Source organism: Bubalus kerabau, chromosome X, assembly GCF_029407905.1.
Source record: "Bubalus kerabau isolate K-KA32 ecotype Philippines breed swamp buffalo chromosome X, PCC_UOA_SB_1v2, whole genome shotgun sequence".
Taxonomy (NCBI): Eukaryota; Metazoa; Chordata; class Mammalia; order Artiodactyla; family Bovidae; genus Bubalus; species Bubalus kerabau.
The window spans coordinates 53,326,274-53,398,362 of NC_073647.1; the positions used below are offsets into that span (position 1 = coordinate 53,326,274).

General features: G+C 36.4%; 1 protein-coding gene and 1 non-coding gene across 2 annotated transcripts; one reads left to right on the forward strand and one right to left on the reverse strand.

Moving 5' to 3' along the window:
• Window positions 1-11,498: 11,498 nt before the first annotated feature.
• Window positions 11,499-21,906, forward strand: LOC129640022 (protocadherin-11 X-linked-like). Its single transcript, XM_055565288.1, has 3 exons — window positions 11,499-11,526; window positions 12,736-12,825; window positions 21,033-21,906. The coding sequence occupies exons 1-3, from the start codon at window positions 11,499-11,501 to the stop codon at window positions 21,707-21,709; spliced, it is 795 nt and encodes a 264-aa protein (XP_055421263.1). The 3' UTR covers window positions 21,710-21,906.
• An 11,485-nt stretch (window positions 21,907-33,391) lies between these two features.
• Window positions 33,392-33,463, reverse strand: TRNAS-AGA (transfer RNA serine (anticodon AGA)). Its single transcript has one exon. It is a non-coding gene; the product is annotated as a tRNA-Ser (tRNA).
• Window positions 33,464-72,089: the final 38,626 nt, after the last annotated feature.

The following is a 72,089-nucleotide window of genomic DNA, read 5'->3' on the forward strand; positions in this document are numbered from 1 at the left end:
AAATCACTTATGAGAGAATTGATACCATCTGCAGTTGTTGAGGAGTGAGGAAAAATGACAGAATATTGAAATATATTTTTCGCACAATGAAATTAAAATCACTGTTAGATTACAGTTAACCTGTGTTGTCTGAGAGAAAAAAAATGTGCTCTTATCAGGTTAAATAAATTCATTTGGATAATCTTTTCCTTCATTCTAAATGCTTACACTTATTTGACCTTTAAATTGCTTTTGAGAACTATCTACTAACTGATATCATTTAATTGGCTGATATATGTGCTTCAAGAAATAGAGGGAAAAAATTCCAGCCTTTCAAAATTCAGATAACAAGTTCATAGATGTGATTAAATGTGCTCTAGTGATGCTTCATCTTATTCTCTAACCTTTATCAATGTGAACACAAATGCATGTTTTATAGACATTTTCCTTGCTAAGTTGCATCAATCGTGTCCGACTCTGTGCGACCCCACAGATGGCACCCACCAGGCTCCGCCATCCCTGGGATTCTCCAGGCAAGAATACTGGAGTGCGTTGCCATTTCCTTCTCCAGACATTTTCCTTAGTGCTATTCAAAAACTGAATTGAATGTTCATTATACAGAAATCTCCTGTCAAATCATTTCATTTAATGTATCTCTTAATCTCTGATAGAAACTTGCACACAACAAAGTTCTTATACCAATCATTTGATTAGTTTCAAAGCTGAACTCTCATGAAAAAGGATGAAATATTGTTATAAATTTGCTTTCCTTGCTCTTTCAGTAGTTTCCCAATAGTACCAAGAAGATTTTCAGTGTCATGCTTTAGGAGAACATCAAATTGTAATCAATACATTTATTTCAGCAAAAAAAAAAAAAAAAAAAAAAAAAAAAACTGTCCTTAATAGTTCATCATTTAGGCTTCCCAATGAATAACTGTGAAATTTATGACATGCCTAATGGATTGATGGTGCTTCCCGGGTGGCGCTAGTACTAAAGAACCCAGCTGCCAATGCAGGAGACACAAGAGGTGTGGGTTCAATCCCTGGGTCAGGAAGGTCCCCTAGAAGAGGACACAGCAACCGACTCCAGTATTATTGCCTGGAGAATCCCATGGACAGAGAAGTCTGGTGGGCTGCAATCCATAGGATCACAGAGTCGGACACAACTGAAACTGAAGTGAGTTAGCACGGCAGAACACAAAATGGGTTGACAGTTCAGAGTTTCGTTTAATGTGGTCCAAATGCATAGTAAAAGTTTTTGAAACATTCAATTCAGATTTCCACTTTTTATTTAGAGTTTTGTGTGCTTTTAAGTTCCACTAATATTGTTGAAAATAATCTGTTAAAAATTGGCACCTTCAATCTATTCATGGAAGTAAATTAGTCAGAGTGCCAAAAGGACACAGTAGAAGCAAAAATCATAAGACAAGTGATCCTATTGTCACCTGACACCTCTCTAATATCCACTGAGACTTGCTGGGAAAAAATTGGGTGAATTTACCATCACCAAGATAATAATTTGTGATGAGATGAGTAAGCAAGCATCTGGAGATTGGTAGGGTTGGAAGGCTTACTGTGAAAATACTAGAGTTGGCTACTTTACAGTTACAAATATAGCTATGCTTCATATGTGTGTGTGTGTGTATGGTTTTTCCACTAATCATGTATGGTCATGAAAGTTGGACCATAAAGAAGGCTGAATGCTGAAGAATTGACATTTTCGAACTGTGGTGTTGAAGACTCTTGAGTCCCTTGTCCAGCAAGGAGATTAAGCCAGTTAATCCTAAAGGAAATCAACCCTGGAATATTTATTGTAAAGGCGGATGCTGAAGTTGAAGCTCCAGTATTTGGCCACCTGATGCAAAAAGCTGACTCATTGGAAAAGACCCTGATGCTGGGAAAGATTGAGGGCAGAAGGAGAAGGGGGTGACAGAAAACGAGATGGTTGGATGGCATCACAGACTCAATGCACGTGAGTTTGAGCAAACTCCAGAAGATAGTGAAGAACAGGGAAGCCTGGCTTGCTGCTGTCCATGGGATCACAAAGAGTCGGACATGACTGAGCAACTGAACAACAACAGTACTTTTTTTATACTAATAAATTGTTTCTCTACACAAGTCCTTTGATAAATTCATAGTTCCATAATCATGCATTAGATCTAAATTTAGACTTGCAAGAATTTTATTCTTTATTTATAGTTTTATTATTTTTTAATATAAATTTATTATTTTAATTGGAGGCTAATTACTTTACAATATTGTATTGGTTTTGCCATACATCAGCATGAATCCCCCACGGGTGTATGGAGTTTTATTCTTACATAGCAAAGTGTAAATTGAAAAAGTTACCAAACTTAACAAAGAATAATTTTAAATTAAGCAAATTCTTAATATCAACGACCTAGGATTGCATTTAGATTAAAATGACTAAAGCAAAATTTTCACACAGTGAAACTGTCTATAATTTCACAGATATTTCTCAGATTTCAAAACACTGCACAAACATGCTTGCAGCTCACAATACCAACAACCAACAAACAATGAGAAATGACTTCCAGTTGCTACAACATTTCTGATTAATCAACAAGTGTAACAGATTTTTTAATATTATCAGGTTAGTGGGACCTCAGCAAAATAATGGTGACAACATTACACCGGTTCAGTTAATAATGATCATAAAGAACAGTCTTCCTTTCTTTAAAATTAGTATCTGATGAAAATAAAATTAGTATTTGATGAAAAGAACAGTTCAAACATAATATAGGAAGAAAATCCTTGGAATTATCACAGTATCCCAAAATAATCACATGGATCATATGACTGAATATATTTTGTTTCATGTCTATCAGCAGTACTTTGAAATAACTAAAACTTATTTGTTAATATTAACTGATATACTTTAATAAAACTAATTTTAATGTCTTTCCTTTAAAAACTCTGTGACATATTCTGTATCATGTGATTGTAAAATATTTTAAACAGTCAAATCTCTCTGAAACTAAGACAGAATGCACATATATGCCAAATTTTTAACTACTTTAGTCTTTTACATTTTACCATATTTTTGAAATAGTGCATACATACTTGATAAAGAAGCAATGACACTTTGGTGAAAAGCATTATCACGCTAGCAGTATTATGATGCAAAGAATTCTTCAAAAAGCATTATTTGTATTTGCCTTTTGAAATTAGAAAAGAAAAAAAAAAATTCTGGGGAGTTGCTGCTGCTGCTGCTGCTAAGTCGCTTCAGTCGTGTTCAACTCTATGCAACCCCATAGATGGCAGCCCACCAGACTTCCCCATCCCTGGGATTCTCCAGGCAAGAATACTGGGGTGGGTTGCCATTTCCTTCTCCAATGTGTGAAAGTGAAAGTGAAAAGTGAAAGTGAAGTCGTTCAGTCGTGTCCGACTCTTAGCGACCCCATGGACTGTAGCCCACCAGGCTCCTCTGTCCATTGGATTTTCCAGGCAAGAATACTGGGGTGGGGTGCCATTTCCTTCTCCGTTTGAGGGGTTAGAAGAGACTATTTTTATTATTCCTTAAAAGTTTGATTTATAGCCTGAACTTAGTATCTACTGAAATCCAAAGCAGAACAAGGTCATTGTCTTCATATGACTTTTAACTTCTTTAGTTTAATAAAGAATCTATCAGACTTTTAGATTCTCCTTTTGGAAGATGGAAAAAGTGTCTTTTGGTCTATGGCCAAAGACATTATGAAGATCATACAGAATAATTAACGACCAATAAATGTAGCCAATGCCTTTCATCCCATAATCTTGGCCTGTTTGTACTAATGAAGTGAATTTGGTGATAACTATTGCTGTTCTATAAAGCAGAAAGCCTGTGTTTATTTAGAGCGGGGAAACTGGGACACAGCTGCCTTGTATAAGAACTCATTTGGCAAAATCTTCACACTTCAGTTTTAACCCATTTTTTGAATATATCTTATGAGAAATAGAAATTTGCTCAATCCATTTATTTTTTTTTTTTTTTTTTTTTTTATTTATTTATTTTTTTTTAATTTTATTTTATTTTTAAACTTTACATAACTGTATTAGATTTGCCAAATATCAAAATGAATCCGCCACAGGTATACATGTGTTCCCCATCCTGAACCCTCCTCCCTCCTCCCTCCCCATTCCATCCCTCTGGGTCAATCCATTTAAAAATTAATAATTCAACACTATAAACTTCCACTAGTATAAATTCTAGGATACCCTTGCTAGTGTGTTAGATTCTTCAAATAATGAGTTTTTTTTAAATATATTGAATCATTAATAATAAATGTTGTCCACTGTATTAGTTAAGCAAAGGCTATTGGAGTTAAACATGTTAATACACACTTAAAAAACTGATAAGTCACTATTAACACAAAATCATTTGTGATATTTTTGGATTACTTGGGGAAATATTTGTGCATAAATTCACTATTAGATACTTATTCAATAACTATATTTTGCAAAAGCAAGAGTTAATATTCTTGCTTCTCAGCCTTTGACTAAGACCAAGTAAAGAGTTAATGATAGTGAGTAAAGAACAATTTATATTTTTAATGTAATCGGTGACTTTTAAAGTATTCTATTTAAAGATGCTTTTCAACACAATTACAGTACTGGTGTCTTTGATTTTCACTTGGTCTTAGCCAAAGGCTGGGAGGCAAGAACATTAACTCTTGCTTTTGCAAAAGGATGGTATGGGGAGGGAGGTGGGAGGGTTCAGGATTGGGAACACGTGTACACCCGTGGTGGATTCATGTTGATGTATGGCAAAACCAATACAAAAAAAAAAGAAAAAGAAAAAGAATAGGAGGTACAAAAAAAAATTCAGAGATATGAAAAAGTATCCTTTCATGCTTATTAAAAAGTAAAAAATACAAACTCAGCCATATATAATTATGTAACATTCATAAAACTTATATCTAGAAAGAAAACTCAGAGATGTGAATTACTTTAGACATTCCATTTAAATAATTGTTTCTATAAAATTGAGTTTTTTACTGAGAATATATATAACATATAAAATGGGGAGAGTGTGAGCTATGACTCTATCATTGTTAACTATTTATGTCCTGAAGAAGAGAGGATTTCTTCCTGTAATGATGCTTTATGATATGGCACTAATAAGAGCAAGGACACTTGTGGCACCAGATATTCCCACTGCTAGGATCACCTCTAGGTTATTCCAGGCTAGGATTTGGAAATGTCAAAGTATATAACGAAACAAATGTGAAAACATTTATGCTAAGGTAACTTTGAATAAATTGATTCAAATGTGACAGAAACCATGAAAACTTTTTCTAGTGGCCATATTCTTACTCCTGTTACAACATTTGTGAACTATTATCCAAAATATAGGTGGTTATGAATTAACCATTTGGGATTAAGTATTGCATGTTACTAGAATACAATTTTCAATGAATTCTGATTTGCCTCAGACAAACATTATGCATGTGAACATTTATCCAGTATTTTGTATTTTATTTTATTTTTTAAATTAATTTTTAAATAAATTTATTAGTTTTAATTGGAGGCTAAATACTTTAAAATAATGTAGTGGTTTTGCCATACATTGACATGAAATCAGCCACGGGTGTACATGTGTTCCCCATCCTGAAACCCCCTCCCACCTCCCTCCCCATCCCATCCCTCTGGGTCATCCCAGTGCACCAGACCTGAGCACCCTGTCTCATGCATCGAACCTGGACTGGTGATCCATTTCACATATGATAATATACATGTTTCAATGCCATTCTCCCAAATCATCCCATGCTCGACCTCTTCCATAGAGTTCAAAAGACTGTTCTATACATCAGTGTCTCATTTGGTGTCTCACATATAGGGTTATTATTATTACCTTTCTAAATTCCATATATATGCATTAGCATACTGTATTGATGTTTTTCTTTCTGGCTTACTTCACTCTGTATATTAGGCTCTAGTTTAATCCACCTCATTAGAACTGATTCAAATGTATTCTTTTTCATGGCTGAGTAATATTCCATTGTGTATATGTACCACAGCTTTCTTATACATTCATCTGCCAATGGACATCTAGGTTGCTTCTATGTCCTGCTATTATAAACAATGCTGTGAATAACATTGGAGTGTACATGTCTTATTCGATTCTGGTTTCCTTGGTGAGTATGCCCAGCAGTGGGATTGCTGGGTCATATGGCAGTTCTACTTCCAGTTTTTTAAGGAATCTACACACTTTTCTCCGTGGTGGATATACTAGTTTGCATTCCCACCAACAGTGTAAGAAAGTTCCCTTTTCTCCACACCCTCTCCAGCGTTTATTGCTTGTAGACTTTTGGATTGCAGACATTCTGACTGGCATGAAATGGTACCTCATTGTGGTTTTGATTTGCATTTCACTGATAATGAATGATGTTGAACATCTTTTCATGAGTTTGTTAGCCATCTGTATGTCTTCTTTGGAGAAATGTCTGTTTAGTTCTTTAGCCCATTTTTTGATTGGGTCTTTTATTTTTCTGGAATTGAGCTGCAGGAGTTGCTTGTATATTTTTGAGATTAATTATTTGTCAGTTCCTTCGTTTTCTATTATTTTCTCCCATTCTGAAGGCTGTCTTTTACCTTGCTTATAGTTCCCTTCATTGTGCAAAATCTTTTAAGTTTAATTAGGTCCCATTTGTTTATTTTTGCTTTTATTTCTATTATTGTGGGAGATGGGTCATAGAGGATCCTGCTGTGATTTTTGTCAGAGTGTTTTCTCTGTTTTCCTGTAAGAGTTTTATAGTTTCTAGTCTTATGTTTAGATCTTTAATCCATTTTGAATTTATTTTTGTGTATGTTGGTAGAAACTCTTCTAGTTTCATTCTTTTACAAGTGGTTGACCAGTTTTCCCTGCACCACTTGTTAAACAGATTGTCTTTTCTCCATTGTATATTGTTGCCTCCTTTGTCAAAGATAAGGTGTCCATATGTGCGTGGATTAATCTCCGGGCTTTCTATTTTGTTCCATTGATCTATATTTCTGTCTTTGTGCCAGTACCACACTGTCTTGATGACTGTTGTATAGCTTGAAGTCAGGCAGGTTGATTCCTCCTGCTCCATTCTTCTTTTCCAAGCTTCTTTTGGCTATTCGAGGTTTTTTTTTTATTTCCGTACAAATTGTGAAATTATTTGTTCTAGTTCTGTGAAAAATATCATTGTTAGCTTGATAGTGATTGCATTGAACCCACAGATTGCTTCGGGTAGTATACTCATTTTCACTATATTGAGTCTTCCAATCCACAACATGGTATATTTCCCCATCTATTTGTATCAATTTTGATTTCTTTCATTAGTGTTTTACAGTATTCTATATATAGATCTTTTTTTTTTTCTTTAGGTAGATTTATTCCTAAGTATTTTATTCTTTTCGTTGCAATGGTGAATGGAATTGTTTCTTTCATTTCTTTTATTGTTTTCTCATTGTTAGTGTATAGGAGGGCAAGGGATTTCTGCGTGTTGATTTAATATCCTGCAACTTTACTATATTCATTGATTAGCTCTAGTAATTTTCTGGTGGAGTTTTTAGGGTTTATCCTCTATGTAGAGGATCATGTCATCTGCAAACAGTGAGAGATTTACTTCTTCTTTTCCAATCTGGATTCCTTTTATTTCTTTTTCTGCTCTGATTGCTGTGACCAAAACTTCCAAAACTATGTTGAATAGTAGTGGTGAGAGTGGGCACCCTTGCCTTGTTCCTGACTTTAGGGGAAATGCTTTAAGTTTTTCACCATTGAGGATGATGTTTGCTGTGGGTTTGTCATATATAGCTTTTATTATGTCGAGGTATGTTCCCTCTATTCCTACTTTCTGGAGGGTTTTTATCATAAATGGATGTTGAATTTTGTCAAAGGCTTTCTCTGCATTTGTTGAGATAATCATATGCTTTTTTTTTTTCTTTCAATTTGTTATTGTGGTGTACTACAATATGTTGAATGATTTGCAGATATTGAAGAATCCTTGCATCCTTGGATAAAGCCCACTTGGTCGTGGTGTATGATCTTTTAAAAATGTTGTTGGATTCTGTTTGCTACAATTTTGTTAAGGATTTTTGCATCTATGTTCATCGGTGATATTGGCCTGTAGTTTTCTTTTTTGTGGTGTCTTTGTCTGGTTTTGGTATTAGAGAGATGGTGGCCTTATAGAATTAGTTTAGAAGTTTACCTTCCTCTGCAATTTTCTGGAAGAGCTTGAGTAAGATAGGTGTTAGCTCTTCTCTAAATTTTTGGTAGAATTCAGCTGTGAAGCCGTGTGGTCCTGAACTATTGTTTCCTAGAAGATTTCTAATTACAGTTTCAGTTTCCGTGCTTGTGATGGGTCTGTTAAGATTTTCTATTTCTTCCTGGTTCAGTTTTGGAAAGTTGTACTTTTCTAAGATTTTGTTCATTTCTTCCAAGTCTGTTTTATTGTTATATAGTTGCTGACTGTATTCTCTTATGATCCTTTATATTTCTGTGTTATCTGTTTTGATTTCTCCATTTTCATTTCTAATTTTGTTGATTTGATTCTTCTCCATTCGTTTCTTGATGAGTCTGGTTAACGGTTTGTTAATTTTATTTATCTTCTCAAAGAACCAGCTTTTAGCTTTGTTATTTTCGCTATGGTCTCATTTGTTTCTTTTGCATTTAATTATGCCCTAATTTTTTAACATTTCTTTCCTTTTACTCACCCTGATGTTCTTCATTTCTTCCTTTTCTAGTTGCTTTAGGTGTAGAGTTAGGTCATTTTTTAAAATATAAATTTATTTACTTTAATTGGAGGCTAATTACTTTACAATATTTGTATTGGTTTTGCCATACATAAACATGAATCCACCACAGGTGTACACGTGTTCCCCATCCTTAACCCCCCTCTCACCTCCCTCCCCATACCATCCCTCTGGGTCAGAGTTAGGTTATTTATTTGACTTTTTTCTTGTTTCTTGAGGTAAGCCTGTATTGCTATGAACCTTCCCGTTAACACTGCTTTTACAGTGTCCCATGGGTTTGGGGTTGTTGTGTTTTCATTTTCATTCATTTCTATGTATATTTTGATTTCTTTTTTTGATTTCTTCTGTGATTTGTTGATTATTCAGCAGCGTGTTGTTCACCCTCCATAAGCTGGAATTTTTAACAGTTTTTCTCCTGTAATTGACATCTAGTCTTATTGCATTGTGGTCAGAAAAGATACTTGGAATGATTTCATTTTTTTTGAATTTACCAAGGCTAGATTTATGGCTAGGATGTGATCTATCCTGGAGAAGGTTCCGTGTGCACTTGAGAAAAAAGTGAAATTCATTGTTTTTAGGTGAAATGGCCTATAGATATCAGTTAGGTCTAACTGGTGTATTGTAGCATGTGAAGTTTGTGTTTCCTTGTTAATTTTCTGTTTAGTTGATCTATCCATAGGTGTGAGTGGGGTATTAAAGTCTCCCACTATTATTGTGTTATTGTTAATTTCCCCTTTCATACTTTTTAGCATTTGTCTTACATATTGTGGTGCTCCTATGTTGGGTGCATATATATTTATAATTGTTATGTTTTCTTCTTGGAATGATCTTTGATCATTATGTAGTGTCCTTATTTTCCTCTTTTCACAGCCTTTGTTTTAAAGTCTATTTTATCTGATATGAGTATTGCTACTCCTGTTTTCTTTTGGTCTCTATTTGCGTGGAATATCTTTTTCCAGCCCTTCACTTTCAGTCTGTATGTGTCCGTTGTTTCGAGGTTCGTCTCTTGTAGACAACATATATAGGGGTCTTGTTTCTGTATCCATTCAGCCAGTCTTTGTCTTTTGGTTGGGGCATTCAACCCATTTACATTTAAGGTAATTATTGATAAGTATGATCACATTGTCATTAACTTTATTGTTTTGGGTTCGACTTTATACATCCTTTCTTTGTTTCCTGTCTAGAAAAGATCCTTTAGTATTTGTTGGAGAGCTGGTTTGGTGGTGCTGAATTCTCTCATCTTTTGCTTGTCTGTAAAGCTTTTGATTTCTCCTTCATATTTGAATGAGATCCTTGCTGGGTACAGTAATCTGGGCTGCAGGTTATTTTCTTTCATCACCTTAAGTATGTCTTGCCATTCCCTTCTGGCCTGAAGAGTTTCTATTGAAAGATCAGCTGTTATCCTTATGGAAATCCCCTTGTGTGTTATTTTTTGGTGTTCCCTTGCTGCTTTTAATATTTGTTCTTTGTGTTTGATCTTTGTTACTTTGATTAATATGTGTCTTGCAGTGTTTCCCCTTGGGTTTATCCTGTTTGTAACTGTCTTTGTTTCTTGGACTTGGGTGGCTATTTCCTGCCCCATTTTAGGTAAGTTTTCAACTATTATCTCCTCAAGTATTTTCTCATGGTCTTTCTTTTTACCTTCTTCTTTTGGGACTCCTATGATTCAAATGTTGAGTCGTTTGACATTGTCCCAAAGGTCTCTCAGCTTGTCCTCATTTCTTTTGACTCTTTTTTTTTCTTTTTACTCTCTGCTTCGTTTATTTCTACTATTCTATCTTCTACCTCACTTATCCTATCTTCTGCCTCCATTATTCTACTGTTTCTTCCCTCTAGAGTGCTTTTTTTTTATTTTATCTAATGTATTGCATTATTCATTATATATTGACTGTTCTTTATTTCTTCTAGGTCCTTGTTAAACATTTCTTGCATCTTCTATATCCTTGTCTCCGGGCTATTTATCTGTAAGTTCATTTTGTTTTCAAGATTTTGGATCATTTTCACTATCATTTTTCTGAATTCTTGTTCAGATAGATTCCCTATCTCTTCCTCTTTTCTTTGGTTTGGTGGGCATTTATCTTGTTCCTTTACCTGCTGAGTATTTCTCTGCCTTTTCATCTTGTTTAGATTGCTATGTTTGGCTTGGCCTTTCCGTATTCTGGCAGTTTGTGGTTCCTCTTTATTCTGGAGGTTCCTCACTGTGGATCAGGTTGGACATGTGGCTTGTCGAGGTTTCCTGGTTAGGGAAGCTTGTGTGGGTGTTCTGGTGGGTGGAGCTGGATTTCTTCTATCTTGAGGGCAATGAAGTGTCCAGTAGTGAGTTTTGAGGTGTCAATGGGTTTGGTGTGACTTTGGGAAGCCTTTATATTGAAGTTCAGGGCTATGTTCCTGTACTGCTGGAGAATTAGTGTGGTATTTCTTCCTCTGGAACTTGTTGGCCTTTGGACGGTGCTTGGTTTCATTGTGGTATGGAGGTTTTTGGATGAGCTCTTATTGATTAATGTTCCCTGGAGTCAGGAGTTCTCTGGTGTTTTCAGGTTTTGAACTTAAGCCTCCTGCCTCTGGATTTCAATGTTATTCTTACAGTAGCCTCAAGTCTTCTCCATTTATACAGCACCAATGATAAAATATCTAGGTTAATGAGGACAAGTTTCTCCACAGTGAAGGACACCCGGAGAGGTTCACAGAGTTACATGGAGAAGAGAAGAAGGAGGAGGGAGATAGATGAGACCAAGTGGAGAAAATGGAGAGTCAAAAGAGGGAGAGAACAATCAAGCCAGTATTCATACTCCCAAGTAAAAATGGGTACTAAAGATTGGTTTCTTAAAGGTACAAAATGGATAACAAATACCAAAAAGCAAAGATTAAAAATCTAGAGTAGAGGTTAAACTCTCAAAAATATTAAAAAAAGAAAACAGTCACAAAAATTATAATATATATATATATATATATATGGTTAGCTTTAAAAATAGGGTTTTTTTTTTTTTGTTTGTTTGTTTGTTTTTTTTTTTTGCAAGGTGATAGTAGATTATAAGCAGAGAAGGCAATGGCACCCCACTCCAGTACTCTTGCCTGGAAAATCCCATGGATGGAGGAGCCTGGTGGGCTGCAGTCCATGGGGTCAGGCACGACTGAGCGACTTCACTTTTCACTTTCATACACCGGAGAAGGAAATTGCAACCCATTCTGGTGTTCTTGCCTCGAGAATCCCAGGGAAGGGGGATCCTGGTGGGCTGCTGTCTATGGGGTTTCACAGAGTCGGACACGACTGAAGTGACTTAGCTTAGCAGTAGATTATAAAAATGAAAATTAAAGGAGTAATAGAGGATTTAAAAATTAAAAAAATTAAAAATTATAATAATAAAAATATATCTAGGAATTTCTCTGGAGCTGTTGAGGGCAGTGTGGGGTCAGTCCAGTTTCAGATAGTTCCTTGATCCGGCTTATACTTCTCAAGATTTACAGGCCCCTTCCTATGTAGTCGGTGCTAACTACAGGGTTTTAATCTGTTGCTCCTGTCACTTCCAAAGCAGTTCCCTCTGTTTATTTTAGCTTCTTCTGTTTGCTGGTCTCTTCAGTGTTTAATTTCTGCCCTGACACAAGGGGGCAAAGGTGGCTACTTATTTAGGCTCACTTGTTCGGTCGTGATGTGGAGAAGGAGGAACAGTGCAAACAAATATCACTGGTATGTGTGGGGAGTGCCCACAGTGTCTTCGCCACACTGGGTTTGCCCCCACTAATGGCATGTGTGCTTTCATGGTCTATACTTCTCAGGCTCAAGGTTGCTCTGCCAGGAACTGTCTGGGGCAGGCCCTGTGTTATGTGTACTTTCTAGGTCTAAGCTGCTCAGGTTCAGGGTCTTGAGTACTCAACTAAGACGCAGACTCCATTGGACCTGCGTATTCTGCCCTTCCCAGGTCTGAGCAGCTCACGCGACCAGATGCTTTGTGAGCGCATTCACCTCCAGGTGGCAGTGCGCCTTATTTTCTTCCGCATCCCAGTCATCGGTTTTCTGGGTGTACAACGGGCTCGCCTTCTCAGGTGTGCCATGTGTCTCTTCTGGTGAGCTGATCTCTGGCTGCAACCCTCTCGGCAGATGTCAACCATCCAGAATCCCAAGAACTCTAGGTTAGCAATGGAGCCTGCTTGCAGTTTGGTAGAGGACACCGCTCTGGGACAGCGATTGCCCGTTTCTGGCTCTGGCTGCCCCCCCAACCCCCGTCTGCTTGTCTCCGGTGGGAGATGGTCCGGTCCACAGCCTATTAGCTCTCCTCTGGTATTCGCTCAGTCCTTTGTTCTGTGAGTGGGCCTGGCAGTGCCTCAGGTTAGGGCTGTTCATGGGATAGTTCTCTGTCTCTGTCTCTCTCTCTCTCTCTTTTTTTTTTTTTTGTCTCTCTCTCTCTGGCTATCCCACAGTTTGGGTTGCTATTTCAAGTCATTTCCCTCAGATTGCCTTCAAGGCATTTGGGCCTGGTCCTTACCCTAAGGAATGCAGCCCAGGCCTCCCTGTTCAGCCCCCGCTTGCTGGTGGCAGCTGCAAGTGCTGGGAGTTTCCATTAGGCATGTAATCTGTGGGTTTTAATTATTTATTTATTTATTTATTTTTTCCTCCCAGTTATGTTGCCCTCTTAGATTCCAAGATTCCCCACAGACCTTCCAGTGAGAGTGTTTCCTTGCGTTTGGAAACTTCTCCTCTTTTAAGACGCCCTTCCCAGGATAGATCTCTGTCCCTACCTCTTTTGTCTCTCTTTTTATCTTTTCTATTTTGTCCTACCTCCTTTTGAAGATAATGGGCTGCCTTCCTGGGTGCCTGATGTCCTCTGCCAGCATTCAGAAGTTGTTTTGTGGAATTTGCTCAGTGTTTAAATGTTCTTTCGATGAATTTATGGGGGTAAAATTGGTATCCAAGTCCTATTTCTCCACCATCCTAGGACCTCCCCCAGTATTTTTTATTTTAATTAGTCAAGTTTATTATGTTCCTAGTATCAAAATACTTATTGCCTTTGAGCAAGAGGAAAAAGAAGTTGCTTTTCTTTTTTGAAGCACAAAATGTGTGGTACTCACTTTTCTACTAGTGCTTATATTGATTTGCATATACATTAGAGATAAGTTATTAAACAAGTAATTCTTTATATAACCTTACACTAATAATGCAAGTGCATTTTAATTGGTCAAGAGATAACCTAATCACTTGCTTATATTAATGCAGACATTATAACTGTACAGTAAATGTCACATGAAGAAGACATGTGACATGTGACATTGAGGGCACTGAATACACAGTCCTGGGAGTTGCGGCATGCTGAAATAAAAAAAAAAACAAAAAACAATTCTTTCAAATTTTATTTTTAGGAACAGTGATTGGTGCTCTCATTGTATTAGGCATATTATAGATTCAATCTGCTCGCTATCTGAAATCTTTTAATGAGGAGCATTAGAATGTTTGTACAGATGTTTGATGGACAAGCAATTAATCAAAGTAACCTAATGAACTATAATTTTAATGTTTGTATTGAAGGCAACCTGTACTTGAATTACTCATTACAAGATTTCAAAGACAATTGTATGTGCTATAAAAACATAATCACAAAGACATTCTTCATCGAAACAACACATTTTCTTCACAGCAAACTAAAGTTTAATTAATGATGTAGATAGATAAACTGTTTTAATGCAACAGATTAATCATATATTTCTTACAAAATGGTTGAAAATACAAGGAAAAAATGACATTTCTTAAAATGTATGTGATCAAAATATATGCAATTTATGAATGATAATCCACTTACTCCATTAGATGATTACAGAACTTCCACAGGACTGGGTAAACAGACACTTGGAGAGCACAAACAAAACCTTGTGTGAACCAGGACCCAGGAGAAAGGAGCAGTGGCCTCACAAGAGACTGAGCCAGACTTGCCTGTGAGTGTCCAGGAGTCTCTGGCAGAGCCATGGGTCGACAGAGGCCTGCCATGGGGTCAGGGGCACTGAATATTACAGTCCTGGGAGTTCTGACATGCTGGCCTAAATCCTTTTGAAGGAGGTCACCTTACTGCCATTATCCCTACCATAGTTTGGCCTCAGGTCAAAGTACAGGGAGGGAACATAACACCACTCATCAACAGGAAATTGGATTAAAGATTTACTGAGCATGGCCCTGCTCAGAACAAAACTCAGAATACCCCAGTCAGTTGCTCCTGTTAGGAAGCTTCCACAAGTCTCATCCTTATTCATCAGAGGGCAGACAGAATGAAAACCACAATTACAGAAAATAAATCAAACTGGTTACATGAATCACAGCCTAGTCTAACTCAGTGAAACTATGGTTCATGCTATGTAGAGCTACGCAAAACAGACAGGACACAGTGGAGAGTTCTGACAAAACGTGGTCCACTGGAGAAGGGAGTGGCAAATCACTTTAATAGTCTTGCCTTGAGAACCCCATGAACAGTATGACAAGGCAAAAATATATGACACTGAACGATGAACTCCCCAGGTCGGTAGGTGCCCAATATGGTATTCTATGGAGAAAAATAGAGAAATAGCTCCAGAAGAAATGAAGAGGCTGAGCCAAAGGGAAAACAACACCCAGTTGTGGATGTGACTGGTGATAGAAGTAAAGTCTGATATTGTAAAGAACAATATTGCATAGGAACCTAGAATATTAGGTCCATGAATCAAGGTAAATTGGAAGTGGTCAAACAAGAGATAGCAAGACTGAACATCGACATTTTAGAAATCAGTGAACTAAAATGGAAATCAAAACCCATAGGTTTTGAGTTGTGTTTTCATTGTCATTTGTTTCTAGAAATTTGTTGATATCCCTTTTGATTTCTTGAGTAACCTGTTGGTTATTTAGAAATGTGTTGTTTAATCTCCATGTGTTTGTGTTTCTTACATTTTTTTTTTCTTGTAACTGATATCTAGTCTCATAGGGTTGGGATCAGAGAAGATGCTTGATATTATTTCAATTTTCTTAAATTCGCTGAGGTTTGATTTGTGACCCAAGATGTGGTCTATCCTGGAGAATGCTCCATGTGTACTAAGAAGAATGTGTACTCCTCTGCATTTGGATAGAGTGTCCTGAAGATATCAATGAGATCCATCACATCTAATGTATCATTTAAGACTGGTGTTCCTTATTAATTTTCTGCTTTGATGATATGTCCATTGGTGGGAGTGGGGTGTTAAAATCTCCTACTATTATTTTGTTACTGTTAATTTCTCCTTTTATGTCTGTTAGTGTTTGTGTTATGTATTGAGGAGCTCCTATGTCCAGTGCATAAGTGAAAGAAAGTGAAGTCACTCAGTCGTGTCTGACTCTTTGTGACCCCATGGACAGTAGCCTGCACCAGGATCCTCTGTCCATAGGATTTTCTAGGCAAGAGTACTGCAGTGGGTTGCCATTATGTCCAGTGCATCAGTTAAGTCGCTCAGTCATGTCCAACTCTTTGTGACTCCATGAATTGCAGCACACCAGGTCTCCATGTCCATCACCAACTCCCGAAGTTCACCCAAACCTATGTCCATCGAGTCGGTGATGCCATCCAGCCATCTCATCCTCTACCATCCCCTTTTCCTCCTGCCCCCAATCTCTCCCAGCATCAGAGTCTTTTTCAGTGAGTCAACCCTTTGCAGGAGGTGGCCAAAGTACTGGAGTTTCAGCTTTAGCATCATTTTTTCCAAAAAACACCCAGGACTGATCTCCTTTAGAATGGACTGGTTGGATCTCCTTGCAGTCCAAAGGACTCTAAAGAGTCTTCTCCAAAACCACAGTTCAAAAGCATGAATTCTTCGGCGCTCAGCCTTCTTCACAGTCCAACTCTCACATCCATACATGACCACTAGAAAAACCATAGCCTTGATTAGACGGACCTTTGTTGGCAAAGTAATGTCTCTGCTTTTGAATATGCTATCTAGGTTGGTCATAACTTTCCTTCCAAGGAGTAAGCGTCTTTTAATTTCATGGCTGCAGTCACCATCAGCAGTAATTTTGGAGCCCAGAAAAATAAAGTCTGACACTGTTTCCCCTGTTTCCCCATCTATTTCCCATGAAGTGATGGGACCGGATGCCATGATCTTAGTTTTCTGAATGTTGAGCTTTAAGTCAAGTTTTTCACTCTCCACTTTCACTTTCATCAAGAGGCTTTTTAGTTCCTCTTCACTTTCTGCCATAAGGGTGGTGTCATCTTCATATCTGAGGTTATTGATATTTTCCCGGCAATCTTGATTCCAGCTTGTGCTTCTTCCAGCCCAGCCTTTCTCATGATGTACTCTGTATATAAGTTAAATAAACAGGGTGACAATATACAGCCTTGACGTACTCCCTTTCCTATTTAGAACCAGTCTGTCGTTCCATGTCCAGTTCTAAATCTTGCTTCCTGACCTGCATATAGGTTTCTAGGTATTTACAATTGTTATGGCTTCCTCTTGTATTGATCCCTTGATCATTATGTAGTGTCCTTCTTTATCTCTTGTAATACTCTTTATTTTAGGGTCTATTTTGTCTGATATGAGGATTGCTACTCAAGCTGTCTTTGCTTTCCATTTGCATGGAATATATTTTTCCATCCTCTCCCTTGTAGTCTATATCTTAGGTCTGAATTGGGTTTCTTGTAGACAGCATGTACATGGGTTTTTTTTTTTGTATCCATTCATCCAGTCTGTGTCTTTTGGTTGAGCATTTAATCCATTTGCCTTTAAAGTAATTACAAATATATATAGCTGTTCTTGCCATTTTCTTAACTGTTTGGGGTTGATTTTGTAGATATTTTTTCTTATTTTTTTATTTTTTGACAATATAAGTTCCTTTAACATTTGTTGTAAAACTGGATTGGTGGTATTGAATTCTCTTAACTTGTGTTTGTCTGAAAAGCTTTTGATTTCTCCATCAATTTTGAATGAGATCCTTGCCGGGTACAGTAATCTTGGTTGTAGATTTTTCCCTTTCAGTGCTTTATATATATCCTGCCATTCCCTTTTGGCCTTCAGAGTTTCTGCTGAAAGATCGCCTGTTAAGCATATGGGGTTTCCCTTTTATGTAAAATAAATATAGGAGAGGGAATGAATCATTAGCAATTTCTGAAACTAGCAGGAATTGAGAGACTTTGCAATTAAACTGAACCGGAGGTGAATCTTGACTCTGGAATTTCTTGGCTTTGTGATGTTGGACAATGCACTCAACCTCTGTGGTCTTTGGTTTCCCCCTTTATGAGCTATTACTATTTCTTCTACCTTGATCTTGATGGAGTATTTATTTATTCATTTCCATTCATGGTACCTGATTTGCACTGCCAGATGGATGCCAGAGCAAACAGGCAGAGGCATCCATTTGTAATCTTGCTTCATTTTCGAAAGAACATTTATACTTTGCTCCTTGCTCTTTTATTCCTTTTTTAATAAACTTTTAATTTTATATTGGAATGTAGCTGATTAACAATGTTGTGATAGTTTCAGGTGCACAGCAGATTAACTCAGCCATACGTATATATGTATTAATTCTCCCTTGAACTCTCGACCCATCCAGGCTGCCACATAATATTGAGCAGATCTTGTATACAGAAAATCTTAAGAAATCCACTAAAAACCTATTCAAACAAATAATCAAGCTGGGGAGTTTACAGGCTTTAAGAGCGATATATAAAAATCAAGTGTACTTCTATATTCTAGCAATAAACATTCCAAAAAATAAATTAAGGAAACACTTCCATTTACAGTGGAATAAAATACTTAGGAGCAAATTCAACAAAGGAAATATGAAGTTTTTACTCTGAAAAATTTGAAATAACTACTGAAAGAAATTAAAGAATCTGCCTGCAGTGTGGGAGACTCAGTTTTGGTCCCTGGGTCAGGAAGATACCCTGGAGGAGGAAATAGCTACCCACTCCAGTATTCTTGCCTGGGAAATCCCATGGACAGAGAACCTGGTGGGATAGAGTCCATAGGGTCACAAAGAGTCAGATACAACTTAAGTGACTTAGCACAGCCCAGGGCATAATGGATTGACAGTTAGGAATTTGGTTTAATGTGGTCAAATGGATAGTAAAATTATTTGAAACATTCGATTTAGATTTTCACTTTTTATTTAAAGTTTTGGGTGATTAACGCATACATACATACTGAAAGAAATTAAATATATAAATAAATGGAAAGACATTCCATATTAAAAGATAGGAAGATTTAACACTGTTAAAGTCTTAATACTGTTAAAATCACAAACTGATTTTCAGATTCAATACAATTCTATCAAAATATGCAAAATCCAAACTGAAATTTTGCAGAAATTGAGTGGAGGAATTGGAACCTTAATATATTTCTGGTGGGAACATAAAATTGTGCGGTCAATTTGGAAAAGAATTTGGCAGTTCTTCACATTAAATATAGAAGTGACCCCATATGATCCAGCAACTCCACACATAGGTATATTCCCAAAAGAAATGAATAACTGTGTCTGCACAAAAACTTTTAAACAATATTCATAACAACATTACTCATCACAGCCAAAAAGTAAAAACAACTCAAATATCTACAAATTGATGAATGGGTAAACAATATGTGGCATAATCATGCAAAGTATAATCATGAGCAATAAAAAAAAAAAATTGAAGTACTGACACATGCTACAACATGGAGGAACCTTAAAAACATTATGTTAAATGAATCAAGCCAGTCTCAAAATAATTGATTGAAAGGGTTCTGTTAATATTACATGTATAGAATTGGAAAATCTATAGAAGAGAAAGGTAGATTAATGGTTGCTTAAGTCTATGGAGTTTGATATGGTTGCTTAGGGTTTTGGAGTACGTGGAGAAGTGGCCAGTGAATGCTAATGGATACCAGGTTTCTATTTGTAGTGATAATGATGCCTCAAAATTGATAGTGATGACAGTGGCACAATTATGTGACTAAACACTATTGAATTATTCACTTTAAATGAGTGGATTTTATGGCATGTGAATTATATCTCAATAAAACTCTTAAAAAAGGAATTTCCATAAATCACAGATTTCATTGAAAATGACTTGGTGTCTATTTCCTCATCATAAAGAGGCAAATGACTCAATGCTGAAATTATGATATATTCTTTTATTGTAAAATTTAAGGCTGCCAGATCAGTTGCTTTTCTGATGGCAAGGAAATAAAACATAATTATGTGTATGTTCATATATTTCCTTGCATGCTTTTATGATTTAATATCACTCCAAATACATAAAACTTTACCTTCCCGAATATTTCTAAAATATAACTGTGAAAAAATATAGATTTTTAAAAATGTTAATCTCAAAGGGACTTCTTTAGTCTTCTAAGTGAAGAAAAGTAAATGGTTATCTAATGGAGAAAATTAGTCTTATCTGTGACAATAATTTCTGATGTATTTTATTCCTTGGTTTTAAGTATGATAGGATAATGACAGTGCCTGGACTCTATATCCTGTTGAGGATTTACAGGAATATGAATTTCTATTTTTGACTTTTAGGATTGTATGTCTTAGATAAATTACCTTTTAAAAAATTATGATATATATTCTTCATTATCGCTAATAGCACTCTGCTCTAAAGTCAATTTTAATATTGATATAGCTACTCTATCTTTCCTTTGCTGGTCTTTGCATAGTATACTTATTGAAATTTGATACCTATTGGCATTTTAAAATTTTACAGAAACCTTATAAAGGAGTTTTAAAAAGTTTTATAGTTTAGAGCTAAGTATTTTGGATCTGTAATCCTTTATGTTGCTAAACTCTGATTTGCCACAATTTCAGAAAATAAGGAATACAGAAATCAATTGACTTTGAAATAATTATAGCTATAGTTCATTCCTGAAACTGAAAGGCATATCTTAGAGTTCAATAAGCTATTTCCAAATTAACCTAATTTATTCTTAGATCTATTCTCAGATTAATTAATTATATTCTTAACCAAATTGTTAGCTATAATTGGTTAGTTCATTACATATCTGTACTAGTTTTTCCATTCATTTCACTCATGTCAACCTTTTGTGTTAGTCAGGACCATATTTCAACAGATTTGTGTGTATAAATCATTGACCACAGCGTCCATTCACAGTCATAAACACAGTTTAAAATATCTACATTTGGGAGACTAAGCCAAAATATCCTACTTATAAAAATGAAATGCCATCCACCCACTCCTGATTATTTATGTTACTGTAGGAATTACTTTGTGACAAATCGAGTACCAATTATGAAAATATTAGAAGCCTCTTATGCATTTATATATAGATTATTAAGCATTCTTGTAGCAATATGGTTTAAGTAGCTAATAAACACATGCTTTTGAAACATAAATTTTATCATTTGTTTCCCATCTTAACAGCTGCAGAAATAACTATTCAGCCTACTGTGGAAGAAGCCTCTGACAACTGCACTCAAGAATGTTTCATCTTGGGCCACTCTGATGCCTGCTGGATGCCAGCTTCTCTGACATATTCCAGCCCTTCACAGGCACAGGCCTCTGCTCTATGCCACAGCCCTCCCCCGACGCAGACAACTCTTTGCCGACACAACCCTCTGGTGACACAGACAGTTGCTCTCTGCCACAGTCCTCCGATGACCCAGGCTATAGCACTATGCCACAGCTCTCCACCAGCACAGACCTCTGCTCTCCACCACAGCCCACCTCTAGCACAAGCTCTTCACCACAGCCCTCTACCAGCACAGACCTCAGCCCTTTACTACAGCCCTCCTCTGTCACAGGCTGCTTCAATCAACTGCAGTCCTCCTCTGCCACAGCCTGCTGCCCTTCATTGCAGCCCTGTACAACCACCAATGGGTCTGCAGCAGGGTTGGGGGCAAGGTGTTGGCCCTGAAGGACTACTTTCTCTTGACCAGGGAGCACAAGGTAGTACAAGATCTCATTTTTATGCCATGTCTGAAAGACTTCATCCTAGTGATGACTCAATTAAAGTCATTCCCTTGACAACCTTCACTCCAGGCCAACAGGCTAGACCCTCTAGGGGTGATTCTCCCATTATGGAAGAACATCCCTTATAAAGCTAAAACAGCTACTTCACATTTTCCAACAAGATGTTTATAATCAAAGTTTGAAATCCAATTTCAGTGAGTACTTCAAATTGTTAGATTTGTAAATAGCCATGTAAATAGAAGCCCACAACAGAATAAAGTCTACAGCTAGACCCTTAGTCAAAAGTTAAAAATAAATTTACAATTTGATTAATTATATTTCTATATATCACCAATTGGAAATTGGAACAATTATAAACCAAAATTAAAAAAAAATAGTATGTACAATATCTCCAAAAATGAAATTATTAAGTATGAATATAAAAAAAATCTGAATGCTGAAAAGTGAAAACTGAGAAAAATTAAAGATAGCATAAATGAAAAAAATATGTATTTAAAAAGAAAAATTGAAAAAGTCACATCCCTTTGTACAGAAAGTCTTATCATGACAGATATTAAGAGAGTATATATTACTTCTGATGCACTGTATTTTTTCTTTTCACCAACATCTTCAATTTTACTTTTTCATTCTGTTTTTTCTGGACCCAGTATGTAGCCAATGGAAAACTAGCAAATATCTGATTTTCCAAGAGTACCTTTATTCCGTCTAAACTTTTGTTTAGACAACATTAGAAGGTATAAGTACAGTAACATTTTGCCTTTTAGCTTGATATTTGTTGTTGTCTCCACTTTTTTCTTACTAGTTTTTTTGCAAAAATGAACAGTAAGAAAATGTAAATATCTCATTTTTTGGTCTCTATTTTCATGTTTTCTAGTTTTATTTTAAGAATATATTGTTGATATACTTTTTATATATATTTTCAATAAAGAACTTATAAAAACTTTATAGATTTCTGTCAGTAACCTATTTCTCTACTCTTTAGTAGAGTTCGAGACACTAAAGTGCAATAACTGTGCCCAAATTAGGCAATTAACTGCTTTAAGGGCCTCTTTCTTTTTTTGTTAAATTTATCTTTGTAGTTTAGTGTAAAGTGCATCAGAAATCAGGTATCTGTCATCTTAAGCCTATATTTCATTATCAATGGGGCCTTATCTTCTGAAATCTGTATTTAACAGGCTAGAAAATCACAAAGAAGGTGGATGTACTGAACACTTAACCCAAATAACTGTAGATAAAACCACATACTAAACCTTTAAGACTAAGGGATTTTTATCATTCCAGTGCAACCTACTGAAGCAAAACACTGATAACAAGATGAAAGTCAGGAAGGAACCTTTCAAGAGACATAATTATAAATGTACATCAAATGTGTTACAGTATAGAAGTTTATGGAGATGTGCAGAGGGAGAAATGAGGTTCATGACTGCTTCTTGGGGTGGAGAAGAAATACCCCCAAAACACACACACACACACACACACACACACAACAACAAAATCTCATATATGAAACAAAATATGTCATTCTAAGCAAATAATACATGAGTAATCCTAGGGAACATTAGTTTCCTTTTGTTGTATATTCTTTATTTTATTTTTTGTCCTCTTAACTGGTTGTGATCTTCTATGTGCACATTTCATCGATTTACAGAAACACCATCAACTTAATTTTCCTCCATAACAAAACTGAGAAAATGTCTTGTTTCAGTTTTACACTAAATCAAGAGACAATTGATGCTTTAATTGGGATGGGGGGCATGAATATTTCTTCTTGATTAAATTAGATATAGACTTTGTAATGTGTAACTTAAAGATATATAATTTATGATTAAACTGTGTGTAAATGTTGTATTATAAACTGTGATAAGTGTATAGTTTTATTGGTGAAGGTTTCCAGTGAATGTTGAGAAAGCTTCTCTTAATGTGCCCAGCAGGCTACATAGTATTTTGAGACTATATTATTCCCATTATGAAACTCTTTAAATCTTGTCTGATTTGGTGTGTAGATCTTCTTAACTTTTAACTACTAGAGTTTAATTACTGAAATTTCAAATTAATTAATATTACTGATTTTTCTCCCCCTTTTGTGTTTGTTGATATTCAAAGGGATTTGGAGCATTCTGGTATTCTAGGAGCATGTGAGTCCTGAAGGATTGATGATGTTTGAAAGTTTACTGAAATATGACCACGTATATGTGTTTGTATAATTGTTGCTATGGCTGATGAAGATTTTAGACCTGGGGAATATGAAAAAACCCAGAATGGCAAGATCAGTGCTTCCAGTAGATTTTAGAATGTTTTCCTCTCTAAAACTTGCAAAGTTAATGTGAGCGTTTCCTCTTCTATTTTAGTTATTCCTATAGTTTCCTCTCTACATTCTTAGTTAAGATCTACATACACAAATAAATAAATAAAGTGATTAAAAAGGAGAAATTAAGACTATTAAATAATGTCAGTAGTATGAATAGTTACTAGCTATGTTGAAAATCAGAATAAAACCAAAGTCAGATTTCTTTTTTCCTTATAGTGTGATCTATTTTGTTATGTGGGTGGCTCTTAAATCCTCATGTAAAATTTGTGAAGTGTTGATACCTTTCCTAAATATATAGGAATGAACAAATATGCTTTTATTGCCCTTTCTATTTCTGATTATACCATCAGACTTAGATTGTGTTCAGAATATAAAATGACTGGGCACCCTCTTCTGGGTTTGTACCAGAGAGACTTTAAATGGAAGCAGGCTCAAAGTAGCCAAAGAGGCAAGGGGTGTGAGCCCAGTTTTTCTCCCCTGTGTATTCTCTTCCTAAGCTTCCACTAGGTCTGGCCTTGGCAACCTGTTACTGCTAAGGTTTCAGATTCAATGAGATATTTCTCATCATGTTGAAAACTCTTTCTTTGGGTGGATGGACAGAGCTGTAGATTGACAAAACTCACAGATATTTTTAATGCACCAAATTTAGTCCCAGAACTTCAAATAGGCTTATTTTACTAAAAAAAAAAAATTTCCCTTGAAAAGTAAGATTTGATTTACTTATAAGAACTTACAGTTGAATGACAAGGATGGTAATAATATGTTCAATCAAACTTGTTCTTTTCTTTTGGCCATGTACAATCAATGTGATCATTAATTTACTAGCTATAATGTTAATATACCACATTTGTAAGTATGTATTCAATCACTGTGTATCTTATATGCTAAGTGCATACACATTTTTTCTTTGAACTTATCTTCAAGTTTTAGCTAATAATGTGTCAATGTATTAGAAACAAACTTACATATGGTACAAATGATGTGATAAATTTAGAGTACATTTTGTGTAGTCTTATTTAATTACTTAACATTTTGTTTTTGGTAATGTAAATTTGGCTAGAAAAAGGTCATTGTTAAATGATCAGTGTTATTGTGTATTGGTGACAGTTTATGAAGAGCCTCTGCCTTCTTAAATATTTGCCACACACTTTCATTGAAGTGGAGAAAAATAAACTCAAAATATCACACATTCTGCAATCCTATAAATGCAGTCCTGTCACAAGCAAAAAAAAAAAGATCCTTTGCAGTCATGGGAAAATTAAGTTTTACCCACATGCATATTTCAACATTATTTTTTTGTTGTTTATATTAAGTCTGAATGTGCATATATCTCCTAATTCACATTTATGAATATGAATATCTTTTTGTTTAAACTTTTTATTCTCTTGTGATATATATTTTCCACTATGGTTATCATCTCTTCTTATTTCCTATTTGGTTTCATATTTTCACATTTGGTTCCAAATCAAATTTATAGTTATATTTATATTACCTTTTCTCACAATCATTAGACACTATTTTGGCTATTTCCAACTGGCACAATTGCCCTGGAAAACATGGGAGTAAGAGAAGCTGAACTATATATGAGCAGGAACTTTTTTAAATTAACACACCAATTACCATTCCAGTGGAATTTTATGCAGAGGCCTTAAAATATTAACTCATAGTCACTTTTTTACATTAACCATCCATATTCTTTCAGTAAATATGATTTTTAAAAGCAGTGCAAGTTGACATCAATAGAAGTAGTAATGAGAAGGCCACTCAAAAAAATGTGTGTGCAAAAATGAAAAAAAAAAAAAAAAACAAAAAACCATGAAGGCAATTGTTTAGTTATTGTATGTGATACTTTTTCAAATAAAATGTGTGAAATTTATGCTATCCCTGCTTAAAATACTTGGAATTTTATGAAATATGTATTTATGTTTGTATTTTGAGAAGATTCCTCCTCTGTGACATCATACAGCATCTAAAAGTAAAGAGTATCTCAAAGCAGCTCTATCCATGCTTTGGAAGTGAGAGGGTTGCATATTGTATGGTGTAGGAAGGCAGTATGTAGTCCAGTGGAAAATGTGTATTAATTGTTCGATATCAGATTCTGTATTGCATGCTTTCTTATTCATTATTATAGGTATTAATAAAGCTATGAGAAATAAAAAATCATATTTATTATGCAAATTTTTTCATTTAAAAGTCAAAGGTTTTATTTTATTTTAAATTGTTCTTAAAATATATCTAGGGTAAAATATACCTTTAGGTGGAACATTTCAATAAGTTAGCTTAATTTTTGTTTACTCAGAGATTCCCTTCAATTTAGCTTTTTGAAATGAACATTATTTCACCCACTTTTCAAAGCTGGTAAGTGATATTGTAGTGTTTTAGAAAATTTATTTTGTATCTTTCAAGACAAACAAGATATATTTATTTATTTCATTAGGCCTATTGTCTTATTTAATGTAAATTCCACCTCTGGATTTATGTACACGACCCTTGAGGATCCAAGTGAAACTTTTGGAGAATGCTGATAATATTTGTGGAACAAAGTAACTTCATTCCTGGCTTTACTTTCAACTTGGCTAAATGGAGAGAATCCCAGTACTTCGAAACCTCTTAAGCTACACAAGATCAGTAAATACTTGATTGTACTTGGCAACTTTATTAGTCCTTAAGTTTGAACAGATCACATAATCTAGTGCTTTTTGTCTTCTTTCTTTTCTCACCCATCTTTCTGTAATTGCTATATTAATTTGCTTATTCCTACAAAAGGTTAGGTGGCTTAGAGGTAAAGAATCCGCCTGCAATGCAGGAGATATGGGTTTGATCTCTAGGTTGGAAAGATTTCCTGGAGAAGGAAATGGCAATCCACTCCAGTATTATTTTTCTTTTTTAAAAAATAATTAATTTATTTTAATTGGAGGCTAGTTACTTTACAATATTGTAGTGGCTTTCACCATATATCAACACGAATCAGCCACAGGTGTTCAAGTGACCCCATCCTGAATCCCTCTCCCACCTCCCTCCCCATCCCATCCTTCAGGGTCATCCCAGTACACTGGCCTTGAATGCCCTGTCTCTTGCATCGAACATGGATTGGTGATATAGTTCACATATGGTAATATACATGTTTCAATGCTATTCTCTCAAGTCATCCCATGCTTGCCTTCTCCCATAGAGTCCAAGAGTTTCTTTTGCTGTCTCGCATATAGAGTCATCATTACCATCTGTCTAGATTACATATATATGCATTAATATACTTTATTTTATTTAGTTTTTTTTTGAGGAGGATCAAATTTTATTTTATTTTATTTTTTTTAATTTTATTTTATTTAACTTTACAATATTGTATTGGTTTTGCCATATATCAAAATGAATCTCCCACAGGTATACATGTGTTTCTCTTTCTGACTAACTTCACTCTGTATAATAGACTCCAGCTTCATCCACATCATTAGAACTGCTTCAAATGCATTTTTTTTAAAGCTGAGTAATATTCCACTGTGGATATGTACCACAGCTTTCTTATCCATTCGTCTATCGATGGACAACTAGGTTGCTTCCATGCCCTAGCTATTGTAAACAGTCCTGTGATGAACATTAGGGTACACGTGTCTCTTTCAATTCTGGTTTCCTTGGTGTGTATGACCAGCAGTGGGATTGCTGGGTGGTATGGCAGTTCTATTCCCAGTTTTTTTTAAGGAATCTCCACACTGTTCTCCATAGTGGCTATACTAGTTTGCATTCCCATGAGCAGTGTAAGAGGGTTTCCTTTTCTCCGCAATCTCTCTAGCATTTCTTGTTTGTAAACTTTTTGATCGCAGCCATTCTGACTGCTGTGAGATGGTACCTCATTGTAGTTTTTATTTGCACTTAACTCCAGTATTCTTGCCTGGGAAATCCCATGGAGAGAGGAGCCTGGCAGGCTACAGTTTATGGGTTGCCAAGAGTTAAATAGGACTGAAGCAACTTAGCAGGAACACCTGCACTAAAGGTTAGCTGATGAAGGAATTAAAAACAAACATTTAATTCAAGCAAAACTTTAATTTCTGGCAAAAGAAGATTGGAATTTTAGAAGTATACTATATGTGTAGGCTAATTTGTGGTATTTCTCAGCTTGACTCCAGCCATTTTGGGGGGAAAAAAAAAAAAGCTGTAGTGAGTAATATGTAGATTAGAGATTACCAGGTTAGAGATATATATTATCATAATAACCTTGGCAAGAACACTAAAAACCTGAAAAAGTTAATATGGGAATTCATACTCTGTAAATGGGGGGAAAACTGCTCTAAAGAAAAAAAATACTAAAAATGTATATTTCAACAAATAAAAATATTGTGAGCTAATATTTAGTTTGATTAAAACCACTATTGAACTTGTTGCTTTTATTGCCAGAATTGGCCACATTGATTTATAAAATAAATTTTTAATGGTGTAATGGAAATGGCTTCAACCAAAACAAAACACAACTGTGAAATGGCCAAGTAGGTACAGAGTTTAATTTCTGTAAGTTCAGTTACAAACTCCATAGCCATTTCAAGTATCTGAGATTCTACAGTTGCATAAACACAGCAAAAACTTAACCTGTACACAGGGTTGATTCCATTCTTGTCTATCAAAATATTCTAAAGTTGATTGGGGAAAACAGAAGTTAAAAAATAATAATAATAAAGACAACCATAAATGGAAGCTTAACCCTGTCAACAGCATATGTAACTCAGAGATCTACTAGTAGTACATTTTCTTCATAAACAGTTTTGAAGAGTTTCAGATTTACAGAACAATTGCAAAGATAAAACAGTACCCAAATACTCATGCCCCAGTTTCTCCTATTATTAACATGATATACTTGTTGCAATTAATGTGCCAATATTATTATCAACTAAAGGCGACTCAATGGGTGTGAATTTGAGCAAACTCCAGGAGTTAGTGGACTGGGAAGCCTGTCTTGCTGCAGTCCATGGGCTTGCAAGGAGTTGGACGTGATTGAGCGAGTGAAAAATAACAACAACAAAACCCATAGTTTATTCGATTTTCTTAAGTGTTTTGTTAATGTCCTTTTTCTGTTTCAAAATCCCATCAAAAAGTTTACATTACATTTAGTAGTCATGTCTCTTTAGGCTCCTCTAGACCGTGACAATTTCCCAGACTTTCCTAATTAATGATGACCTTGATAGTTCTGAGGAATACTGGTGTGATATTTTGTATAGAACGTCCCTCAATTGAGATTTATCTGGTGTTTTTCTTATGATTAGACTGAGGTTATAGTTTTTTGGAGGAATGCCATAGAGGCAAAGTGCCTGTAATCACATTTTATGAGTTATACATGATGGTACACTATGTGTTTTGCATCATCTCACTTTCTGCTTGGGTTTTACACTTCACCATTGAATCAAAGACATACAATTCTTAAAGTGTTTGTTGCATTCTGGCTCAAGATATACCCACAATATTCCTTCCATGCTCTAGAAGTCCATGGGACAATTCAGGATATGTTCTTTTCTAAATTCCCATTTTTTGCCAAGATTACTCCCATGACATTTCATTTTAATAGTTTAGTGTCTAATAAGGCAATTTTGAATAAAATATTAAGAGAAAATAATAAGTAACCGTGTTCCCCTTCTCACAGTTTCTAAATAATGAGTGCTGTAGTGGTGTTCCACTAATGATGAAAATTTCAGGAATCATGGTTGTGATGTTGTGATTTTTAATAAGAAATATATATATATATATATATATTCAAATCTACCCCTGGATCCTGGCACAGAGATCCTAAAACCTTTGCAAATTCCTAAACATAACACTAGAAACATTTTTTTTTGTTTGTGTCAATATTTGGTCTCTGACCCTGGTTCCTGACACAGAGCTCCAGAAAGCCTTCTAATTTCTTGAGCAGTAAGACTGTCTTTTGTTCTAATGACGTAACTCTGAGTGGGCTCCTGGATGGCTCTTGGGTGAGATCTTGTCACCTGAAAGACCAAGCTATGATTGGAAGCTTGTAATTTTCAGCCTCACTCCCACCTCCATTCTCTTGAGAAAAGATAAGGGTTGGAAATGGAGTTAATAATCAGTCATGTGTATGTGATGAAGCCTCAATAGAAACTCAAACATGATCAGGTTGGTGAACATGCAGAAGTGCTGGGAGAGTGGTGTGCCTGGGAAGGGCATGGAAGCTCTGTTCTCTTCCTCACATATTTGTTCTTTGCATCTCTTTCAATGGGATGTTCAGAGGATCCCTTATCATATTCTTTAATAAACTAGTAAGGGTAAGCAAGTGTGTCATTAAGTTCTGTGAGCTCTTCTAGAAAATTATTGGAGCCTGAGGAGGAAGACCCTCCAATCTGTAGCTGGTCATTCAGAAGAACAGGTAACAACTTGTGCTTACTATTGCTGTCTAAACTTGGGTGTGGGAGATAGCCTTGTAGGACTGAAGATTTAAGAAATCTAATGCTATCCCTGGATAGTTAGTGTCAGAACTGAGCTGAATTGTAGCATATCCAGATGGTGTCTCACACAGAGAATTGCTTAGTTTAGAAAAATACCTTCCAAACATTTTGTGACTAGAAGTACCGGAAGTGAAGTATTCCATGTGAACAGTAAAGAAGACATACAGAAAACAGAAACAGAGAAGAAGGTAGAAAACTGAGGTTTTGCCTTTTATAATGGCAAGTAGAGACATAGAGTGCTTAGACACGCAGGGAGCAAGTACAATACAATGGGTGAATATCTCTCATTTCTGAGGTTGGGAACAAAAATTGCCAGATTCTAATTTGTTTTGGCTTTGTGAAGAAGTGTAGATAAATTGATTATTACTTGATAGATTGGTGCTTTGGAGCTCAATTTTATCTACTATGGGGTATTCACTAGATACTCTCAAGGGAGAAATGTTACTGAAGATTTATCTAGTGAGAGAAAACTGCTGGCCTCTTTCTTAAGTTGTTTTTTTTTTTTTTTTTAATTTTACATCTAAAACAATTGGCTCTTTGACTCCATATATCTGGAAGTTACAAAAATTTATTACTAAACAGTGCACTCAGTGTGGGAGAGGGAAGTGATTTTTCATTAAATAAAAGAAAAAAAATTGCAGCTTTCAGTTTAGAATGCTTTTATAAGAACAGTTCAAATTTATAGAGCAAATAACTCTCCAATAGCCCAAGGTAAATTTTTTTCCACTGCATTCTTTATTCATAGAAAGAAAAAAATTTCCTGGATGATATATGTGAGTGCCTTTTAGCACAAAAATGATAATGCGTGTCACTGTATATTTTTCTATGAAAGCATTCATGTGGTCAAATGCAATGAGACTAACAGCCTAAGTCATGCACTACCCATTTCCAGTGCTTAACATCATTGCAATTCAGTTATGTGCCTGAAGGGAGCATTTGTTTAGAGGATCAGCCATCAACTCCTCAGAGGTTTAGTCTTACCTAGTTGTGTCTAGTAAGGTGTCAAGAAAGATTTTGTTACACACAAGTCTGTCTTAACCAAGAGTGACACTGAAAGAAGTTGAACTTTAAATATAAACAGTAAAGATACAAAGTACTTGTTTTGCCAGACATCCAATTGGAGGAAGTATTTAATCATCCTAATATACTTGCCTATAGTGTGCTGCTGAACAAATGGAAAAATCTAGGAAATGGATTATTTATTTAGAAAATCTTATTGTCTATGTCTCTGGTTAAAATATTTTGCACTAGATTTTATAACAAAGTTGATTCCAGCAATTAGATTTGGTAGGTAATCAAGGCAGAGTACTGAGATTCTGTGATGCTTAATTTTTTGTGTTAACTTGGGTAGATCACCGTACCAGATAGTTGGTCAAAGAGCAGTCTAGATGTTGTTGTCAGGTCTTTTTTTTTTTTTTTTTTTTTTTTACATGAGATTAACTTTTAAATAGGAAAACTTTGTTAAAACAGATTATCCTCCACTTTGCAGGTGGGCTTGATATAAACAGTTGAAAGCTTTAACAGAAAAACTCCTGACCTCCCTCTGAGGAAGAGGGAATTCTGTAAGCATACCACCTTCAGACTTCAGGTTCAACACAATTGCTTCCCAGGGTCTCCAGGCTGCCAGCATACATTCATATTTTGTTAGCCTCCTGAAGTGTGTGAGCTAATTTCTTAAAATCAACCTCTTTGCTTCTGTCTCTGTCTCTCTGTCTGTCTGTCTGTCTGTCTGTCTCTCTCTCTCTCTCTCTATATATATATATATATTTATGTGTTTGTGTGTGTGTATTCTATTGATGCTGCTTTTTCTGGAGAACCCTGTTTAATACATATTTTAATTAAAAAAATGCCTTAACTAAGATCTGTCATACAAGATCAGGCCCAATGAAGTGCTGTTCCATTCAATATTCATCTTCTGAAAGAAGTATGTTCTATCAACATGTAAGTCGGTTGAACTAGAATTCAATCTGCCTCCAGCAATTGCATATGGTTTAATTCTAAAATCACACAAATCTAGGCCCAAATCTCAGTTCTTTCCCTTGAAAGCTAGATTACCAAGGGGTAATTTTTAAATCTCATTTTTCTTGTTTGTAAAATGGAGTTAATATAGGTATATTGTAAGGAATCATAGCAATATGTGATTTATGAACTTTAGATAAAGAAAGGAGGAACTAAATTCTTTGCCGAAATTGAACACGCCTCCTAGTTGAGAATTGGGCTGACAGGAGTCAGACTACAGTTTGGTCAAGGCTGGAGTCCTTGGCACCTCTTCCACCCAAGCCAAAATCTAATCATGAAACATGCATTACATTTGGTTGTTATTAAGCTCTGTTTTTCACATATAATTCCCCCACCTTTACCTCTCTTTTATTATATGGATATTTATTTGTAAGAGTCCAAACCAGTGTTATGATTCTGAACATCTTAATTTCCCCCTAAAATATGGATGGCAGTCCTGGGGAATCACTATATATTTGGGGACTTGTATTCCAAATAAAACAACATTTGGAAATGCTTCCTAAATCCCCTGTTACTTAGCAAATGCAACGGCCTTTCAGCCTCCTGAGATAAAGTGGCCAAATGGAAAGCATTTCACAAAAGTATTCCTTAGTGCAGACATTATGTCAACTGACGTGACTCTCCTGTTTGGAGGGCCCAAGATGGCTTCAGTCACATGTCATCTTGCATGCAATGGCTAGAAAGCTGCATTTATCTGGGCTTCTCTCTCAATGTAATCTCAGAACTTATGCACATCACCCTACAGCATACAGCATAGTAGTAGCTCTTTTAACATTATGGTTCAGGGTTCCATGAACAAGGATTCTGCAATACAGGAAATAGAAGCTGCCGGTTTAAAAAAAAAAAATGGGTCTAGAATCCAGCAAAGTATTGTTTCTACTATATTCTAATGGCCAAAGTAGTCAGGAAAGTGAAACTGAAGTCACTCAGTCATGTCCGACTCTTTGCGACCCCATGGACTGTAGCCTATCAGGCTTCTCCCTCCATGGGATTCTCCAGGCAAGAGTAATGGAGTGGGTTGCCATTTCCTTCTCCAGGGGATCTTCCCGACCCAGGGATCGAACCTGGGTCTCCCGCATTCTAGGCAGATGCTTTAACCTCTGAGCCACCAGGGAAGCCCAAAGTAGTCAGGAGATCCATCTAAATTTGTGGCTAGTGTCATAAACCTCCCTCTCAATAGGAATACTATCAAAGAATGTGTTGGCATATTTAGTCTGCCACATTACCCTGTATAAATGGCAGCCCACTCCAGTATTCTTGCCTGGGAAATCACATGGACAGAGGAGCCTGATAGGCTACAGTCTATGGGGCTGCAAAAGAGTCAAACATGACTTAGCAACTAAACAATTCCCCTGGATAGATTATACTACTTAAAAAAGTCATTTTCCTATTACAATGAGTTGAAAAATTTAGGAAACAGATATGGGCCAAAGAGTTGTATCATCGTGATAGTTCCTTTCAAATGAGCAACACAGCTTTTGTTTTTTCTCTAAAACTAAGAAACAACAGATGTTTAAATGTATCTGTTCTCCATTACTTACTTATAATTGTAGTAGATGACAGAACTCAGACTTTAGCCAAGACTTAGGACTTTGCATGGAATTTCTACAGTATGATCTTCACAAATGAAGGGACTATTCTAATTCTTTATTAAACTATCTTGCTTAATTAAATGATTTTTCAGGGTTATGTTTCATATTTTTTATCTTCAATTTTTAAAAGCTCTTTGTATATTAGTGCTATTCTTACTCTGGTATACATTTTGGAAATACTTATTCTCAGTCTGTTTGTTCATATTTTGTCATTGTTAATGGTATCTTTTCAAGTGATTTTTTTAAGCAATCAAAATACCATATTTTGCTTTACTGATTATGGATTCACTTTCTAGCTTAATAAACATTATCTCATCTTATTTTTATACAAAATACTTTACCAAATTTTCTCCTAATATTAATATTTCTATTATTAATTTTATATTTAATTCTATTAAGATATCATCAATTTTATGATGTATCATTATTTTATATACTGCAAAGAGAGAAAATGACATTGCCAATTCAACTGACACAATACTTCATTATCACATATAACTTTAAAAAATTTCATTGAAAAATGTTATACCTATTTAGATATAAAGTTTACACTATCATTATTGTATATTTATAAAAAGGGAAACGTAAGTGAAGTAAATTGATTAAAACATTTCTTTGTTCTAAAGATCTAACTGAATTGCTGATAGAACTGAAAGATCTAACTGTTCTGAATTGCTTTTCAAATTATAATCATATATTTACCACATAATATTGACTTCTGTACGATTAGGAGTATTCTATTATCATCTGCTGCATTTTCCCAGTAGCCTCAGGCACCTATTATGTAAGTTTTAATGAGCTCTCTTTTTTGACTTTACCAGTAGATTCCAATGGGCTCATATCCATTCATCAAATTATTTTGACATGACTTATTGAATAAGTCTTCTAGGAGTCCAGCTATGTGGTCTTTTTATCAGGAAAGACAAACTTATACATTTGCAGAGAGTGGCATCCATGTCATGAGTACCATCTGTCTACAAGCCATTGCAAAACACCGTTAATTATAAGGCACATTGTATTTCAAATGTTAGGAAATGAAAAACAAATATGTACCTTAAAATAGATGAAATACTGTATTTTTATAATTAGGTATTTAAACTACTTTCCATGCGATTTTATGTGATGAAAGATTTAGGGGTCATGTTGAGTTTTTGTCCTGATAAACAGTATTGAATTTGAAAAACTGATTACCTAAAATTCCTTTCTGCTTCTCTGAAGGTAGATACAAGATATAGACACCAAGTGATCAAATTATCAGGTTTACTACTGATACAGATATTAAGAAAGGAAAAAATATATATAATTCTTTGGTCAAAAAACCTTCCAAATATTCTCTGCTTACAACTGTCCTTGCCTTGATGTACTCCTTTCCCAATTTGGAACCATTGTCCCATGTCCGGTTCTAACATTTGCTTCTTGACCTGCATACAGATTTCTCAGGAGGCAGATAAGGTGGTTTGGTATTCCCATTTCTTTAATAATTTTCCACAGTTTGTTTTGATCCACATTATCAAAGGCTTTGACATAGTCAATGAAGCAGAAGTGGCCACAGGACTGGAAAAGGTCAGTTTTAATTCCAATCCCAAAGAAAGGCAATGCCAAAGAATGCTCAAACTACCGCACAATTGCACTCATCTCACATACTAGTAAAGTAATGCTCAAAATTCTGCAACATATTAAAAAGATCATACATAATGACCAAATGGATTATATCCCAAGGATTCAAAGATTCTTCAGTATTTGCAAATCAATCAGTGTGATACAGCTCATTAACAAATTGAAAGATAAAAACCATATGGTTATCTCAATAGATGCAGAGAAAGCCTTTGACAAATTTCAACACCCATTTATGACAAAGACTCCCCAGAAAGCAGGCATAGAAGGAAAATACCTCAACATAATAAAAGCCATATATGATTAACCCACAGCAAACATTATCCTCAATACTGAAAAATTGAAAGCATTTCCCATAAAGCCAGGAAATAGAAAAGGGTGTCTACTGCCAACACTTAGTTTTGGAAGTTTTAGGAACTAGTTTTCCTTTCTCCATTGTATATTTTTGCCTCCTTTGTCAAATACAAGGTGTCCATAGGTATGTGGACTTATCTCTGGACTTTCTATTTTGTTCCACTGATCTATATTTCTGTCTTTGTGCCAGTACCATACTGTCTTGATGACTGAAGCTTTGTAGCTAGTCTGAAGTCAGGCAGGTTGATTCCTTCATTTCCATTGTTCTTTCTCAAGATTGCTGTGGCTATTGGAGGTTTTTTGGTATTTTCATACAAATTGTGAAATTACTTGTTATAGTTCTGTGAAAAATACTGTTGGCAGCTTGATAGGGATTGTATTGAATCTAGTTTTGGAAGTTTAACATAGTTTTAAACATAGTTTTGGAAGTTTTAGCCACATAAATCAGATAAGAAAAAGAAATAAGAGGAATTCAGATTGGAAAAGAAGAATTAAAACTAACTGATTGCAGATGACATGATCCTCTACAAATAAAACCCTAATGATACCACCAGAAATTACTAAAGCTAATCAAGGAATATAGTAACATTTCAGGGTACAAAACACAGAAATCACTTGCATTTCTATACACTAACAATGAGAAAACAGAAAGAGAAATTAAGGAAACAATCCCATTTACCATTGCAATTATTAGAATGAAATACTTGGGAATAAATATACCTAAAGAAACAAAAGACCTATATATTGAAAACTATAAAACACTGATGAAAGAAATCAAAGATATCACATTTAGATGGAAAAAATATACCACATCCATGGATCAGAAGAATCAACATTATGAAAAGGAGTATACTACCCAAAGCAATCTATAGATTCAAAGCAATCTCTATGAAGCTACCAACTTTATTTTTCACAGAACTAGAACAAATAATTTCAAAATTTGTATGGAAATACAAAAACCTCGAATAACCAAAGCAATCTTGAGAAAAAAGAATGTAAATGAAGGAATCAACCTGCCTGACTTCAGACTATACTACAAAGCTACAGCCATCGAGACAGTATGGTACTGGCACAAAGACAGAAATATAGATCAATGGAACAAAATAGAAAGCTCAGAGATAAATCCACATACCTATGGACACCTTATTTTTGACAAAGGAGGCAAAATTTTTCAGTGGAGAAAGGACAATCTCTTTAATAAGTGGTACTGGGAAAACTGTCCAACCATGTGTTAAACAATGAAACTAGAAAACTTTTTAACACCATGCACAAAAATAAACTCAAAATGGATTAAAGTTCTAAATGTAAGACCAGAAACTATAAAACTCCTAGAGGAAAACATAGGCAAAACACTCTCTGATTTATATCACAGCATAAACCTCTATGACCCACCTCCCAGAGTAATGGAAATAAAAGTAAAAATAAAATTGGATCTAATTAAACTTAACAGCTTATGCACAATGAAGGAAACTATAAGCAAGGTGAAAAGAAAGCCATTAGAATAGGAGAAAATAATAGCAAACAAAGCAACCAACAAAGAATTAATCTCAAAAATGTACAAGCAGATCATGAAGTTCAATACCAGAAAAACAAACGACCCAATAAAAAAATGGACCAAACAACTAAACACACATTTCTCCAAAGAAGACATACAGATGGCTAACAAACACATGAAAAAGTGTTCAACATCACTCATTGTCAGAGAAATGCCAATAAAAACCACAATATGGTACCATCTCATTCTCTGTAGTCCCCTTCTCCTCCTGCCCCCAATCCCTCCCAGCATCAGAGTCTTTTCCAATGAGTCAACTCTTCGCATGAGGTGGCCAAAGTACTGGAGTTTCAGCTTCAGCATCATTCCTTCCAAAGAAATCACAGGGCTGATCTTCACAATGGACTGGTTGGACCTCAATGCAGGCCAAGGGACTCTCAAGAGTCTTCTCAAACACCACAGTTCAAAAGCATCAATTCTTTGGCGCTCAGTCTTCTTCACAGTCCAACTCTGACATCCATACAAGACCACTGGAAAAAGCATAGCCTTGACTAGACAGACCTTTGTTGACAAAGTAATGTCTCTGCTTTTGAATATGCTACCTAGGTTGGTCATAACTTTCCTCCCAAGGAGTAAGCGTCTTTTAATTTCATGGCTGCAGTCACCATCTGCAGTGATTTTGGAGCCCAAAAAAACAAAGTCAGACACTGTTTCCACTCTTTCCCCATCTATTTCCCATGAAGTGATGGCACCGGATGCCATGATCTTCGTTTTCTGAATGTTGAGCTTTAAGCCAACAACTTTTTCACTCTCCACGTTCACTTTCATCAAGAGGCTTTTGAGTTCCTCTTCACTTTCTGCCATAAGGGTGGTGTCATCTGCATATCTGAGGTTATTGATATTTCTCCCGGAAATCTTGATTCCAGCTTGTGTTTTTTTTTTTTCCAGTCCAGCGTTTCTCATGATGTACTCTGCATAGAAGTTAAATAAGCAGGGTGACAATATACAGCCTTGACGTACTCCTTTTCCTATTTGGAGCAAGTCTGTTGTTCCATGTCCAGTTCTAACTGTTGTTTCCTGACCTGCATACAGATTTCTCAAGAGGCAGGTCAAGTTGTCTTGTTTTCCCATCTCTTTCAGAATTTCCCACAGTTTATTGTGATCCACACAAAGTCTTTGGCATAGTCAATAAAGCAGAAATAGATGTTTTTCTGGAACTCTCTTGCTTTTTCCATGACCCAGCGGATGTTGGCAATTTGATCTCTGGTTCACCTGCCTTTTCTAAAACCAGCTTGCACATCTGGAAGTTCATGGTTTACGTATTGCTGAAGCCTGGCTTGGAGAATTTTGAGCATTACTTTATTAGCGTGTGAAATGAGTGCAATTGTGCGGTAGTTTGAGCATTCTTTGGCATTGCCTTTCTTTGGAATTAGAATGAAAACTGACCTTTTCCAGCACTGTGGCCACTGCTGAGTTTTCCAAATTTCCTGGCATATTGAGTGCAGCACTTTCACAGCATCATCTTTCAGGATTTGCAATAGCTCAACTGGAATTCCATCACCTCCACTAGCTTTGTTTGTAGTGATGCTTTCTAAGGCCCACTTGACTTCACATTCCAGAATGTCTGGCTCTAGGTCAGTGATCACATCATCGTGATTATCTGAGTTGTGAAGATATTTTTTGTACAGTTCTTCTGTGTGTTCTTGTCATCTCTTCTTAATATCTTCTGCTTCTGTTAGGTCCATACCATTTTTGTCCTTTATCGAGCCCATCTTTGCATGAAATTTTCCCTTGGTATCTCTAATTTTCTTGAAGACATCGCTAGTCTTTTCCATTCTTTGTTTTCCTCTATTTCTTTGCATTGATCACTGAGGAAGGCTTTCTTATCTCTTCTTGCTGTTCTTTGGAACTCTGCATTCAGATGCTTATATCTTTCCTTTCTCCTTTGCTTTTCACTTCTTTTCTTTTCAGAGCTATTTGTAAGGCCTCCCCAGACAGCCATTTTGCTTTTTTGTATATTTTTCCATGAAGATGGTCTTGATCCCTGTCTCCTGTACAATGTCACGAACCTCAGTCCATAGTTCATCAGGCACTCTATCTATCAGATCTAGGCCCTTAAATCTATTTCTCACTTCTACTGTATAATCATAAGGGATTTGATTTAGGTCATACCTGAATGGTCTAGTGGTTTTCCCTACTTTCTTCAGTTTAAGTCTGAATTTGGTAATAAGGAGTTCATGGTCTGAGCCACAGTCAGCTGCTGGTCTTGTTTTTGTTGACTGTATAGAGCTTCTCCATAATTGGCTGCAAAGAATATAATCAGTCTGATTTCGGTTTTGACCATCTGGTGATGTCCATGTGTAGAATGTTCTCTTGTGTTATTGGCCGAGAGGAGCTACCCCACGTCCGAGATCAGGGGCAGCGGCCAAGAGGAGCTACCCCACGTCCGAGATCAGGGGTGGCATCCGGGAGGAGCTACCCCTCATCCGAGGTCAGGGGAGGCAGCCGGGAGGAGCTACCCCATGCCCCCACTCCCAAGGCCAGGGACAGCGGCCGGGAGGACCAACCCCATGTCCAAGGAATAGTGGCTGCATGGGTGCAGGAGGGCCTAGAGGAGCTATCCCACTTTGAAGGTCAGGAAGGGTGGCGGTGAGGACATACCCTTCATCCAAGGTAAGGAGCAGTGGCTGCGCTTTGCTGGCGCAGCCGTGAAGAGATACCCTGTGCCCAAGGTAAGAGAAACCCAAGTAAGACGGTAGGTGTTGCAAGAGGACATCAGAGGGCAGACACACTGAAACCATACTTACAGAAAACTAGTCAATCTATTCACACTAGGACCACAGCCTTGTCTAACTCAATGAAACTAAGCCATGCCTGTGGGGCAACCCAAGATGGGTGGGTCATGGTGGAGAGATCTGACAGAATGTGGTCCACTGGAGAAGGGAATGGCAAACCACTTCAGTATTCTTGCCTTGAGAAACCCATGAACAGTATGAAAAGGAAAAATGATAGGATACTGAGAGAGAAACTACCCAGGTCAGTAGGTGCCCAATATGCTACTGGAAATCAATGGAGAAATAACTCCAGAAAGAATGAAGGGATGGAGCCAAAGCAAAAACAATACCCACCACATCACCAGTGGATATGACTGGTGATAGAAGCAAGGTCTGATGCTGTAAAGAGCAATATTGCATAGGAACCTGGAATGTCAGGTCCATGAATCAAGGCAAATCGGAAGTGGTCAAACAAGAAATGGCAAGAGTGAATGTTGACATTCTAGGAACCAGCAAACTAAAATGGACTGGAATGGGTGAATTTAACTCAGATGACCATTATATCTACTACTGCGGGCAGGAATCCCTCTGAAGAAATGGAGTAGCCATGATTGTCAACAAAAGAGTCCAAAATGCAGTACTTGGATGCAATCTCAAAAACAACAGAATTATCTCTGTTCGTTTCCAAGGCAAACCATTCAATATCACAGTAATCCAAGTCTATGCCCCAATCAGTAATGCTGAAGAAGCTGAAGTTGAACGGTTCTATGAAGACCTACAAGACCTTTTAGAACTAACACCCAAAAAAGATGTCCTTTTCATTATAGGGGCCTGGAATGCAAAAGTAGGAAGTCAAGAAACACCTGGAGTAGCAGGCTAATTTGGCCTTGGAATAGGTTGCACTAGTCACCTTTAAAGAGGTCCATAGCCATATGTGGCTAAAGGCTACCAAGTGAACAATGAAAATATGGAACATTTCCAATAATGAAGAAAATTATATTGGCAGATTGAATGACTCTATGTCATACAATATTAATAATAGTAATAACTAAGCATTAACAACATACCAAGCACTTTAAATGCATTATCCCATTTAACCCTTATGCTAGCCCTATAGATTAGAACTTGTTATCCCCACTTTATAGATGAGGAAACCATCCTTAGAAAGGTAGAATGATTTACCTACTAAGCTCATACGTGTGGTAACTGTCAGAGATTGAACTATCCTTAACTACTCTCTTAAGCTACTTCCCTTGGATTCCTATAGCAGATAGTATTTTCCAAGGACTGCAATAATATTTATAGTCCTACACACTCTTTCATATTCTCACAACAACCCTATCAAGAGACAGAACCTATATTCCCTCCTGTTGAACTTGGGTGGGTCTTTGTTACTGGCCTGATGAAGTGATGTTACATATAGTGTAAGTGATGTTATATGAGGTTCAAGAATATGCTTTATTCTTGATAAGAGAATAAAATTTCTACTTGTCTTCCTCATGGGCCAGTAGCTACTACTGGAAGTCAGCTATCAGTCTATAAGGAAGCCCAAGCCACATTGAGAAGCCTTCTCATAATACTTAAGCTGACAGTTATCATTTAGGTCCCATGCAGCAGTCAGCATCAACTGCCATTCGTGCGAGTGAGGAAAATTTCAAAATTATTCCAGCCCCAGTCATCAACTGATTGTAAACTGGGATACCCACAAAAAAATTGTCTACCTGATCAGGTAGAAAATATTTCTGTACACTTATCTTTATCCTGGGAATGAATCAGAATAATTATATGAAAAAGTCACGTAGAGAGCTTGAAAGAGTCCCATTTGTCAGGCTGGCAGTAGCAGCCCTTCTAAATAAGAAAGCCACAGAAACTGCATGATAAGACTTCTCAAAAATGTCTCATTTGAGGAACTTTAATCCCAGCCATGTAGCAAGAGGAGGCCTGTCCACTTCTGACCCTTATTCCTCCCGGAACAGACATGTGACACTTCATGCCAAAGCAATTACATACTTGCTGAAAACTGACTCATCCTGCCCTCTTAAAATTTAGTTAGCCATCTTCAGACATTTATGTTTGTAGAAAAGCCTCCAGGCTTGCAAGGAATAACATGTACTCCCATCACCAACTGACTGAAGGAGATATGCTTGAAGCTTCTACCTGCCCTAGTCAGCTCCTTTGCATTTATTCCCAAGTGTATAAGGAAATAAATTTCATATACTGATCATCTATTTCATGGAAAAATGTGAAAAATAATTTTATATACATTTGGAAGGAACTTAAACCCACTAACAATGCTGATTCACTTAGGCCAGGTATAGCAAACTCATCAGATAGGAAATGGGAAATGTAAATATGTGAAGTCCTTTAAGTGGAAAATATTAAATGATTATGGGGACTCTGGTGAATGTGAAAGTAAATTCACTCTGAAAAACTATAAGCCCCCAGTTTATGACTTCTAGATCTGGAATATAATACAGAATTAAAATCACTGGATATATCAGTATATTCGTAGCTCAGAAGAAAGAATTCAAATTGTCAAATCAGGTCAAATAGGTCAAGTTATTAAGAAGTCTCATAGAGAAAAAGGAGAAAGCTTTGAAAAAAATTCTTTTGAAATACACTGAAAAATTGAGTGCAGATGCATTTTTTTGAAACACACAAAATCAAGTGCAGACGTCCACATAAAAAGGATAATTTCTTTTTAATGGCTGAGTAATACTCCATTGTGTATATGTACCACAGCTTTCTTATCCATTCATCTGCTGATGGACATCTAGGTTGCTTCCATGTCCTGGCTATTATAAACAGTGCTGCGATGAACATATACACAATGGAGTATTACTCAGCCATTAAAAAGAATACATTTGAATCAGTTCTAATGAGGTGGATGAAACTGGAGCCTATTATACAGAGTGAAGTAAGCCAGAAAGAAAAACACCAATACAGTATACTAACGCATATATATGGAATTTAGAAAGATGGTAACAATAACCCTGTGTACGAGACAGCAAAAGAGACACTGATGTATAGAACAGTCTTATGGACTCTGAGAGAGAGGGAGAGGGTGGTAAGATTTGGGAGAATGGCATTGAAACATGTAAAATATCATGTATGAAACGAGTCGCCAGTCCAGGTTCGATGCACGATACTGGATGCTTGGGGCTGGTGCACTGGGACGACCCAGAGGGATGGTGTGGGGAGGGAGGAGGGAGGAGGGTTCAGGATGGGGAACACATGTATACCTGTGGTGGATTCATTTTGATATTTGGCAAAACTAATACAATTATGTAAAGTTTAAAAAATAAAATAAAATTTAAAAAAAAAGGATAATTTCTCAGTGTTCTAGGATTTTTAATCACCAAAAATTATATTGAAGAGATTCATTCAGTTGCAAAACTGACCCTAGAAAAAGCTATCTAGCCTTATTTATCTATCTATTTGGTACTTTTTAAACTGAAAATGTACACTCTGTTCAAAAGATTATGGCAAATTTTAAATAGTAATCATCTGTATAACTCACAAAGAAAATTACTTTCTTTCTAAACACTTGCTAAGTGCTTTTCACATATTTAATCCTCAAAAAAACCTGTAAGTTTGATATTATCATTCTCTGTATTTTAGAGATAAGGGAGAAATTCTTTCCCAAGATCACAGAGCTAATAAATAGTAGAGCTGGTTTTGAACTTTGCCCCAGCAGTTAAACATTTGAAAAATTTTCAAACATCTATTCCCCAAACCAGAATTGTGGGGCTAGATTAAAATGAATATAAATTCTTTCAAACTTTCAAGAAACAAATAATATATATTTTATTTAAACCAGTGCATAGGCACTGCATAAACAGTGCATAGACAGAGAAGGAAACTACCCAAATTCATACATAAATCTAGACAAATGCTGATAATTAAACATGATAAATTTAGAAAAAACTTAATAGGCTTATTTAGCTTAAAAATTACAAAAAAAGTTCCTTCTTTATTCAGTGTGCAAGACCCTATGCTAGGAACAAAATAAAAATTAACTTTCTGCTGTTGTTGTTCAGTGATTAAGTTGTGTCTGACTCTTTGCTGCCGCATGTACTACAGCAGCCAGTTTCTCCTGTTCTTCACTATCTCCTGGAGTTTGCTCAAACTCATGTCCATTGAGTCAGTGATGCTATCTAATCACCTCATCCTCTGTCACCCCTTCTCCTCCTGCCCTCAGTCTTTCCCAGCATCAGGGTCTTTTCCATTGAGTCAATTCTTTGCATCAAGTGACCAAAGTATTAGAGCTTCAGCTTCAGCAACAGTCCTTACAATAAATATCCAGGCTTGATTTCCACTAGGATTTACTGGGTTGATCTCCATGCAGTCCAAAGGACTCTCAAAAGTTTTCTACGGCACCACAATTTGAAAGTATCAATTCTTTGGCACTCAGATTTCTTTATGGTCCAATTCTCACATCAATACATGATGATTTGAAAAATTGTACCCTTAGGGCGGTCCTAAGATGGTGGAGGAATAGGACGGGGAGACCACGTTCTACTCCACAAATTCATTGAAAGATAATTTGAACACTGAGCAAATACAAAACAACTTCTGAACACTGGTGGAGGATACCAGGCACCCAGAAAGGCATCCCATTGTCTTCAAAAGGAGGTAGGACAAAAGATAAAAGATAAAAAGGGAGACAAAAGAGTTAGGAATGGATACCCGTCCTGGGGAGGGAGTCTTAAAAGAGATGTTTTCAAACACCAGGAAACCCTCTCACCTGCAGGTCTGTGGGAGTTTTGGAATCTCAGAGGGCAACATAACCAGTAGGAAAAAATAAATAAATAAAGCTCATAGATTATGCACCTAATGGAAACTTCCAGTGGAGAAATAGCCCAGATGCTTGCCTCAGGCACCAGCAAACGGGGGCTGAACAGGGAGGCACGGACTACATTGGGACGGGGCCTGAATACCCCGAGGGCAATCTGAGGGAGCTAACGTGAGATAGCAACCCAAACCGTGGGATAGCCAGAGCAGGGCACGGGCGGGGTCGGAGAGGAAAGAGACAGAGAGAATTTTTGCCTCGAAAAGCTCTAACCTAAGGCACTGCTGGGCTTGCTCACAGAACAAAGGACTGAGCGAATACCAGAAGAGAGCTAGCCAGCTGTGGACTGGCCCATCCCCCACAGGAGACAGGAAGGCAGGTGGACTGCAGCCAGAGCCGGAAACCTGAAAATTCGGCCCCAGATACGGCATCCCCTACCAAACTGCAAACAGGTTTCCAGTTTCTAACCAAGTCTTCCTGGGATCCTGGACAGTTGACATACACCAGGAGGGTCACAGCCAGAGATCAGCTCTCCAGAGAAGACACATGGTACACCTGAGATGACACTCATGCAGTGTACCCAGGAAACCGAGTGGCTGGGACCAGGGAGGTGATAAGATACCCTGTAACTGTGGAGAGTGTGCTCACCAAGCACCTGGTTGCCTGAGCTGCTCAGACCTGGGAAAGGCACAAAACACAGGTCCAACTGAGTTTGTGCCTTTGTGGAGTACCCAAGAACCTGAACCTGAGTGGGGTAGAACTGGGAAGTGCATGAAATGCAGGGCCCACCTTAGACAGTTTGCCTGCAGAGCAACTTGGAGCCTGAGCAGTGTAGACCAAGAAAGCACATACACCGTGTGTGGAAGCAAACCCAGTGTGGCCCAGACACTGCAAGCACTCCACACACATGACAGTGATATTTGTTTGCAGTGTTCATCCCTCCCCGCAGCACAATTGAACAAGTGAGCCTAAATAAATGACTACCTTTGCCCCCTTGTGTCAGGGTGGAAGTTAGATACTGAAGAGACTTGCAAACAGAGGAAGCCAAAATAAACAAAGAGGCTTTGTAAGTGACAGGTGCAACAGATTTAAGCCCTGTAGTTAGCACTGGCTACATTGGAAGGGACCTATAGACCTTGAGAAGAAGTGTAACGTGGAACAAAGAAATATCTGAAACTGAACTGACCCCACACTGCCCTCAAAATCTCCAGAGAAATTCCTAGATATATTTTACTATAATCATTTTTTATTTTCTAATTTTTTAAGTTCTTTATTACTCCTTTTTCATTTTTAAAACCTAGTATTACCTTGAAAAAAGCACTCTATTTTTTAAAGCAAATTCCATATTTTTTATATAACTTTGAGATTTTGTTTTGTTTTGTTAATATTGTATTTTTGAGTGTCTATCCTCTACCCTAGATTTTTAATCTTTCCTTTTTGATATTTGTTATCAATTCTGTACCTTTAATAATCCAATCTTCAGTACCCATTTTTAATTAAGAGTGTGATTACTGGCTTGATTCCTCTCTCCCCTTTTGACTCTCCTTTTTCTCCCCCAGATAATCTCTATCTCCTCCCTCCCCCTTCTCTTCTCTACTTAACTCTGTGAATCTCTCCAGGTGTTCTGGGCTGTGGAGAAAACTTAGGGAACTGATCACAGGCTAGATTGGTCCCTCTCCTTTTGACTCCCCCTCCTCTACTCCTGGTTACTTCTATCTCTTTCCTCCCTCTTTTCTTTATGAAACTCCGTGAGCCTCTGTGAGTGGCCCAGACTGTGGAGAGCAAATAAGGAATTGGTTACTGGCCAGACTGCTCTCTCCCCTTTTGATTCCCCCTCTTCTCCACCTGGTCATCTCTATCTACTACCTCCCTCATTCCTTCTTCATGTAACTCTGTGAACCTCTCTGGGTGTCCCTCACTGTGGAGAATCCTTTCACCATTAACCTAGATGTTTTATCATTGGTGCTGTATGGATGGAGAAGTCTTGAGGCTACTATAAGAATAAGGCTGAAAGCCGGAGGCAGCAGGCCTAAATCCAAAACTTGAAAACACCAGAAAACTCCTGACTCCAGGGAACATTAATTGACAAAGTTCAGTTCATTTCAGTCGCTCAGTCATGTACAACTCTTTGCAACCCCATGAACCGCAATATGCCAAGCCTCCCTGTCCATCACCAACTCCAAAAGCACATCGAAAAGCCTGCATACCTACACTGAAACCAAGCTCCACCCAAGAGCAAACAAGTTTCAGAGCAAGACATAACAAGCTAATTCTCCAACAAAGCAGAAACATAACCCTGAGCACAAAAATACAGGAGGCCAAAAGTCGCACCAAACCCATAGACACCTCAAAATTCACTACTGGGCACTTAATTGCACTCCAGAGAGAAGAGATCCAGCTCCACCCACCAGAACACTGACACAAGCTTCCGTAACCAGGAAACCTTGACAAGCCACCCGTACAACCTCACCCACAGTGAGGAACCTCCACAATAAAGGGGAATCACAAACTGCCAGAATACAGAAAGGCCACCTGAAACACAGCAATATAAACAAGATGAAAAGGCAGATAAATACTCAGCTGGTAAAGAACACGATAAAAGCCCAACAAAGGAAACAAAAGAGGAGGAGATAGGGAGTCTACCTGAAAAAGAATTCAGAATAATGATGGTAAAAAATGATTCAAAATTTTGAAAACAAAATGGAGTTACAAGGATTGAGAAGATGCAAGAAAAGTTTAACAAGGACCTAGAAGAAACAAAAAAGAGTCAATCAATAATGGATAATGCAGTAAATGAGATCAAAAACACTCTGGAGGGAACCAACAGTAGAATAACTGAGGCAGAAGCTAGGAAAAGTGAGGTGGAAAAAAGAATGGTGGAAATAAATGAAGCAGAGAAGAAAAAAGAAAAGAATTAAAAGAAATGAGAACAATCTCAGAGACATCTGGGACAATGTTAAATGCCCAAACATTAGAATAATAGGAGTCCCAGAAGAAGAAGACAAAAAGAAAGGTCGTGAGAAAATACTTGAGGAGATAATAGTTGATAACTTCCCTAAAATGAGGAAGGAAATAGCTACCCAAGTCCAAGAAACCCAGAGAGCCTCAAACAGGATAAATCCAAGACAAAATACCCCAAGACACATACTAATCATATTAACGAAAATCAAACACAAAGACCAAAGATTAAAAGCAGCAAGGGAAAAACAACAAATACTACACAAGGGGATCCACATAAGGATAACAGCTGATATTTCAATAGAAACTTTTCAGGCCAGAAGGGAAGGGCAGGACATACTTAAAGTGATGAAAGAGAAAAACCTACAACCAGATTACTGTACCCAGCAAGGATCTCATTCAAATATGAAGGAGAAATCAAAAACTTTACAGACAAGCAAAAGATGAGAGAATTCAGCACCAGCAAACCAGGTCTCCAACAAATGCTAAAGGATCTTTTCTAGACATGAAACACAGAAAAGGTTTATAAACTCAAACCTGAAACAACAAAGTAAATGATAACAGGATCATATTTATCAATAATTACCTTAAATATAAATGGGTTGAATGCCCCAACCAAAACACAAAGACTGGCTGAATGGATACAAAAACAAGACCCCTATATATGCTGTCTACAAGAGACCCACCTCAAACCTAAGGACACATATAGACTGAAAGTGAAGGGCTGGAAAAAGATATTTCATGGAAATGGAGACCAAAAGAAAGCAGGAGTAGCAATACTCATATCATATAAAATAAACATTGAAACAAAGGCTGTGAAAAGAGACAAAGAAGGACACTACATAATGATGAAAGGATCAATCCAAGGAGAGGATATAACAATTATAAATATATATGTACCCAATATAGGAGCACTGCAATATGTAAGGCAAATGCTAATAAATATGAAAGGGGAAATTAACAGTAACACAATAACAGTGGGGACTTTAATACCCCACTCGCACCTATGGATAGATCAACTAAGCAGAAAAATAGCAAGGAAACACAAACTTTAAATGATACAATGGACCAGTTAGACCTAATTGATACCTATAGGACATTTCACCCTGAAACAATGAATTTCACCTTTTTCTCAAGCGCACAAGGAACCTTCTCTGGGATAGATCACATCCTGGGTCATAAATCTAGCCTTGGTAAATTCAAAAAAATTAAAATCATTTCAAGCGTCTTTTCTGATCACAATGTGGTAAGATTAGATGTCAACTACAGGGGAAAAAAAAACTATTAAAAATACAAACATATGGAAGCTAAATGACACACTTCTGATTAAACAACAAATAACAGAAGAAATAAAAATATGCATAGAAAGGAATGAAAATGAAAAGAAAACAACCCAAAACCTATGGGTTTCAGTAAAAGCACTGCTAAAGGGAAGGTTCATAGTAATACAAGCCTACCTCAAGAAACAGGAGAGAAATCAAAGAACCTAATTCTACATCTAAAGCAACTAGAAAAGGAAGAAATGAAGAACCCCAGGGTTAGTAGAAGGAAAGAAATCACAAAATTAGGGCAGAAATAAATGGAAAAGAAACAAAAAACACCATAGCAAAAATCAACAAAGCTAAAAGTTGTTTCTTCAAGAAGATAAATACAATAGACCAACCATTAGCCACACTCATCAATAAACAAAGGGAGAAGAATCAAATCAACAAAATTAGAAATGAAAATGGAAAATCACAACAGACAACACAGAAATCATAAGAGGATCATAAGAGACTACTATCAGCAACTCTATGCCAATAAAATGGACAACTTGGAAGAAATGGACAAATTCTTAGTCAGAAATCTTCCAACTAATAAAAGCCCAGGACCAGATGGCTTCACAGATGAATTATACGAAAAATTTAGAAAAGAGCTAACACCTATCCTACTCAAACTCTTCCAGAAAATTGCAGAGGAAGGTAAACTTGCAAACTCATTCTATGAGGCCACCATCACCCTAATACCAAAATCAGACAAGGATGACACACAAAAATGAAAACTACAGGCCAGTACCACTGATGAACATAGATGCAAAAATCCTCAACATAATTCTAGCAAATAGAATCCAACAACATATTAAAAATATCATACACCATGACCAAGTGGGCTTTATCCCATGGATGCAAAGATTCTTCAATATTTGCAAATCAATCAATGATACACCATATTAACAAATTGAAAAATAAAAACCATATGATTCTCTCAATAGATGCAGAGAAAGCCTTTGACAAAATCTAGCATCCATTTAATCTCTAACCCTTGTGGCTCAGACGGTAAAGCGTCTGTCTATAATGCGTGAGACCTGGGTTCGATCCTTGGGTCGGGAAGATTCCCTGATAAAAACGTTCCAGAAAGCAGGCATTGAAGGAACATATCTCAACATAATAAAAGCCATATATGATAAACCCACAGCAAACATTTTCCTCAATAGTGAAAAATTGAAAGCATTTCTGTTAAAGTCATGAACAAGACTAGGATGCCCACTCTCACCACTGTTATTCAACATAGTTTTGGAAGTTTTGGCCACAGCAATCAGAGAATAAAAAGAAATAAAAGGAATCGAGATTGGAAAAGAAGAAACAAAACTCTCACTGTTTGCAGATGACATGATCCTCTACATTGGAAACCCTAAAGACACCACCAGAAAACTACTAGAGCTAATCAATGAATATAGTAAAGTTGATAGATATAAAATTAGCACACATAAATCCCTTGCATTCCTAAACACAAAAAATTAGAAAACAGAAATAAAAATTAAGGAAACAATTCTATTCACCATTGCAACGAAAAGAATAAAATACTTAGGAATAAATCTACCTAAAGAAAGAAAATATCTATATATAAAAAAACTATAAAATACTGATGAAAGAAGTCAAAGATGACACAAAAAATGGAGAAATATACCATGTTCATGGATCAGAAGACTCTATAATATAGTGAAAATGAGTATACTCCCAAGGTAATCTATAGATTCAATGCGATCCCTATCAAGCTACCAATGGTATTTTTCAGAGAATTAGAACAATAATTTCACAATTTTTATGGAATTACAAAAAGCCTCGAATAGCAAAAGCAATCTAAGAAGAATAGAACTGGAGGAGTCAACCTGCCTGACTTCAGGCTATACTACAAAGCTACAGTCATTAAGACAATATGATACTGGCACAAAGACAGAAACATAGATCAATGGAAAAAAATAGAAAGCCCAGAGGTAAATTCACGCACCTATGGACACCTTATCCTTGACAAAGAAGGCAAGTATAATGGAGAAAAAACAATCTCTTTAATAAGTGGTTCTGGGAAAATTGGTCAACCACTTGTAAAAGAATGAAACTAGAACACTTTCTAATACCATACACAAAAATAAACTCAAAATGGATTAAAGATCTAAATGTAAGACCAGAAAATGTAAAACTCCTAGAGGAAAACATAGGCAAAACAGTCTCTGATGTAAATCATAGCAGGATTCTCGATGACCCACCTCCCAGAGTAAAGGAAATAAAAGTAAAAATAAAGAAATGGGACCTAACTAAACTTAAAAATTTTTGCACAATGAAGGAAACTATAAGCAATGTGAAAAGACAGCCTTCAGAATGGGGGAAAAAAAATGAAGCAATTGACAACAAATTAATCTCAAGAATATACAAGCATCTCCTGAAGCTCAATTCCAGAAAAATAAATGACTGAATCAAAAAATGGGCCAAAAAGCCAAAAAGACATTTCTCCAAAGAAGATGTACAGATGGCTAACAAACACATGAAAAAGTGCTCAATATCACTCATTATCAGAGAAATGCAAATCAAACCACAATGAGGTACCATCTCACCGGTCAGAATGGCTGCTATCAAAATGTCTATAAACAATAAATGCTGGAGAAGGTGCAGAGAAAAAGAAATCCTCTTTCACTGTTGGTGGGAATGCAAACTAGTACAGCCACTATGGAGAACAGTGTGGAGATTCCTTAAAAAACTGGAAATAGAACTGCCATACAATCCAGCAATCCCACTGTGGGGCATACACACTGAGGAAACCAGAATTGAAAGAGACATGTGTACCCCAATGTTCATTGCATCACTGTTTACAATAACCAGGACACAGAAGCAACTTAGATGCCCATTGGCAGATGAATGAATAAGAAAGTTGTGGTACATATACACAATGGAATATTACTCAGCCATTAAAAGGAATGAATTTGAGTCAGTTCTAATGAGATGGATGAAACTAGAGCCTATTAAACAGAGTGAAGTCAGAAAGAAAAACACCAATACAGTATATTAATGCATATATATGAAATTTAGAAAGATGGTTAGGATGACCCTACATGCGAGACAGCAAAAGAGACACAGATGTAAAGAACAGACTGTTGGACTCTGTGGGAGAAGGCAAGGGTGGGATGATTTGAAAGAATAGCATTGAAACATGCATATTATCATATGTGAAATAGATTGCCAGTCCAGGTTCGAGGTATGAGGCAGGGTGCTCAGGGCTGGTGCACTGGGATGACCCTGAGGGAAGGGATGTGGAGGGAGGTGTGAGGGAGGGTCAGGATGGGGAAACACATGTGCATCCATGGCTGATTCATGTGAATGTATGGCAAAACCCACCACAATATTGTAAAGTAGCCTCCAATTAAAATTTTAAAAAATAGCTTTGACTGCATAGACCTTTGTAGGCAAAGTGACCTCTCTGCTTTATAATATGTCATTTAAGTCATTGGTTAAATAATCTGCCTACAATGCAGGAGACGAGACACAGGTGACATGGTTTCGGTCCTTGGATTGGGAAGATCACTTGGAGAAGGAAATGGCAACCCACTCCAGTATTCTTGCCTGAAAAATTCCATAGACAGAGGAGCCTGGTGGGCTGCAGTCAAAGGGTCACAAAGAATCCAACACGACTAAGTGACTAAGTACACACAGACTAGGTTTGTCAAGGTTTTCCTTCTAAGGAGCAAATATCTTTTAATTTCATGGCTATGGGCACCTTTCACAGTGATTTTGGAGCACACAAAAATAAAATTTGTCATTTCTTCCAATTTTTACCTTTCTATTTGCCATGAAGTGATGGGACTGGATGTCTTGATCTTAGTATCTGGAAAGTTGAGTTTTAAGCCAGCTTTGTACTCTTTTCTTTTACCTTCAGCAAGCGGCTCTTTAGTTACTCTTCAATTTCTGCCATTAGAATGGTATCATATGCATATCTGAGGTTATTGATATTTCTCCTGGAAATCTTGATTTTAGCTTGTGATTCCTTCAGCCTGGCTTTTCTCGTGATGCATTGTGTACAGAAGTTAAATAATCAGGGTGACAATATACAACCTTAATGTATTTCTTTCCCAATATTGAACCAGTCCATTGTTCCATGTCCAGTTCTAACTGTTACTTTTTGACCTGCATACAGGTTTCTCAGGAGACAGGTAAGGGCTCTGGTATTCCCATCTTTTTAAGAATTTTCCACAGTTTTTTTTTTTTTTTGTGATTCACATAGTCAAAGGTTTTACCATAGTATATGAAGAAGAAGTAGATGTTTTTCTGGAATTCCCTTGATTTTTCTATGATCTGATGAATGTTGTCAATTTGATCTCTAGTTTCTCTGCCTATCCAAAACCAGCTTGTACATTGGAAAGATTTTGTTTCACATACTGCTGAAGCCTAGTTTGAACAATTTTGAGTATTACCTTGGTATCATGTGAAATGAACACAATTGTGTGGTAGCTTGAACATTCTTTGGCATTGCCCTTCTTTGGGATTGGAATGGAAACACATTTTTCCAGTCTGATATCCACTGCTGAGTTTTCCAAATTTGCTGACATATTGAGTGCAGCACTTTAACAGCATCATCTTTTAGGATTTGAAGTAGCTCAGCCTTAATTCCATCTCCTCCAATAACTTTGTTCTTAGTGATGCTTCCTAGGGCCCACTTGAGTTCTCACTCCAGGATATCTAGCTCTAGGTGAGTGATCACACCATCGTGGTTATCTGGGTGATTAGGACCTTTTTTGTATAGTTATGTGTATTCTTGCCATGCTTTCTTAATCTCTTCTCCTTTTATTAGGTCCTTAATATTTCTCCCCTTTATTGTGCCTATCCTTACATGAAATGTTCCCTTGATATCTCTCATTTTCTTGGGGACGTCTCTAGTCTTTCCCACTTTATTGTTTTTCTCTCTTTCTTTGCATTGTTCATTTAAGAAAGCCTTCTTATCTCTCCTTGCTATTCTTTCAAACTCTGCCTTCAGTTGGGTATATTTTCACTTTCCCTCTTGTTTTTGCTTCTCTGCTTTCCTCAGCTATTTGTAAAGCCTCCTCAGACAAACACTTGACTTCTTGAATTTCTTTTTCTTGGGGATGGTATTGGTCACTGACTCCTATTCAATGTCACAAACCTCTGTCCATAATTTTTCATGCACCCTGTCTACCAGATCTAATCCCTTTTATGCACTGTACAATCATAAAGGATTTGATTTATGTCATACAGACAGGTGACAGCAAACAGCCCCGTCATATTCCTTTCTCAATCTTGAACCAATCAGTTGTTCCATACAGGATTCTAGCTGTTGTTCTTGTCCCGCATACAGGTTTTTAAGGAGACAGGTAAAATGGTCTGGTATTCCCATTTCTTTAAGAACTCTCCACAGTTTGTTATGATCCACACTGTCAAAGGCTTTAGCATAGTTGATGAAACAGAGGTAGATGCTTTTCTGGAATCCCCTTGCTTTCTCCATGATACAGTGAATTTTGGGAATTTGATCTCTGTTTACTCTGCCTTTTCTAAATCCAGCTTGGACATATGGAAGTTCTTGGTTTGCATAATGCTAAAGCCTAGCATGCAAGATTTTAAGCATGACCTCACAAGAATGGGAGATGAGTGCAATTGTCCGATGACTTGAACATTCTTTACTACTACACTTCTTGTGAATTAGGATGAGGATTGAACTTTTCCAGCCCTGTGGCCACTGCCAGGCCTTCCAGATTTGCTGACATATTGAAAGCAACACTTTGATAGCATTATTTTTTAGGGTTTTGAATAGCTCTCCTGTGGGATTAGATGATACCCACCCACAGTTGGTGAGGGCACTCTTCTTTACTCAGCCTACTGATTCAAATGCTAATCTCTTATAGAAACACAATGACAAATAATATTTTATCAACTATCTTAGCAACTCTTAGTTCACTCGTATTAGCATATAAAATTAACTGTCACACCCTCCTATGTTTCCTGACACATGGGCTTCCTAAGAGGGTAGCTCACAACACAGAAACTGATTTCCACTGGAGCTACCAATGAAGAAAGCAAGAGAGAGAAAGATCAAACTGGAGTCCTTTCTGTTCATCAGAAACAAGTTGTTAGGTTCAGTCCACACTCATGAGGAGAGGACTACACAAGGGCATAGATAGCAGGAGGTGGAAATTGTTAGAGGTGGTCTCAGTGGCTGCCTATCACCAGTTACCATAAAAGGCAAACTTGCCTGAAACATATGTTGATTATCATGCTTTGTAGATTTATCCATGTGAATCCATCATTTAATCATTTTAAGTATTGCATAGTACAGTTAATGTAACCATTTTTATCATGTTAAGAGGCTAACACAATTTTAACATTTGCCACTTCTATCAGAATTGTATGAGTATATATATATTTACTTCAAATTTGATTTTTTACATTTCTGTATTATTTTCACTTAGTAGAATGAGAAAGTATGACTTCCACATTTTAAAATATATAAAAAACTATAACAAAATTAAAATACACATAATCAAAATCTGTTTGAGTTACTGTGGTCAATTCTATCATGTGGCTTTAGACAGAAACCCAATGTCAATGAATACAAAGTGCTGAAAAACAATTTAAATAATTGGTGGATAATTTCAGAGGAATCCATGTGCATGACCCACATCTAAATGTGCTAAAGTTACTCATCTCTCATCTCAATGTCTAACTGTTCAAAATGCCATTTTCCAAGCTCATCTATATCCACTACCATCCCAACTTTCACAAGAATTACTATATATTGTTATATTTTTAATCTACTCTTCCTCTCAATTCTACTTCAATATATCATTTAGTAAGCCATTGTAGTACTTCTGCATTTCACTCATGTGTTTTCTTCACCCATTTGCCTATTTGTACAAAGAGTCTCAAAACTTAACATTATAGACATACACAGGGATTATCCTGGGGGAGGGATGGGTTTGGTATGAATAAGGGAAAAGGAAAGGGAAAATCTAAATGCATCAGTGATTCTTTAATTGTTGCACAAAAAACAAAATTTACCTTAAGAAATAAAAGGAAGACTATATAAAGAATAAACTTAGTTTAGTACATCAAATTGGTAGTTTTTGGTAGTATGAAAATTTAAATTAGTTGCTATGATAAAACTAATTCTACCCAATGCATGCCTTTCCTTGTGGTTCAGAGGGTAAAGAATATACCTGCAATACAGGAGACCCAAATTCTATCCCTGTATTGGGAAGATTCCCTGGAGAAGAGAATTGCAACTCACTCGAGTATTCTTGCCTTGAGAATTCCATGTACAGAGGAGACTGGTGAGTTATACTCCATAGGGTTGCATAGAGTCAGGCACAACTGAGTGACTAACTTACACACAGTGTATGTTAATAACACAATATCAGGACAATTGTGAATTTCAAAGTCCTCTTGAATTATCTGATCCATCTGAATCTGTGTTTTCCATTTTTTTCAAAGTAACCTTATATTAGTATGTTTATCTTTGTAGATGTACTAAACTCATTACATTTTAGTCAAAGACAATTTATCTCCTCAAACAAAATACATTCATATATATTCATATATATATGAATCATTCCTGCCCTAAGAGAGGTTATACATAATGTTGATTAGTGACCATTCAGGTTGGCTTTACTATTATTTAGAAGTACTAAGGGGAGAAGTAATCAGTCATTTCTAACTCATCTACATGAGATATCAAAAAAAAAAAAATGCATGCCAGACTCAAAAAACTAAGGTAATCTATGTAATTTAAACAAAGAAAGACAACAGTGTGCCAAAATTATCTGCCCCTTATTCTCCCACCTTCAAACCCAGGAAGGATTCTAAGTTCATATCTATCCAATCCATTCTCACATTGAATTGATGTGTCTAGCCACTGTTGCTGTGATGTTACGTTATCTTGGAGCACAACTTAGATGCAGCTGGGCCCATGTCATTAGTTTCTCAAACAAAATGAAGAATCTGAGAGTTTTGGTTAAGTTAGGTCTCAAGGTACCTGGCATACTAGCAGGATATGAGTCTTAAAATTGTCAGTGTCTTTGGCTACCTACACAAGCTAGAATCAAGATTGCCAGGAGAAATATCAATAACCTCAGATATACAGATGACATCACCCTTATAGCAGAAAGCAAAGAGGAACTGAAGAGCCTCTTGAAGAAAGTGAAAGAGTAGAGTGAAAAAGCTGGCTTGAAACTCAACATTCAAAGAAACTAAGATCATGGCATCTGGTCCCATCACTTCATGGCAAATAAACGGGGAAACAATGGAAACAGTGGCAGATTTTATTTTTCTGGGCTCCAAAATCACTGCAGATGGTGACTGCAGCCATGAAATTAAAATATACTTGCTCCTTGGAAGAAAACCTATGATCAACCTAGAAAGCATATTCAAAAGCAGAGAAATTACTTTGCCAACAAAGGTCTGTCTAGTCAAAGCTATGGTTTTTCCAGTAATCATGTACAGATATGAGAGTTAAACCATAAAGAAAACTGAGCCCTGAAGAATTGATGCTTTTGTACTGTGGTGTTGGAGAAGACTCTTGAGAGTCCCTTGGATTGCATGGAGATCCAACCAGTCAATCCTAAAGGAAATCAGTCCTGAATATTCATTGGAAGGACTGATGCTGGAGCTGAAGCTCCAATACTTTGGCCACCTCATGCGAAGAAATGACTCATGGGAAAAGACCCTGATATTGGGAAAGATTGAAGGAAGGAGGAGAAGGGGCCGACAGAGGATGAGATGGTTGGATGGCATCACCGAATCGATGGACATGAGTTTTCGTAAACTCTGGGAGTTGGTGATTGACAGGGGAGCCTGGCTTACTGTAGTCCACAGCTTCGCAAAGAGTTGGATACGACTTAGCAACTGAACTTAGGCTTCCTATCCTCTCTCCCTCTATTCCTTTTGCTAGATTTAGGGCGTCCTTCTCTTTGATCCATAACTCCCAACACTTGTATCAGAATCAAGGGCCAGGCTCCTCCGTCCATGGGGTTTTCCAGGCAAGAGTACTGGAGTGGGTTGCCATTGCTTTCTCCATTAGTTTTATTAGAAACCACCAAATATTTCCTAGAGTGGCTCTATTATTTCATATTAGCAATATATGAATGCTTCAGTTTCTCTGGACCTGGATGTGTTAGAATTTGTAATTGTCAGTATTTTTTATTTTAGCTATTTTAATAAATATTTATGATATTTTATTGTAGTATTTGACATGCATTACCTTGATGGCCAATGTTATGGAACATATTTTAATCTGCTTATTTTACATTTACATACACTTTTTAGTTCTGACAAAACGTGGTCTAGTGGAGAAGAGAATGGCAAAACACTTTTGTATCCCTGCCTTTAGAATCCCATAAACAGTATGAAAAGGCAAAAAGATAGGACACTGAAAGATGAGCTTCTCAGGTCAGTAGGTGCCTAGTATGCTACTGCAGATCAGTGGAGAAATAACTCCAGAAAGAATGAAGAAATGGTGCCAAAGCACAAACAACACCTGGTGGTGTATGTGACTGGTGATAGAAGTAAAGTTTGATGCTATAAAGACCAATAATGTATAGGAACCTGGAATGTTAGGTCCATGAATCAAGGAAAATTGGAATTGGTCAAATAGGAGATGGCAAGAGTGAACATCGACATTTTAGGACTCAGCGAACTAAAATGGACTGGAATGGGTAAATTTAACTCAGATGGAAATTATCTCTACTACTGTGGGCAAGAATCCCCCTGAAGAAATGGAGTAGTCATCACAGTCAACAAAAGAGTTCAAAAGGCAGTACTTGGATGCAATCTCAAAAACAACAGAATGATCTCTGTTTGTTTCCAAGGCAAATCATTCAATGTCACATTAATCCAGATCTATGCCCCAACCAGTAATGCTGAAGAAGCTGAAGTTGAACAGTTCTGTGAAGACCTACAAGACCTTCTAGAACTAACACCCAAAAAAGATGTCCTTTTCATTATAGGGGACTGGAATGCAAAAGCAGGAAGTCAAGAGATACCTGAAATAACAGGCTAATATGGCCTTGGAGTACAAAACAAAGCAGGTGAAAGGATAACAGAGTTTTGCCAAGAGAATGCACTAGTCATAGAAAGCACCTTCTTCCAACAACACAAGAAAAGATTCTACACATTGACATCACCAGATGGTCAATACTGAAATCAGATTGTTTATATTCTTTGTAGACAAAGATGATGAAGCTCTATACAGTCAACAAAAACAAGACCAGGAGCTGACTGTGGTTCATATCATGAACACCTTATTGCCAAATACAGACTTAAATTAAAGAAAGTAGGGAAAACCACTAGACCATTAAGATATGACCTAAATCAAGTCCTTTATGATTATGCAGTGGAAGTGACAAATCGATTTAAAGGACTAGATCTGATAGAGTGCCTGAAGAACTATGGACGGAGGTTCATGACACTGTACAAGAGACAGGGATCAAGACCATCCCCAGGGGAAAAAAAAATACAAAAAGGCAAAATGGTTGTCTGAGGAGTTCTTACAAATAGATGAAAAAAGAAAAGGTGGAAAAAGCAAGGGAGAAAAGGAAAGATATACCCATTTGAATGCAGACTTCAAAAGAATAGCAAGGAGAGATAAGAAAGCCTTCCTTTCTGATGAATGCAAAGAAATAGAGGAAAACAATAGAATGGGAAATACTACAGATCTCTTTGAGAAAATTAGAGATGCAAAGGGAACATTTCATGAAAAGATGGGGACGATAAACAACAGAAATATTATGGACCTAACAGAAGCAGAAGATATTAAGAAGAGATGGCAAGAATACACGGAAAAACTATACCAAAAAAAAACAAAAAAAAAAACAATCTTTATTACCGAGATAACCACAATGGTGTGAACACTTACATAGATCCAGACATCCTGGAATGCAAAGTCAAGTGGGCCTTGACTTTATAGTGATGTAGGAAGCATCACTACAAACAAAGCTAGTGGAGGTGATGGAATTCCAGTTGAGCTATTTGAAATTCTAAATGATTGTGCTGTGAAAGTGCTGCACTCAGTATGCTAGCAAATCTGGAAAACTCAGCAGTGGCCACAGGACTGGAAAAGGTCAGTTTTCATTCCAATCCCAAAGTAAGACAATGCCAAAAAATGCTCAAACTACCACACAATTGCACTCATCTCACACGCTAGTAAAGTAATGCTCAAAATTCTCCAAGCCAGGCTTCAGCAATACGTGAACCATGAACTTCCAGATGTTCAAGCTGGTTTTAGAAAAAGCAGAGGCACCAGAGATCAAATTGCCAACATCCGTTGGATCAGCAAAAAAGCAAGAGAGCTCAAGAAAAACATCTACTTATGGAAAATTTTTCAAAAGATGGGAATACCCGACCACCTGACCTGCCTCCTGGGAAATCTGTATGCAGGTCAAGAAGCAAGAGTTAGAGCTGGACATGGAACAACAGACTGGTTCCAAATCAGGAAAGGAGTATGTCAAGGCTGTATATTATCACCCTACTTATTTAACTTGTATGCAGAGTACATCATGCCAGATGCCGGGCTGGATGAAGCACAAGCCAGAATCAAGATTGCTGGCAGAAATATCAACAACCTCAGATATGCAGACGTCACCACATTTATGGCAGAAAACAAAGAAGAAATAAAGAGCTTCTTGATGAAAGTGACAGAGGAGAGTGAAAAAGTTGGCTTAAAACTCAACATTCAGAAAACTAAGATCATGGCAACTGGTCCCATCACTTTATGGCAAATAGATGGAGAATATAAACAGTGAGAGAGTTTATTTTTTGGGCTCCAAAATCTTTGCAGATGGTGACTACAGCCATAAAATTAAGATACTTGCTCCTCAGAAGAAAATCTATGACCAACCTATTAAAAAACAGAGACATTACTTAGTCAACAACGATCCATCTAGTCAAAGCTATGGTGTTTCCAATAGTCATGTATGGATGTGAGAGTTAGACTATAAAGAAAACTGAGCTCCGAAGAATTGATGCTGTTGAACTGTGTTGCTGGAGAAGACTCTTAAGAGTCCCTTGGACTGCAAGGGGATCCAACCAGTCCATCCTAAAGGAAATTAGTCCTGGATATTCATTCGAGGGACTGATGCTGAAGTTGAAACTCTGATATCCACCTGATGCGAAGAACTGACTCACTGGAAAAGACCCTGATGTTGGGAAAGATTGAAGGCAAGAGGAGAAGGAGACGACAGCAGATGAGGTGATTGGATGGCATGGACTCTATGGACATGAATTTGAGTAAGCTCCGGGAGTTGGTGATGGACAGGGAAGCCTGGCGTGTTGCAGTCTGTGGGATTACAGAGTCGGACACAACTAAGTGACTGAACTGAACTGATCCTTTTTAATGAAATGTCTCTTCATATATTTTGCTCATTTTTAATACAGTTCTTGTAAATATTAGTTTCAAGAATTTTTTTGTGTAGTAGTATTAGTCTTTTGTAGGATATGTAGATTGCAAATGTTTTCCTCAAACCTGTGATGTGTCTTTTTATCCTCTTCACATGAGTTTTCAAAAGGGAAAAATATGTTAATAAAATATGCTTAATATATGTTTTTTTAAATTAATGACATCTAAGTAATCAACTTATCTTTTTATGTATCACATGTTTGTTGTCAAATCTAAAGCCTTTTTGCCTAGGTCTAAATCATGAAGGTCTTCTATAACTTTCCTAAAATTTTGTAGTTTTACATTTTGCATTTAAGTCTGTAATCCATTTTGAATTCTTTAAAAATTTTGTGTGTGTGTTTAGATGTCTAACTGCTCCATGACCTTTTATAGAAAAGGTTATTTTTCCTCAGTGAATCATTTTTTTCATTCTTGTGAAACATCAACTTGGTGCATTTGCATAGGTCAATATCTGAGTTATTCTTCTGTCCCATTGATTTTGTATCTGTCACTCCATTTCAATTTTACACTGTAATGCTTAATATAACTACATACTAGGCTTTAATATAGAGTGAAAAATACCTCCCACTTCATTTTTCTTTTCAAAATTATTTTAGTTTCTAGGTCCTGTACCTTTCTCTATATATTCTAGAATAAGCTTGTTTATGTCTTCAAAAATCCTTGCTCTGATTTTGATAAGGATTACATTAAACCTACAGATCCATTCGGGGAGAATTTACACTTTGACTACAGGGAGTCTTCCAATTTATGGATATGGTATATCTTCATATTTATTTAATCCTTCTTTTATTTCTTTCATTAAGGTGTTTTTTTTTTTAATTTTCAAAACCAATATATATATATATATTTTTTTTTGCAGTATATACTTAAGCATTGGATTTTCTTTGGAATGATTATAAATAATATTTTATTTTTTATATAATTTTATTTCTTTAAGCATTTATTATTTAATTTTTGGTTGTGCTGGGCCTTCATTTCTGCACAGGCTTTTCTCTAATCATGGCAAGCAGGGGCTACTCTCTAGTTGTGGTGCATAAGTTTCTCATTGCAGTGGCTTCTCTTGTTGCAGAGCACCCACTCTAGGGTGCTCAGGCTTCAGTAGTTGCAGTACATGGTCTCAGTAGTTGCAGCTCCCAGGCTTTAGAGCATAAGCCCAATAGTTGTGGAGCACAGGTTTAGTAGTTCCTTGGCATGTGGAATCTTCCCAGATCAGGGATTGTACCAGTGTCTCCCATGTTGGCAGGCAGATTCTTTAAAAAAGAGCCACCAGGGAAGCCTATATTTTGGTTTTAATATTAGTTTCCAAATGTTCATTGTTAGTATACAGAAATGTAATTTATTTTATTTTTTTAAATTTAATTTTATTTTTTTAACTTTACAATATTGTATTGGTTTTGCCATATATAAAAATGAATCCTCCACAGGTATACATGTAATTTATTTTAAATTTTGTCTTTTGTATCCTGGATAAACTGACTAAGTTTTGGGAGGTTTTAGTAGATTGCTTGGAATTTTCTAAATACACTATCATGTCATCAGGAAATACTGTCAGTTTTATTTCTTTCCTTCCAAACTGTATAATCTTTGTTTAATTTTCTTGCCTATTGTAAGAAATATTTGTAGTATGCAGAATAAGAGTGGTGAGAGTGGATATCCCGATCTTAAGGGAAGAGTATATAGTATTTAACCTTTAAGTATAAAGATAGTGGTATTTCCCTTGTAGATACCCTTTATCAAGATCCCTCTATTACTATTTTTCTGAAAGCTGTTATCAGGAAGAGGTGTTGGATTTATCAAATAATTTCTTTATGATGTTAGTTGTAGGATTCTTTCAACTGTACTTTATCATGTAGAGATGATTTTTCAGCTATTTCAACTTCTTGAAAGCTTCTTTTATCATGAGTGAATTTTAAATTTTTTCAGTGTTTTTCCAAATCAAATTACTCAAACGTGTTTTTTTTTTCCCCCTGTGTATTCATTTTGGATAGCTTTATTGATATGTCTTAAACTTCAATAATCTCTTCTCTTGCATTGTTTAATCTATTTTTAATCTTAAACAGTGTATTTTTCAACTTCAACAGTTTAACTTTTTATTTGCAGAAGTTCATTCTGTATATTTTTTAAATATCTTACACATAATTATTTATATCCTTATTACTTCCTCTTATTTCCAAAACATATGAAATATGTTATAATATTTATTAAATCTTCTCCTATACTAATTTTATCATAATTTTTTAGGCTTTTTCTATTATTTACTTTTTTCAAATTATGCATCAAATGTTCTTGCTTCTTCGATGCCTGGGAATTTTGTTACTGAATGCCAAACATTGTGAATTTTATATTGTTGAATGCTTATGCTTTATTTAAAATTCATTTCAATAATTTTGATGTTTGTTCTGAGATGAATTTAAGTTACTTGAAGATAGTTTAATCTTTTTGAGTCTGTCTTGTAAACTTTGTTACGTGAAGCCAGAACTGTATTTAGGGCTAGTTTGGCATCATTGCTGATGCAATATTCTTTGGGTAACTCTATCCTTTGTGTGTATGAAACAGTTTCTCCTTCCTCTGAGGAGCAAGAACTATTCCCAGTCCTATGTGTTCTTCAGTAGTTGCTCTTTTTGCTAATTACTTGATAGTTCACTCTGTCCTCTAGTAATTTAGAAATTCATTTTGCACTAATAAATGTAAACAGCAAACTCAAGGGGATCTTCTGCAACTCTCTAGAACTCCTTCTCTGTGAAGCTCCCTTGGTAGATTTTATTGTTATTTCTACCTGGTTGCTTTTCTTGTTTTCTCAACTCTGTCTCTTCAAGTTAGGGAGACCAGTGTGCTGTCTCTAGGGCTGCTCTCAATGTGCTTCAGCCTGGAAACTGGGTCAGTGATAAGGCTCATCTCATTTGTTTGTCTTCTCCCAGTAATCACTGTCCTTCACTGTTTATTGCCCAATGCTATACAGCATTGTTTAATTTAATTACTGTATATTTTTATTGTATAAATTGGAAAGATGAATTATATTTTTGTCAGTTGTCACTGGAAACAGGATTCTTAAGTTCTAAATTTGATTACTGATGAAAATGCTTAATAAAAAAATCAATGGACAGTTTTTTAAAGCATGGTAATTCATGTGTGTGTGTGTGTGTGTGTGTGTGTTTCTCAAACAAATGTCTTAATCAATATAAAACACCAGAGTCATTTTCAGTCTTGGATAGAAGCAAGGTAAAAAAGCTCATTATCTCCAATACTATTTATTATTGTGTTTGAGGTATAAGGAACTGCGATTAGATAACGGTAAAACCACTGGAGGCTTAAGAATTAGAAAGAAATAATTTAAACTATCTCTATATGTAGCAATTTTGTATCTGAAAAAAAGGAGAATCAATGTTTTTTTTTTTTTAATCTCCCTCAAAATATAAAGAATTTGAATGGCATAGGAGCATAAAACATCAACACGCAAAAGCAATGAACAATAGATTTCTCAGTAGCTGAAGATGCTGCTGAGATCCTCATCTCCAATAGGTCTTCTAGAAACAATATGAAAATAAAAGTAGCTTTCATGATCTTGCCATAGGCAATGATCTCCTAGATAGAATATGCAAAAGTAAAAATTAATTAAAAGTAAGAAATTGCAACTTTTACTTTGTAAGAAGTAACAGGTTTTGCTCTTCATTAGACACTGTTAAAATAAAACAAAAGCAATGGACTAGAAGAAAATATAATATGTATATATGTCAAATAAATTAGACTCTATGAAGAACTACAATGAAAGACATACCATCCAATAAAAAATGGGTGAAATATTTAAATGCATCATAGAAGAAGAAATACTAATGGCCAATAAGCACATAAAAAGGTAATCAAATCATTAAACATCAGAAAAATTAAAATGGCAATAAGATACTGTTATATTCTAGATTGATTAAAATAGTAATGCTGATTTTATCAAGTGTTTGTTAGGTTGTGGAATTACTGGAGTTCTCATGTTATAGTGACACAAAATTATACAGACATCTTGGAAAACAGTTTGACAGTTTCTTATAAAGCTAAGACTATGTTAGCTGTACCATCCAGCATTTTCCATTCTTTGGTATTTACACAAGAGAAATGGGGAAATCCATCCACTCAAAGAGCTGTAGGAAAAATTTCATAGTGGCTGTATTCATAGTACAAACAACAAAAAATTAAAAAATCAATAAATAGGAAAATAGATCAACAAATTGCAAAAAAAAAATTTCAATACATCTGTTCAATTGAATAAATTTGAAAATTAAGAGGAATGCTCATCCATGCAATAACATGGATGAATCTCAGAAAGAGTATGCAGACAAAAAAAAGAAACAGACACAAAAAATTGCGAACTATATTTATGATTCTATTTATATGAAATTTAAAAATGGGCAAAACTAAGGACAGGGAAGCCTGGCATGTTGCAGTCCATGGGATAGCAAAGAGTCAGACTCGGCTTAGTGACTGAACAACAACAATAAATCTATACTGAAAAAAAATAGATCACTTGTTGCTAGGACCAAAAGTTGATGGCAAAGGACACAGCTAAACATTTTATGTTAGATACATATAATTGGAAATTAAAAGATGTTTACTCCTTGGAAGAAAAGCTATGGCAAACCTAGACAGCATATGAAAAAGCAGACATATTACTTTGTCAACAAAGATCTGTCTAGTCAAAGCTGTGGTTTTTCCAATAGTCATGGATGGATGTGAAAGTTGGACCATAAAGAAAGCTTAGCACCAAAGAACTGATGGTTTTGACATGTGGTGTTGGAGAAGACTCTTGAGAGTCCCTTGGACTGAAAAGAGATTAAACCTGTCCATCCTAAAGGAAATCAGTCCTGAATATTCATTGGAAAGACTGATGCTGAAGCAGAAGCTCCAATACTTTGGCCACCTGATGTGACGTCCCAACTCATTGCAAAAGTCACTGATGCTGGGAAAGATTGAAAGCAGGAGGAGAAGTGGATGGCAGAGGATGAGATGGTTGGGTGACATCACCAACTCAATGGGTATGAGTTTGAACAAGCTCTGGGTGATGGAAAAGGACAGGGAAGCCTGCTGTGCAGCAGTACATGAGGTGGCAAAGAGTTCGACATGACTTAGCTGCTGAACATCAACAAATAATCTATAGCCTATTTTGAATAGTGGGTACACAGCTTTATACACAATTGCCAAAAAAAAAAAAAATTGAAATCCTAAGATCTGTATTTTTTTTTTTGTTAAGTAAATTATATCTCAATAATGTTGATTTAATCTTTAAAATAATTATGCCAATTTTGGAGTCTCAGCACTGGTCACCATCCTCTACTGGTTTACTGAATTATTTACTTGGGAAATTATGATTGGAGCTACTCAAGAATCCTTTATTATTTTTCTATTTCAGTCTTCCATCTATCTCCCGCAGCAAGTTCTTTCTTATGAATGTATCATGTACTCTCACTGATGCCTCTCTTTCTGGCAGTTTAGATGCTTTAAATGAATTATTTAACTCCTCAGCTCATTGTAGTTTAGGTATAGTTGCTGGAGTATTCTAACCTCTGGCTTTTGTACAGAAAGGGAAGGAAAAAGTATCCTAGGATGTATCCCCTGGGGTTGGCAATTTAGAAGCAGGCAGGCTGCTAGTCCTCCACTGAAGTTGCTCTGATTTCCACATCTATCATAACATCAAGAAAAATGAAAACTTAACAAACTGTCAAATGACAAAAGTAAAACTATTTAATATCAAGCTTAATGTTTTTATTCTAGGGGAAAAGTCCATTGAATGGGGGAGTACAGCTTCACAAGCAGCAGTGCACTCTTCCCGAGGGATTTTGGGCAAAATTTTCTACCAGCATTAGAAATGAAAACATGGAACCAGGGCATGATTTCCTGGGGTTGCATATCTGACTTATTTAGAAAGATTAAGGACCAAGGAAGTAAGTATGAGCCCCAGAGTTGGTTTGGCATTTTGCAGTTGGTTGACAGGACATACAGTTGACTCCTGAACAGGGCAGGTGTTAAGGGCACAATCCAAGTACAAATTTACTGTCCTGTATTCACATTTTCACATCCACACATTCAATCAACCTCATATCATGTAGAATTACAATATATATTTATTGAAAAAATTCCACATATAAATGAACCAACATAGTTCAAAACCACCTTGTTCAAGGGCCAACTGTACCACATCTCTGATCAACTGCATTTCCAGTCAAGTGGAGCATTTATAGAAATACAAAAGTTTGGTTTGCTGACATGACACCTGGGGCAGGAGTGGCTCCATCCTGGGCCTAGAAATTTATTTCAGCACTATATATACAACCCCTTTTGGCATTTGGTGGCCTTATTGACTAGGGAAATGATAGGGCTCACATGGGGTCCCACTGATAAGATGACACATTATGTCGACCTCTCAAACAAAGAATAAATCACAGTGATCTGTGAGACTGACCAAATTGCCCAAATGGTATCCTGTTATCTCACTGGCGCCTGTCTTCTCAAAGCTGCAAAACCACTGGATTCCAGACATCCGACTACGTGACCATCCCTTCAGAGAATTTTTCATTGGTGGGGTATAAGCAGGACTCCATCAGAAAGGAAGAACGCTGGTTCTCCTTAAGGGCCAGTCACCCTCTCTTTTCCCCCTAATACATTTCCTTTTCTTGCCTGACTGCCCAGCTCACTTTCTTTTCCTCTGCACTTGCCTTGTAGAAAACATTTTTAACTGATGGTTACCTGCTCCTTGAGAATCAACAGATCACTGTGGGGTGAGCCCTTTCCAAGATTGTTAATATGCTTTAAGGAGAGTTAATATGCATAATCCTGAAAAAAAAAACAAACAAACAAGAAACGAAAGAAGAAAGTATAAATTAAAAGACAAACATAAGGAATATAAAATACAATTTAATGTGTAATAATTATTTTATTTTTTATATGAATAATCTGTAAGATACAAATCAGTGGGGGAATATGGACTGACAGGATAATAATTTTTATTATTTGTTTTTATATGTTACAGTGTTATTGTGATTACAATTTCAAAGAGTTCTTATCTTTAGATATGGTGGATGCATGTTGATGTATGGCAAAACCAATACAATATTGTAAAGTATAAATAAATAAATAAATAAATAAAATAATAAATAAAAAATAAAAATATCCTGGCCAGAAACTTCAGATTAATTAGTTAAAAATTTTCCCAAGAAGATTAAATATTTTTGGTTGTAACCCAAGAGAACACAAACCTTATAAAATAGTCCTGTGTTCCACATAGATTCTAAACGTTGAATTGTGTGGCAGATACTGAAGAATGACTATTCAAAGTCATTTAGAACTCACGTTTACTTTACTTTATTGACTAGAAAGCTAAAATATTCACCTTCTCAAATTTCTTCTTTGCAGATAAGGATGGTCATATATCCTAGTTGTGGCTGATAGAAGGTAAAAGTAAGAAACTTAGGAATGTCTCTTGGAATTATTTTAAAAGGGACAAAATCAATGGCTATGTGAAAATAAACAAAAAACACCCAAATGAGAACAAGTAAAGGCTATTCATTCAGAGCTTGCTATAGCAAGTCAGGCAACATTTGTTTTTAGCAGAAACTCAAAGAGAGTTGAGTTGCTCAGTCGCTTTAGTTGTGTGCAACTCTGTGACCCCAAGGACTGTAACCTACTAGACTCCTCTGTCCATGGAATTCTTCAGGCAAGAATATTGGTGTGAGTTGCCATGCCCTCCTCCAGGGATCTTCTGGATCCAGGGATAAAACCCCTGTCATCTTGTGTCTTCTGCAGTGGCAGGAAGATTCTTTACCACTAGCACCACATAGTGGTAAAAAAAGAAAGCTTCAGGTATGCTCTAATTGGCAAGGGGGAAGCAGGCTAAGTAAAAGTGGGAAGTCCTATATGATTGGTTAAGGGTATTTATTTAACTTCCCCTTGTTGGAAAAGGGAGCAAAAATTAGAGTATTTGTCAGTCATTAACTAATTCCTGACCATTTGGGACCTATTGTTTCAGGAGTTATTATTTGGCTTCCTGAATTTGAATTTGTTGCTTTGGTAGAAATAATGGACTGACTTCCTGCAGTGGTTAACATAGATATTGAGTTGGCTTTCCAGGCTTGTTGCTAAAGATTTTGGGTCATAGTCCTATTTTTATATATGGTCTGGTCATTCTCAACCTGTATATTCAGTTTCTCAGCTGTTTCATTGATATTTTGCCCTTTGCTCTTCACCTTTCTTCCTTTTTGGAGGCACATTAGTTACATTGAAAACACAAGGACAAAAACCACATGCTGAAGATGGTAAAAAATAAAATAGAGAGACTGGGCCCTTGATGACACATTTTGTGAATTTCAAAGGTCCTATACAGCCTAATTAAAGACTTCTTGTTACATAAGAAAGTCTCTTCTTACTTGAGGCACAATTAGTGTGGCTATCTGTTGTTTGTAGCTAAGTGAATTCTTAACTGGCAAGGTGAGTCACTGACAGTGAGTGAGGAGAGAGAGTCTGAGTAGATGGAGCTAATAGCAACCTAAAGGAATCCCAAGTACTCTTCCTGTGATACAGGGTAAATAATCAAGATGTTCTGGCTCCCTGTTAAAGTGTTGTAGAAGTGGCTGGGAGCAGATTGACAGTTAAATTATATTTATACAGAGAGAGTTGAGTTTATTGCCAAACTTACTTACACTACCTATATTTGTTAATGAAGTTATATACATAAATAATAATATGCAAATTTGGGAAATATAAGTGCAAAACAAGAAGTGTTTCTATAAAAACTAGGTTGAATCCTTTGGTAAGACTTAATACTAAAGAGATGCTAAACATAATTGTTATATAATTAAGTGCACTTAACATTAAAAGACTGGAGAACAAGTCATAAAGTTAGGTAGGAAGTTAAGCATGAACAACAAGGGGTGGCCTATCTGGAAAGGATGCAAGCTGATCTCTAAATCCCTCCCTAGACACCCAAGGAGAGCTCACATATATGCTACAAAATTAACCACAGAGGCTTTTCAACTCCTGCACATGCAACCCTAGGCACAGACTGGATACAAACTAACCACAGGGGCTTATTCAACTCCAGTACATGTGCCCTTGATGCACAGCTGTGTCCTCAAGTAACCTTAGGCAGCTAGGAGCTTATGAAGAGTTCATAAATATTCTATACATACATACCTCTGATTATAACAGGCTGAATTTTGGGAAAGACAAGTGCAATTAAGCCTGTTGATATGTAACTTGCAACTGTCGATCAAAATTCTCAGTCTATGCCCACTTAGATGAATATGTAAAAGCCCTGTTTTGAATGTGCCCAGACATGCCTCCTTCCCTGATTGGTCTTAGGCTTATGCGTATTTGCATTTTGCACTGGGCAGAACCAAAAGAAGGAGACAAGGAATATAAAAAGGGAAGCCAAGTGGGATCATGGCCATTCCATGGTCAGCCTGTTCCCACATCTCAGAGATGTACTGTCTGCTGTCTGTTGAATAAAAGTTCTGTCTGCTTGATCTGTAGCTGAGCTGTAACCAGACTGTTGTTTTGAATCCTTGCTACAATTAGACAGGAGTGGAGAAATCCTGCCTGCTTGAACATAATTAGTCTGTCATTCCAAATCTTTATATGACTAGACAGGAACCAGGGGAGAGAATTAAACTGACCTGACAATGACAATTTTAAAGTTTTCATATTCAGATTGATTCACAAGGACATATAAATTATTGATACAACTTAAAAACAATTAAACAGGAAATTGTAGAAGTTGCAGTATGGATACTATTTAGATAGGAGAGGTAATGTGAGAGGGACCCCAATTACTGCTCCATTTCTAAGATACAACAAAATAAGCTTGGCAGTATAGCAACTGGATGGTGAATAAATGTGTATCAGATTAATCAAACAACTCCTGTTTTCAGTTATCTTATTTACAAATGTGTTTTTTTTGGTGTATTGAGATTTAATTTCTGAGGCTAAAAAGCTAAAATACTTAAATAATTTGATTATTTTTAAATTATTTTCAATCTAAAAAGTTTATGTGTAAAACTTTCATTAAAAAAATAAAAAAGCCTAATGACAGCCTCTAATGACAGCTTACTGCATCATTTCACTAAAATACATAGATATGTTTTACAGGATATATAGGTTATTTTTCCATTTAGTGCACAACTCAAATCTATTTCCTATTTATTAGTTATCCTTTTAATCTTAGAATGGGATTCCCTGGATCGGATGGTAAAGAGTTTTCCTACAATGTGGGAGACCTGAGTTTGAACCCTGGGTCTGGAAGATCCCCTGGAGAAGAAAATGGTGTTCTTGCTTGGAAGAATCCAAGTATTCTTGCTTGGAAAATCCCATGGATGGAGGAGCCTGGCGAGCTACAGTCCTTAGGGTTGCAAAGAGTTGGACACGACTGAGTGACTTCACTTTTATCTTAGTATATTTTTAGCTAATTAGTACTATATGAGAAAG

What these genes read in the sequence shown, in the direction of transcription:
- LOC129640022 (XM_055565288.1), top strand. Translation starts at nt 11,499, where the DNA reads ATGGGTACTAAAGATTGGTTTCTTAAAG. An exon ending in TAAAGATTGGTTTCTTAAAG is followed by an intron (nt 11,527 to 12,735) that starts GTACAAAATGGA and finishes GGCTCGCCTTCT; the next exon opens with CAGGTGTGCCATGTGTCTCT. An exon ending in CAGAATCCCAAGAACTCTAG is followed by an intron (nt 12,826 to 21,032) that starts GTTAGCAATGGA and finishes CCATCTTAACAG; the next exon opens with CTGCAGAAATAACTATTCAG.